Source organism: Cibotium barometz, chromosome 41 (genome assembly GCF_041138505.1).
Source record: "Cibotium barometz isolate CiBa-2024 chromosome 41, ASM4113850v1, whole genome shotgun sequence".
Classification (NCBI taxonomy): Eukaryota; Viridiplantae; Streptophyta; class Polypodiopsida; order Cyatheales; family Cibotiaceae; genus Cibotium; species Cibotium barometz.
The window spans coordinates 4,412,382-4,484,470 of NC_141086.1; the positions used below are offsets into that span (position 1 = coordinate 4,412,382).

Sequence of the window (72,089 nt, forward strand, 5' to 3'; positions counted from 1 at the left end):
ACCCTGCAAAGATCCAAGCAGTAGTTGAATGGCCAGAACCCAAGTCAATAAAGGAAGTCAGAGGATTCCTAGGGTTAACCGGATGTTATAGGATCTTTATACCTAGGTATGCTCAGTACACTTTTTCATTGGACTGCAATGTGTCAGAGTGCCTTTGGCAAGCTGAAGACAGCCTTAGTAACCAACCCTCTCATTAAATTGCTAGATTTTACCAAACCCTTTGAGGTAGTTACCAGTGGATTTGCCTTAGGCGGTACGCAGGAAGGTCATGCAATGGCCTATGAATCCAGAAAACTCAGAACACATGAGAGGAATTATGCCGTCCATGACTTGGAGTTACTCTCAGTAGTGTATGCTCTAAAGTTGTGGAGACATTATCTTTTAGGAGGACAAAGATTCACCACCAGATCATCAAAGTCAGAAGTGGATCTTCACCCAAAGGGATCTCAACATGCGTCAAAGGAGATGGATGCAGACCCTGCAAGAATTTGATTTTGAAATAAAGTATCCTCTGGGTAAAGAAAATTTGGTTGCAGATGCACTCAGTAGAAAAGCCTTCTTGCTTGCAATTACAGTGGTGTCAAATCCAGTGATCAATGAAGCAAAGGAGAAAATCATGCAGGACAAACTCTTTGCCCCTATTGCTACCCTTCTGATGCTTAGGAAATGAGTCGAGTTCTTGGATACAAACTGGATGAAGGATGCATGTATTATAATAATCGGCTATGTATCCCCAATGATGCGGGAATAAAGGGAAGAATTTTGAAAGAAGCCCACGAAAGAAGTCCACGATAGCTTGATAGCTGGACATCTAGGGTTTATAAAAACCTATATGTCTGTGAAGAAAAGCTTCTTCTGGCCAGGACTCAAAAAGGATGTACTTGATCATGTAAGGAAATGCTTAATGTGCCAAAGAGTCAAGGCAGAGAGAGTCAAGATTCCAGGGAAACTGCAGCCTCTAGACATTCCACAGATGAAGTGGGAATGCATTAGTATGGACTTTGTCACTGGATTACCTTCAGTGCAATCAGGTTACAACTCCATTTTTGTGGTAGTTAACAGGGTAACCAAAGTTTCCCATTTGATTCCAGTGAAAGAAACATACTCTGGAGTGGATGTTGCCAGAGTTTTCCTTAAGGAGATCTTCAGATTGCATGGTTTACCCAGGAGGATAGTAAGTGCCTGAGATCCCAAATTCACATCGAAATTTTGGACTGCATTCTTAGAAGCAGTAGGAACTTTCTTGGATCTCAGCACAGTCTACCACCCCGAAATAGATGGCGAGACGGAAAGAGTGAATCAAGTAATTGAAGATATCCTTCGGTCATGCTGCAGACAGCAGCAGGGAACCCAAGAAGAGGTTAAGTCATTTGCATCTGGTCGAATTTGCTTACAATGCTTCTTATCAGAGCATTGGGATGAGTCCTTTCAAAGCTTTGTATGGACAAGATTGCCTTACACCGTTGACTTGGTCTGACCCATTGATTAGAGTCGAAATGTCCAGACAAATGCTTGATGACATGGACCAGCAGATGCAATCAATCCGTAAAGATATAAAGGCAAAAAGTAGTATGCAGATAAAAAGAGATCCGAGAGGAGAGAGTTTGAAGAATCAGATATGGTCTTCATTCGAGTACGACCAAAAGAAGTTTCTTATCCCTAGGGAAGTACAAGAAGCTCTCTCCCAGATACTGTGGACCGTATACTGTCATAAAGAAAGTGGGCGATCTAGCCTACAAACTTCTTCTGCCTCCCCATCTCAAGGTACATGATGTATTCCATGTCAATTTGCTTAAGAAGTATGTATCTAGACCAAATCACGTGCTTGATGATGAGCAATTGATCTCTTCGACTCAAGGCCAGATGGTACTCCAACCTGAGGAAATCCTTGACATTCGGGAGAAGATTCTCAGGAGCAGAGTCCTCACAGAATTCTTAGTAAAGTGGAAGTTCTTCCCTCTAGAAGACGCCACCTGGGAGAAAGAAGAAGAGTTGGCGAAGGATTACCCTCACTTTGCGAGATGAGGATATCTCGCGTTAGCCTGAATATCAAATAAGCCTCTACTTCGATCCCTTGTAAATCAATCCTTGGAACAAGCACATTGGTCACATGAATATACAGTTATGCAAGCCCAAAATATTGTTGCAGGTTTGCCTTGCAGGTTTGCCAAAGTTTAAGGTTGATGGTATGCATAAAGTATGTGATGCATGCTAGCTTGGTAAGTAAGCCAAACATACTTTCCCACATGAAAAGTGTAAGATTCCTCCTCAGCTTGAATATCAAATAAGCCTCTACTTCAATCCCTTGTAATCATTCTATGTTTCTTCTGAATACAAGAAAATATCATTTTTCCTTGTTTTACCTAGTGAGATAAAAAAGTTCTAGATAGTGGTAAATCAAAATTCTAGAGAGTGGTAAATCAAAATTGGAATATTTTTGGATAAATAAATTCTTCAAATATCAAAAAAATGTTTCCTTGGAACAAAAAATCAAAATAGATTTTCCAAGGTGCAATTGGAATTAATTAAGACCTTAGCCTAAAAATTAATTAATTAAAATTGATTTTTAAGACCTTAGCCTAAGGATCCAGATTTTTAATTTTTTTTTTATTATGGTCCAATTAAGGTTCCTATGGACCAATAAGATTAATCCAAGTATTGGGACAAGATAAATCCAAAGAATAAAAGAAAATACCGAAAAATTAGTAAATGCCCACATAAGATGAAGAGTTGACCAAGTGCTAGGTTTCTTAGTAAAAAATTATGGTGTATTAATTAAAAAATGAGATATTTTGGAGTAATCATTCATTTTTGACACATGTATAAGAAAAAGGGAGACCTTCAAGGAGGCGCCTATTTCACATGCTTGAATGAGTTTAAAACTCCAAAATAATAGGATATTTTTATCTCGCCTCTCTCCTAAATCAAACCAAATCAAAAAGGGAGCCAAACTGGTCCAAAACTTGTCCAAATTCAGCCAACAAACTGAAGCCAAAAAATTCTAGAACTCAGTTGGACTCAGTTAGTGGCCTCCCTCTCCTATAAAAAGACCCTCATTCCTTTGTATTATTATCTATGAACTAAACTATGCTGGTATTACTCTAACCTAAGCCTAATTTCTATTATCCTCTAAAAACCTCTACAAAATTGAAGAGATTGGAGCTTCTCTCTCTCTTCAATCTTCCTTGGTGACTCCTATGACATACCAAACCAATTGATTGGTTGGGGGGCTCTACAGTGACTAAAGAATCAAGCATTCTAGGAGGTAAAGAGTGGATTATGGTCTTTTTTCTATAATTTCTAAATGTTTCTTTCTTCTCAACCCCTCTCAAGCTTGAGAAGCTTTAATTTGAATGGCTTTTGAATATTATTGAAATGTTTTAATGTATTGTAATAAAAAAACACATAAATTTTCATTTATGCTTAATTTTAATGGTTTTTAAGCATTTCTCTATCTCCCCCCAAAGAAAGGTCATTCCTATGACCTATTCTCAATCCAAATGAAGCTTCTCATGAAGCATTTCTCTAATCCAAAAGTAATTTTTATGCTTGTTTAATTGGAGGCCAAAAATAAGACATTGGAAATCCATGTATTTCAATGATTTAGAGAATAAAATTGGAATGCTAAAATAATGTATAATTTATGAAAGATTTTAGTTAAATTTATCTTTTTGTATAGATAAATTTTTATGATGAAAGGGGAATTCCCACCATATTGGAATCCAATTAGTTAAATGAAGAAAGTAAAATTCCTAGTGCAAAGTAATTAATGGAGATTTTTATTTAAATTTAAAGAGAAAATTTTAATTAAATTTATCTTTTTGCATAGATAAGTTTAAATTATAAAAGAGGAATTCCTACTATATTGGAATTCTAATGTTTAGATGAGAAAAGTGAAAATTTTAGCTTAAAGGAATTAATGGTTATTTTTATGTAATGATTTAATTTAGGGAAAAGAGAAATTCCCATGATAATTGGATTGCACTCATTGAAATGAGAAAAATAAGGATTTCAAATTTATTCAAAAAATAGGTATTGATATTTTAGCTAAAAGATGAATTTCCATGATAATTAAGAAAAGATGGGTTTGAATTAAATTCTAATGTCAAAAGATGAATTTCCATCATAATTCTACCTAATGAATTAAGGTTGAGAATTTATGTGGGAAAAAGAAAATCTTGGATAATTGAATTGGAAAAATCACTAAATGGATATTTACCCAAAAACTAGATGTTTAGTTGAAAGGATTCCTGGTAGAACTAAACTGAATGAATTTAGTTAGAATACATGAGGTCGGACAGTAAACCTAATTGTCCTTCTCTCGAACTAAATCAGACAAAAACTTCGTGACCAATTCCAGTTTACTAAATCCAAAGAATAGACTACCGGAACTAATCTAGTTTTTCCCTCACCAATCTCACCAAGAATCTAGTTGGATAAATGGATAAAATGACGGGTAGATTACCCTCATGAGAGATTATGAAACTGGGAATTATTGGAAAAAGGGTCTTTGGAACCAATCTCAAACTGGAATCTAGTTTTACTAAATCCAAAGAATAGACTACCGGAACTAATCTAGTTTTTCCCTCACCAATCTCACTAAGAATCTAGTTTTTCCCTCACCAATCTCACCAAGAATCTAGTTGGATAAATGGATAAAATGACGAGTAGATTACCCTCATGAGAGATTATGAAACTGGGAATTATTGGAAAAAGGGTCTTTGGAACCAATCTCAAACTGGAATCTCACTTGCATTGGAAACTCTGTTTTTCATTCAAAGGACTGTATGCCAGAATGCTGGAGGAAGCATTTGGCAGCCATAGTGTTTGAAATGGGGTGCGGTTAGACATAGCTGTGGGAGTCGAGATTGGTAGCCATAGTGTTTGAAGTGGGATGTGGTTAGAGACAAGGAGGGAGTTGAGATTGGAAGCCATAACCATGGAGTGTGGTTAGAGACTCGAGGGGGTGCACTACTAAGAAACCCTATGTATCACGTGCGTTCAAGAGGTATTTAAAAAACCCCTTACCTATGAAATTTTCATGAATAAAATGACCCCCTTTTCTTTATTCTGAATCGCCGGCTAGGGGGCCTGGGAACTCTTTTTCTCGGTACCCGGGCAAAAACCCAATCAAATCTTTATAAATTAATCCCACCAATTCAGTGGTCGGGTGGTTGGCTAACCCATGGGACGGATGGGGTAGGCTGGATCAAAGGATTCCTGAGAAACAACTAGATACGATTAGTTACGTTAATTAGTTTAAATCCTGAGAAGACCTTGTTCTGTGGGAAGGGATCATCGGCTGTGCCTCGAAAATGAGGAAAAAAGTGGTGATTCCATGGACCAAGTGCAAGTCTCTTCTTGATCTGACCATGTGACTTCAGGCTTGGTCAGATCAGTTTAATTTAATCAAGACTTGACTTGTTAGAGTAATCTCCTAGTTATAAGATTTTTCACCTTCTTGGTGGAATTGCCCGTGCCTTCCGGGCGAGGGGTCTTCCGGGCCCAGTCTCGGAGGGACTACCCCCCGGGCTAGCCTCTCGTCCCGGAAATGCGCAGGCAAGGCCCCGAGTGTGCAGGACCCCTGCCCTGCGTGGGAGGCCGACGCCGCTTCCGCCGTTGGCAGGAGCCTCGGAGTGGGCAGGCGGGGACCTCACAAAAATCATGTCAATAAAAGGCCATTAGATGCTATATATTTAGATGTATGGGAACCAACCAAGACTATGATAATTGCAGGTTGTAGATATTATGTTACATTCATTAATGATCATACTAGGAAAGTGTGGGTTAATTTCATGAAGGAGAAAAGTGAGGTTTTGCTCATTTTAAGAGATTTAAAGTCTTGGTTGAGAAGGAAAAAGTCATACAAATAAAATGTCTGAGTTTAACAGTGAGAGAGAGTATTTCTCCAATAAGTTCAATGATTTCTTGAGAAAGTTGGGAATCAAGAGAGTTTACATGTAGGTACACTCCATAACCGAATGATGTTGTAAAAAAAAGGACACTGAAGCAAGCACCTCGTGCTTGGAGTGATAAGATGAGCAGATATCTTATCTCTCTTGGTTTTCAGATTTTTACAGCAGATTCTTCACTCTATGTGAAGAAGACAGATCATGGGATTGTTTTACTCGTCATCTATGTGGATGACTTGATTATCACAGGTGATCATGGTGCAGATGTGATGCATGTCAAGAAAGCATTGAGTGGACAATTTGACATGAAAGACCTTGGTGAGTTGAGATACTTTCTTGGAATTGAAGTGATCAAAGACCATGCAGGTACATGGTTAGTACAGTGCCAATATGCATTGGATATGTTGGCAAAATATGGCATGACAGGGTGTAAGCCTATGAGTACACCTTTGGAGCAGAATGTGAAGTTGCGGGCTGATTATGGTGAGGAGTTGGATGATCCATCTATGTACAGAAAGATGGTTGTGGTAGTCTCATCTACATGACTATCACATGCCCGGATTTGAGTTATGCTGTGGGGCTAGTAAGCCAGTTTATGTAGAGCCCTAGGAAACCTCATTTGGATGCAGTGAGAAGCATTATGAGATATATAAAGACCACTGCACATTATGGTCTACTATATGAGAGTGGTAAAAGCTTGGATATACATGGCTACACGGATGCTGATTGGGCAGGTAGCTCATATGACAGGAGGTCTACTAGTGGGATATGCTTTTACACTTGGAAGTGCCGTGGTGAGTTGGAGTAGCAAGAAGCAACCTACAGTTGCTTTATCCAGTACAGAGGCTGAATACAGGGGTGTAGCCACTTGTGAAGCTATATGGTTAAAGAGTCTCTTGGCAGACTTGGGAGAGCCTATTGATGGCAAAGTTGTCATTCATTGTGACAACATGAGCAGTATACAGTTGGCCAAGAATCCAGTATTTCATGCGAGGACCAAACACATAGAGGTCCATTATCACTTTGTCAGAGAGAAGGTGCTGTGGATGGTACAGTTGATCTACAATATGTGAAGATTGATGAGCAGGTGGCAGACATCTTTACAAAGCCACTTAGCAGGGAGAAGTTTGAGTACTTCCGTACTATGTTGGGAGTACATGGGATGAGCTTGAGGGGGAGTGTTGAGAGCCTTGATATCCCAAGCTCACCTACATCTTCATCGGCAGTACATCATGAGCATGAGAGGGGCTGTTGAGATTCAAGCTCGATGTCAGTGTGAGCCAGCTGTGCTATGTGCTGGCATGTTAGGTAGGAACATGTGTGAGACATAAATGACCGCGTGTCCAGCTGGTCATAGTGTGTGGACATTAGCTAGGGTTAGATGTGTGTGGACACAACTCATAGTGTGTTGTGTTGTGTATTATGGATTATGGCTTTATGCATTGTGTGAGAAGGGAGATGGCTTCCCTCTATGGTTAGGGTTTGCAACATACATTTGGGTTTGCTCCTGTGTGTATGTCTCCTCCCCCTCTATCGATCTTTCAACAATACAGGAGTTGGAGTCCACTTGTTTTGAGTAGGCACCTGGAAATAAAAAATGGGAAGATGCCGTGAATGAGGAGATGGTAGCATTGTGGATGCAAATGTAGCATGGGAGTTAGTGCCTTTATCTATAAGGAAACGAAGGCAATTAGATGTAAGTGGGTGTATAAGGTCAAGCATAATGTAGATGGTTCAATAAGCAGGTATAATGTCAGGCATAATGTAAATGGTTCAGTGAGTAGGTATCAGGTGAGATTGGCTACCAAGGGCTATGCACAGACCTATGTCATTGACTATGAGGAGACATTTGAGAGACATTCAGCCCAGTTGTGAGAATGGCCGCCATGATGAGAGCTATCATTGCTATGGCTACAATAGCAAAGGGTTGGTCTTTACATCAGATAGACGTAAAGAATACCTTCTTGCATGATGTAGCCACACGGTTATGAGAGTGATGCACACCCAGATTTTAAGTGCAAGTTATGCAAAGCCTTGTATGGTTTGAATCAGGCTCCAAAACATGGTTACACAAGATTAGGGAGTATCTTGTTACCATTAAATTTAAAATATCCAATGCAAATTTTTCTCTTTATGTGAAAAATATAGATAAAGGAATCATGCTATTAGTCATTTATGTGGATGACTTTATTATTATCATCGGTGATAGAGATGCTGACATACATGATGTCAAGAGGCTTTTGAAGTAGAAGTTTGAGATGAAGGATTTGGGTGAGCTACAGTATTTCTTGGGCATAGGGGTGGTGAGATCACCTCATGGCATTTTATTATTATAGAGGTAGTATATCTTGGACATGTTGTCCAAGTATGGTATGATAGTCCGTAAGCCTATTTTAGTGCAATCGCAAGAAAACACAAAGCTTTCCATAAATATAAGTGAGCTTTTGGAGAAGCCCACTACATATAGGCACATAGTGGGTAGCTTGATCTATATGACCATTACTAGGCGAGACTTGAGCTATGTAGTTAAACTTGTGAGTCAGTTTATGCAGGCCCCTAAGAAGCCACTTTTGGGATGTAGCTAGACGGATTCTCACGTACTTAAAGTCCACAATTGATTATGGACTTTTGTACGAGGGTTGTATAGAGATACAGCTAGATGGGTACAAATATGTTGATTGGGTTGGTAGTGTTGAAAGATAGGAGGTCTACTAATGGATTTATGATTTTCTTTGGGAGTGATGCTATGAGTTGGAGCACTAAAAAATAGCCAACAATTTCTTTGTCAAGTACGGATGTAGAGTACAGGGGTTCTACTATGATAGCTTGTGAGGTAGCTTTGTTTTATAAGCTACTTGATGATATGGGTGAGGTTGTGGATAGGGCATTTGTTATTTATTGTGAAAACATGAGTAGCATCTAGTAACTCAGTATAACATGCTAGAATGAAGCACTTTAAGGTGCATTCATTATCACTTTGTGAGGGAGAAGGTTCTAGCAGGTGATATAGATGTAGTATATGTCAGCACAGAGGATCAATTGGCTAACATCTTCACAAAGGCATTGGGCAGCAGAGAATCTCCATAGGTTTAGGACCTTACTTGGAGTGTAGTGTGTGGAGTTGAGCTTGAGGGGGAGTGTTGAGATATCAAGCTCAACTAGTGTTGTAGACATTGATAACCCGCTTGGGTGATAGCTTCTGCACTTATACCACTAGCATGGTTGGCGAGGTTATGGTTGATATGCTGCTAGTGGATGACAAGATGTGTGACAACCAATTTGGAGTACTAGACTTATGGCATAGTTATAGTGCTAACTCATATAGTTGAGTTCACACACTATGGACCGACCATTGTATGTTATTGTAGGAGACTAATTTCCCTTATAGTATATACTCTTAACTTTTCAGTTATATGGTTGTAGAGAAAAAAATAAGATAGAATAAAATTCATCCATCCATCTGTCTTGTGTCTTGCTCTCTCTTGTGCGTGTGTGTGTTTGCATGCAAGAAACTCAAGCTTTTCCTCTTCCCCGCATTCTCTTTAGAACATTAGCTTGCCACAACCCCCAACACAACAAATTCAAATTTGATGAAGATAAGAATGAATTAGCTAAAGGAGTAGAAAGAGCTGTTGTCTCATTCAAACTTGCTTCAACAATCTCAAACTTTTCTCTTGAAATACCTTATATATATGAAAGATTTTAGAAAAGCTTTTGCTAGACCTATTTATGAAAACTTAAAATATAATCAAGATTCTTTCCAAAAGCTAAACCGATTCTTTCCACAAGCTAGAGCTATTTATAAAAACTTAAAACATAAGCAAGATTATTTCCAAAAGCTACACCTATTTATGCAAACTTAAAATGTAAGCAAGATTGTTTCTATAGTGGAGATCACCTTCATGTGAGAATTATTAAAAGTGTTCATTTCCTCAATAGCAACAAGGATCATTACCACATCATCAACATCATCTTGAGCATCCTTTATGCCACTTTTGTGAAGAGATGCTTCTTTGATCTTTAATCCTTGATTGGAAACATACCTTTTGTGATGTAGTTTTCTAAAATATGGGTTCTCAAGAAATTGGACAAGAAAGTGTAAGCTAATTGCTTACCTTTAATGGATCCCAATCCATATGGAATTCCACATTCATCACACCATACTCGAACTTTTGGCGGCTTACCATTGAGATCCTCCGTGAGGAGCTAGAACTTATCATCTCTAGGTGTCTTCTATGGACTCAGCTTTTCATGGATTTTCTCTCACTAACTCTCCCTATCTTCAAGAACAGACTTTGCTACCTGTGCATGTTTCTACCAAGCGGAAATTTAAGATTGCAAGTAGGATGCTCACCTTCTTCATCAATATTCACATTAACTTCTTCATGAATGTTCTCCAATGTTCTGCAAACACATTTTGATGGTGTGCTTTCATCAACAATTATACTCAGAGCCCTCTTGACACCAACACACATGTCCTCTTCAACATTTCAACACTCTTTTGTGTTGCATTTAGTATGCATTATTCATCATCATTATCAATAACAAAATGGAAAGGATTATCAATGATTCTATCCTACATAATCTCCTTACATATCATGCTATAGGTAGAATCACCAAGCACTCTGACATATCCCAAAAGCTTCTTCTCAAAAGATCTATAGTCAAACACCTTTATGCGAGTATTCAAAGCCATGAAATGATCAATAGTGTATGGAAACAAAGAAAATAAATAAACTCGTAATTTTCAAATTCTCAATGGTATGCAAGCGTCTAAACCTATTGTTGGTGCATCCCTTCTCAGACGCACACACACACACACATAGAGATATGAAGGGAAGTATGGACTCACATAACTGATCTTGATTTATAGAATGAAATGATTACATGGTTTTATTTGTGATGTCATGCCCTTTCATATCTTGGGCAGCATATCTTTGGGAGATACAAGCATTTACTCATGACACTCCCCCTACATATTTTATTATTATTAATGTCATGCCCTTTCATATATCTTGGGTGGCATATCTTGGGCAAACGCAAGAATTAACTGATGACACTCCCCCATAATGCGAGTGACTGCATAAGGGAGATGTGATGGGAGTGTGAGATAAAACTAAAAGATTAAAAATGAAAGAGATGCATCCCATTGTCCTTTGAAGGTTTATGATGCTTCATCCGGTCCTAAGGAACTACGAGGGAAATACACATACTTTAGATATTACAATCATGCAATGCATTCAAGTTTAGCTTGAATAGCAACATGATTATATTTATCTTCATCTTTGATCTGGCATGGACAATAATCTACACATACACTCGAACATGTGGAATTCACTTTTCACAGACTCGTCTACCCTTCACTCCCCATGATGAGTGAAAAGTGAACGTTGCTCTACTCTTGAAGAAGCTTGAACATTCTTGTGCTAGAGAGTTAGACTGAAAGATCCCTGCCCCCTCCGCGCAACAAATTTGGGGTGGCTAGTAGCAGAAGTAGCACTTCTTGTGTAGGGCAGAGCCTCTTAATCATGGCCTCGCCCATGGATATCCGGTCAAGAGACTAATCCCTCGGTTCTTCCAAAACCGAGCTCGAAAAAACTTCCCTCACCCAGAAAGCATGGGCGATTCCTCCAGGATATTTTTACTCTAAAGTAGTCAAGGTCATCACTAACCAAACTGATCCGACCAATCCTGTAAAGACACTCTATCAGATCAAGGAGGAAACTTGTACTTGGATCATAGAGACCAACGCTTTTTTCCTCATTGAGAGGCACAGCTGTTGATTCTTTTCCATAGAACAAATTTTATCCGAGATTTACTTCATCTATCATACCATAATAGAATTGAGTCTCATTTTAGGGATCCATCAATCCAGCCTAACCCCATCCAGTCCCGTGGGGGGTTAGCCAACCACCCAACCACTGTAGTGATGGGATCCATTTAAGAATTTGGTTAGGTTTTGTCCTGGGTACCAGGGAAAAGAGTTCTCAGGCCCCCTAGCCGTATATTCATGACTTAAAACTAGTCACACCACTTACACACCCAATATGAAATTGCCTTTTTCACAGATTCAACTGCCTTTAAAACAATCTTTTAATGAAACTATAGTATCACTGATCATAGTCCTCCAAAATATCCGGTTTAAACTTAATTTCCAATTTTTCCTTCATCAATGTACATATGGCATCATTGGCAACCAGAACGCTCACCACCTATCCACTCAGGGGCCTTTTCGATAGTTCCTAGCTCATAGTACCCGGTAATATATTCACTTATTAAAAAAAATGAAATGGAATCTCCATTGAAGATCGGCAAGATCAACGAGCAAATCCATATAAAAGAGCCATGGACTCATCCGTTGAGGACCAGCAAGGTCAATCAACCAGATCCATGCCCAAATTCAGAAGATAACTCTTACTCCTTGTTCCAATATCTTCCCCGATGCACGTGTGGGTATCTTTAGCGACCCAGAGCTTGAGCACCGTATGGTTAGCACCCTCTAGGATCCTTTGCAGGTCACCTAGCACTTCACTCATAGGCCGCTTCCTTGGTCCCTCATCCATCGTACCAGAAGCTCACCATTTAAATCAAACCGAGGCTGGTCAAGACCTCGATCGACCTTACTACGCGAGACGTCCTCCGTTGACTCTCCGTCAGCTATTGCAACTTTATCAAATAGGTCTCCATGACCTCATTCACAAGACGGTCAAAATGCTTCCCCAACATTTTTGACATAAAACAGTCATTTAAAAACATGTCATAAATATAATTTCTATAATGAATTCTCATTTTTTCACATTGTTCCACATCGATCCTCATTTATTTTATATTATCTTTTCTCAATTATCCGCATCAGTTCTCATCACTCGCATCTACCCATATCCACATCTCATCACATCATATTTATTCACATCACATATCACATCTATCCCAATTTACATCACATCTCATTCATTCACATCTCGATTCTCATTCATTCACATCTCGATTCACATGACATCACATCTATTCACGTCCATCACATTCATTTACATCACATCCATTTACATCCATCACATCACATTCATTCATATCCATCACATTCATTCATTCATATCCATCACATCACATTCATTCATATCCATCACATTCATTCATTCCATATCCACCACATTCATTCTCATAGCCATCCCACCCATCACATGTATTCTATCCACATTATATCACATTCATTCATTCTTATCCACCACATTTATTCTCATAACCATCCCATCACATGCATTCTATCCACATTATATCACATCACTTCTATCCACATCATATCTCATTCATACACATCTCATCTCATTTATCCACATCCATCCAATCGTTCACATGCACGACTACTCACATCTATCCATACATTCATATCTATCACTTCACATCCACATATATTCATGTCACATCACATTCTTTCACATACACATACATATCCATTCTTTCACATACATCCACATCCATTCTTTACATACACATTCACATCCATTCTTCACATACACATCCATATCCATTCTTCACATATACATTCACATCCATTCTTCATATACACATTCACATCCATTCTTCATATATACATTCACATCCATTCTTCACATACACATTCACATCCATTTTCATCACATATCATCCACTCACAACCCATATCATTCATTTACATCCTGATTCACATGACATCTCATTACATCTATTCACATCACATCCTTCTATCCATTCATTCACATTTATCTGATTCACATCACATCTCATCACATCTCATCACCTCAATTCACATCACATCCATTCTAGTGTAAGACGACGGTCCTTTAAGAAAACAAGGTTTCTAAAAGCAAGTTTTCAATTTGATTTTCTTTTAGATACAAGGAGTATTTCTTGAATCAGTATCCCCAAAACTCCTTGATCGGAATTCTGAATTTCATACCAAAATTCCTCAAATTCTATAACCTTGATCCACAGATCAATTTGAAAGGGTCTCAGACTTAGTTTCAGATTTGGCAAAGTTTTGAGTGTATTTTTCTAAACTGGTCACACCTTCTTTCCTCAAAACTGACGAAAGACTTTGGTCTTGGTCATAGTCTGATTCAAGGTTCGAGTCGGATAAGATTTTTCCTGAACTATCTTTCTCGAAAAGGTTTGTAATTCAGTTACTATTTTACTGATTTTTTTTCTTTGAATATTCACTTGGCTGATTTCTAAATTAATTACGAATTCCAATGAGGAATAAATTAATCATTTATCTGAACATTTTGATCTCGATAGATCTCCTGAATTTTCTTTTTACAATCCGGGTGAATATAAAACAATAGAAATTTCTCTCTTAGAGTATTTAATTATTCATTTATCGAATACTCATAGAATTTAAACATAGAATTTAAGAGAATTCTAATTTTGATATAAAAATTCTTTATGCATCTATTTATGCATAAAAATCAACTTTAATGAAAATAACACTTTTATTAAAAAATCCTTTTATGCATCTATTTATGCATAAAATCAAATTTAATAGGAATAACACTTTTAAAATAAAAAGAATTTCTTTATGCATTTTGAGAATAACACTTTTGAAATAAAAACAAATCCTTTATGCATCTTTCTATGCATAAAAATCAATTTTAATGAGAATAACACTTTTGAAATAAAAATAAATCCTTTATGCATCTTGGTATGCATAAAAATCAATTTTAATGAGAATAACACTTTTGAAATAAAAATAATTCCTTTATGCATCTTTCTATGCTAAAAATCAAATTTAATGAGAATAACACTTTTGAAATAAAAATAAATCCTTTATGCATCTTTCCATGCATAAAAATCAAATTTAATGATAATAACACTTTTGAAATAAAAATAATTCCTTTATGCATCTTTCCATGCATAAAAATCAACTTTAATGAGAATAACACTTTTGAAATAAAAATAATTCCTTTATGCATCTTTCTATGCATAAAAATCAATTTTAATGAGAATAACACTTTTGAAATAGAAATAATTCCTTTATGCATCTTTCTATGCATAAAAATCAAATTTACTGAGAATAACACTTTTGAAAAAAAAATCCTTTATGCATCTTTCTATGCATAAAAATTAATTTCAATGAGAATAACACTTTTGAAATAAAAATAATTCCTTTATGCATCTTTCTATGCATAAAAATTAAATTTAATAAATAATATCAGTGATATCCATGCATATTCATAGGTGAATATGTACATGGAGTAATTAAAATATTTCTTTTAGATGCAAAAATGGTGGGATTTACTCTTTTGGAATAACATAAAAACATTCTTTTCCACAAAATTTTGGAAAATTTTACCATAACCTACTTTGTATGGCTGACCATTTCTCATTTTTATCATTCTACTTTAACTTAAATTAATCCAAATTAGATTCATAGAACTCTTATCTACACAATTTTCTAAAATTCAAGAGAGTAAATAATAAGAAGAGTTTAATTAATCCCTTAGTTAATCTTTCTAGGATTAAGAAAGGCTGGAATGTAAAGAAGAGAAGGGGGTGGCCTTTTCATCAAGGCATAGCATTTGAATTTAATTCAATTAACTGTAAAACATAAAAATTAAGAAAATCATAGATTCTTCATTAAACAAGTAAGAAAATTAGCTTACATGGAGCTTGTAAGCTCTCCTTTGCTTGAGGGATTGAGGGTTCTACTCTTGTTTGAAGCAAGAGTGGCCACCAATTCACTTTGGAGAGGATTAGGCCAAAAATAATTGAACTATTATTTCAATGTAGACAATGCATAAACACCATTAAGCTTTTACAAAGAGAGAGGCTTCTATTTATAGGAAAAAGTGAGCCTCTAACCAAGCAAACTAATCTTAGAATTTTCCACATCAGTTTGGTCAATTTTTTACCATTTTTGGATCAGTTCAGCTTACTTTTTGGATCTAGTTTTGAAATAGGAGAGAGGAGAGATGAAAATATCTCATTTTATTGATTAAAAATTGGGGATAATGATGAGAAAAAGGCACCTACTTCATGACAGGAGATCCCCACACTGAGGTGTCAAGATTCAGTTTTTTAATTCTTTTCTTTGGTCTCTTAAGTCCACTCTTCATCTTAGGTGAGCATTTACTCATTTTTTGGGGGGTTTTTCTTTTATTCTTCAATTTATCTCCTCCCTACATTTGGATTAATCTTACTGGTCCATAGGAACCTTAATCCAAAATTTTTAGAAAATTTAGACCCTTAGGCTAAGGTCTTTTGTACACATTATAATTTATTTCTAATGCACCTTAGGAATTTCTTTTTGAACTTCTGTTTCGGGGGAATTTATTTTGATAAGAAGGGATATTTTTCCATCCAAAGATATCTAAAAACTGAATTACCTCTCTCTAGAATATTTTCTTTCTCTCTCTAAGAGGCCAAAACAGATAGAAACAAGATCTGTTATTATTCTGAAAAGGGGATCGATTACAGGGGGAGAAACTGGACATCTTGAGGGGCTAGGGAGGAATCTTACATCTTGAGGGGCTAGGGAGGAATCTTACATCCTACCCCACTTAAAAAAACGCGAGATGTCCTCATCTCGCAAACTAGAGGACAACTCTTTCCCTTAAGATCCAAGTGATTCTGAGGTTCCTTATAGTCTAGTCAACCCAATAGAATCCTGGGATAAAGATCCCTTATATAGAACTCATCAGATAACAATTCATTCAGATCATATCATTCATATCTTTAACATGATAATGGTCTATTAGACCAAAATTTTCGTCTGAATAGTCCTCCCTTTGGGAATTTCAATTATACAGGTTTTTAATTTGTCATCCCTTAACTTGATCCACTGGGTCAAATGTTAACAGTAGCAATCAATCAGCACAATCCACTAATCTCATAGTGATTTGCTGAAGTCATTATCGTCATACCAGTTACAAACATCGTCACCACAGGGACTCATCCCATTCATCCTCATTGTGGTTTTGCTCAGCTTATCATTTTTCAATCCAAAATTCAGGAATCATCATTTTTCAATCAGAATCCAAATCAATTCATCAGTTGTTGTCAACCAAAATTTTAAAATCATATCAATCACATTCAAATTTATCATCAGGATAGCATTTTTGCTTATAGTTTCAAGGTCTTAGATTTACTCATATATACTGCCAGTAAAGAGTTACAGTTATACCCTCGGTATATACAGGTAGTCACGGTCCTTGGAATTATAAGGTAAATACCATCATGTCTAGGCCTCAAGCAAGTGAGGGATTCCATGCAATTGCGGTACTTCCATCTGAAGACCCAATTACTAATTTATGAATTTCAGTCTGAATATCAATTTGTATGAATTTCATCACACAATTACAACCTTTTACCGCTACTTCATAAATTTTTGACATTTTTGGCTTCTCGGTTGATTCACTTTAGCGAATTTTCTCTAATACTAGTTGAAAGATCCCTGCCCCCTCCGCGCAATGAATTCGGGGGTGCTAGCAATGGAAGTAGCACTTTTTAGCGCAGGGCAGAGCCTCTCACTTGGGGCCCCTCCCACGGATATCCAGACAAGAGACTAATCCCTCGGTTCTTCCAAAACCAAGCCCAGAAAAACTTCCCTCGCCCAGAAAGCACGAGCGATTCCTCCAAAATATTTTTACTCTAATGTAGTCAAGGTCATCACTAACCAAACTGATCCAACCGAGCCTATAAAGACACTCGATCAGATCAAGGAAGAAACTTGCACTTGGATCATAGAGACCAATGCTTTTTTCCTCATTGAGAGGCACAGTCTTTGATTCTTTTCCATAGAACAATTTTTATCCGAGATTTACTTCATCTATCGTACCATAACAGAATTGAGTCTCATTTTAGGGATCCATCAATCCAGCCTAATCCCATCCAAGTCCCGTGGGTTAGCCAACCACCCAACCACTGTAGTGATGGGATCTCATCGGTGTACTTATGGCATCATTGGCAACTAGAACGCTCACCACCTATCCACTCAGGGGCCTTTTCGATAGTTCCTAGCTCATAGTACCCAGCAATATATTCACTTATATAAAAAAACTAAAATGGAATCTCCGTTGAAGATCAGCAAGATCAACTAACGGATCCATATAAAAGAGCCATGGACTCATCCGTTGAGGACCAGCAAGGTCAATCAGCCAGATCCATGCCCGAATTCAGAAAACAACTCTTACTCCTTGTTCCAATATCTTCCCCTACGCACGTGTGGGTATCCTCGGCGACCCAGAGCCCGAGCACCGTATGGTCAGCACCCTCAAGGATCCTTCACAGGTCACCTAGTGCTTCACTGATAGGCTGTTTCCTTGGTCCCTCATCCACCATACCGGAAGCTCAGGTCTAGACCTCGGCCGACCTTGCTATGCGAGACATCCTCCGTTGACTCTCCGTCCAGCTATTGCAACTTTATCAGATAGGTCTCCACAACCTCATTCACAAGATGGTCAAAATGCTTCCCCGCATTTTTGACATAAAACAATCATTTAAAAACAGGTCATAAATATAATTTCTATAACGAATTCTCATCTTTCCACATTGTTCCACGTCAATCCTCATTTATTGTATATGGATTCCCATTCACATCACATCTTTTTCCATCTCATCATATCTTTTCTCAATTATCCACATCAATTCTTATCACTCGCATCTACCTATATCCACATCTCATCACATCATATTCATTCACATCACATATCACATCTATCCCAATTTACATCACATCTCATTCATTAACATCCCGATTCACATGACATCACATCTCATTCATTTGCATCTCGATTCACATGACATCACATCTATTCACGTCCATCACATTCATTTACATCACATCCGTTTACATCCATCACATCACATTCATTCATATATAAAAATATTACTTTCATCAAAAATGGATTTTTATGCATAGGTAGATGCATAAAAGAATATTTTTTTATTATAAAAGTGTTACTTTCATCAAAATGGATTTTATGCATAAATAGATGCATAAAAGAATATTTTTTTAAATATAAAAGTGTTACTTTCATCAAAATTGATTTTATGCATAGATAGATGCATAAAAGAAAATTTCTTTAATTATAAAAGTGTTACTTTCATCAAAATGGATTTTATGCATAGATAGATGCATAAAAGAATATATTTTTTATTATAAAAGTGTTACTTTCATCAAAATGGATTTTATGCATAAATAGATGCATAAAAGAATATTTTTTTATTATAAAAGTGTTACTTTCATCAAAATGGATTTTATGCATAAATAGATGTATAAAAGAATTTTTTTAATAAAAGTGTTACTTTCATCAAAATGGATTTTATGCATAAATAGATGCATAAAAGAATATTTTTTTATTATAAAAGTGTTACTTTCATCAAAATGGAGTTTTATGCATAGATAGATGCATAAAAGAATAGTTTTTATTATAAAAGTGTTACTTTCATTAAAATGTGTTTTTATCCATAAAATGATGCATAAAAGAATTTTTTTTGTAAAAGTGTTACTTTCACTAATATTGATTTTTATGCATAAAATGATGCATAAAAGAATCTTTTTTATTACAAAAGTGTTGCTTTCACCAATATTGATTTTTATGCATAAAATGATGCAAAAAAGAAATTTTTTTATCAAAATAAGAGTTCACTTTAATCCTATGTTTAAATCCCATGAATATTGGAAAAATGAATAAGTAAATACTCAGTGAAGAAAAATTATACCGTTTTATATTCTCTAGGATGGTAACGAGAAAATTCAGAAAAACTATTGAAGTCAGAATTTAGATAAATGACTAATTTATTCCTCATAGGAATTCGTGTTTAGTTTTGAATTTAGTAAAGTAGTAATTTAAATATTACCTTCGCGAAAGATAGTTCAGGGAGAACCTTTCCAGACTCAAACCTTGAATCAGACTATGATCAAGACGTAACTCCTTCGTCAGTTTCAAGAAATGACGATGTGACCAGTTCAGTCATCTACACTCAAATCACCCACCGAATCTGAAACTAAGTTGAGACCTTTGATTTTGATCTGAGGATCAAGAATTCAGAATTCGAGGAATTCTGCTTGGGAATCTAGACTTGTGATCTGCGGAATTAAGATATACTCATTGTATTCAAAAGAAATGACGATGTGACCAGTTCAGTAATCTACACTCAAATCACCCACCGAATCTGAAACTAAGTTGAGACCTTTGATTTTGATCTGAGGATCAAGAATTCAGAATTCGAGGACTTTTGCTTGGGAATCCAGACCTGTGATCTAGAAGTCTTGGGATACGGAATTAATATATACTCATTGTATTCAAAAGAAAATCAAAACTGAAAACTTGCATAGAAACCCTATTTTCTTAAAGGACTGTCTTACGCCAGAATGCTGGAGGGAGCATTTGGTATATGTGTGTTCTAAGGGAAGTTTGGTTGCAACAGCTGGCGCGGGGAGTGTTCAAAGGACAGCTCAGCCTCGGTATGGTTAAAATGGTGCGCTTTTGGTACGATGGACGAGGGCCAACGAAGCGGTCCCTCAGTGAAGTGCCAGGACACCTAAGGAGGATCCTGGAGGGTTCTGACCAGGCGATGCACGGGCTCGTGGTGCCGAGGATACCCATTCATATGTCGTGGAAGATATATATGTATGATGACGAGAAACTTATTGTAATTTGCTACTAGATCTTGTTGTTGACTTGCTGGTCTCAACGGAGAGTCCAGAGTATGAGGTCCCCGCCCGCCCACTCTGGAGCTCCTGCCGGCGCAGCGGAAGCGACGTCGGCCTCCTGTGCGGGATGGGGGTCTTGCACACTCGGGGCCTCGCCCGCAGATGTCCGGGACGAGAGGCGAGCCCAGGGGGCGGTCCCTCTGAGACCGGGCCCGGAAAACTCCCCTCGTCTGGAAGGCACGGGCGATTCCGCCACAGGAAGGTGAAAATTATTTTAACTAGGAGATTACTCTAACAAGTCAAGTCTTGACTAAATTAAACTGATCTGACCAAGCGTGAAGTCACATGGTCAGATCAAGAAGAGACTTGCACTTGGTCCATGGAATCACCACTTTTTTCCTCATTTTCGAGGCAGAGCCGATGATCCCTTCCCACAGAACAAGGTCTTCTCAGGATTTAAACTGATTAACTAATCGTATCTAGTTGTGTCGCAGGAATCCTCCAATCCAGCCTAACCCCATCCGGTTAGCCAACCACCCGACCACTGAATTGGTGGGATTCCTTTATAAAGATTTGATTGGGTTTTTGCCCAGGTACCGAGGAAAAGAGTTCCCAGGCCCCCTAGCCGGTGATTCATACAAAAATCAAATAGGCACACCACATACACACCCAATATGAAATTGCCATTTATAAAACAGATTCGAGTGGCTTTAAGACAATCCTTGAATAAAATCATAATATTTTCGATCATCAATTTTCAAAATTCCAAGTCCATTGTATTACAAAAATGCATCATCTGAACTCTCCGTTGAAGACTAGCTGGCTAACCAACGAGATCTAGTATCAAGTTTTTGTTTCCAAAAGCCTTTCCTTTTTGTCCATCAGATATCTTCCTCGATGTACTCAGAACCCTCTAGGATCCTCCTTAGGTGTCCTAGCACTTCACTCAGGGACCGCTTCATCGGCCCTCGCCCATCGTACCGGAAGCGCACCATTTTATCTGTACCGAGGCTGGTCAAGACCTCGGCAGACTTTGCCACGGGCGACGTCCCTTGACGACTCCCCACCAACAACGAACCTCCTTTAGAAAAACATTAGCCAAATGCTTCCTCCAGCATTCTGGCGTAAAATAGTCCTTTGAATGAAAAACAAAGTTTCCAATGCAAGTGAGATTCCAGTTTGAGATTGGTTCCAAAGACCCTTTTTCCAATAATTTCCAATTTCATAATGAGGATCCTTGATCTCTCATGAGGGTAATCTACCCGTCATTTTATCCATTTATCCAACTAGATTCTTGGTGAGATTAGTCAGGGAAAAACTAGATTAGTTCCGGTAGTCTATTCTTTGGATTCTTGGTGAGATTGGTCAGGGAAAAACTAGATTAGTTCCGGTAGTCTATTCTTTGGATTTAGTAACTGGAATTAGTCACGAAGTTTTTGTCTGATGATTCAGATCGAGAGAAGGACAATTAGGTTTACTATCTAACCTCATGTAGTCTAACTAAATTCATTTAGTTTAGTTCTACCAGGATTACTTTCAACTAAACAATTTTTGGGTAAATATCCATTTAGTGATTTTACCAATTCAATTATCCAAGATTTTATTTTTCCCACATAAATTCTCAACCTTAACTCATTAGGTAAAATTATGATGGAAATTCATCTTTTCACATTAGAATTTAATTCAAATCCATCTTTTCTCAATTATCATGGAAATTTATCTTTTAACTAAAATATCAATACCTATTTTTTGAATAAACTTGAAATCCTTCTTTTTCTCATTTCAATGAGTGCAATCCAATTATCATGGGAATTCCTCTTTTCCCTAAATTAAATCTATTAAAATTCTTCTTAAAAATTACTTAAAAATAACCATTAATTCCTTTAAGCTAAAAATTCCACTTTTCTCATCTAAACATTTGAACTCCAATATAGTAGGGATTCCTCTTTTATCGTTTAAACAAGTTACCTATGCAAACAAATAAATTTAATTTAATTTTTCTCTTAAATTTTAAATAAAAATCTCCATTAATTACTTTGCACTAGGAATTACACTTTCTTCATTTAATTAATTGAATTCTAATATGGTGGGAATTTCTCTTTCATCATAAAAAATTATCTATATAAAAAGATAAATTTAATTATATTTTCTCTTAAAAATTAAATAAAAATCTTCATTAATTACTTTGCACTAGGAATTACACTTTCTTCATTTAATTAATTGGATTCCAATATGGTGGGAATTCCTCTTTCATCATAAAAGTTTATCTATACAAAAAGATAAAAGTTAAACATCTATACAAAAAGATAAATTTAACTAAAATCTTTCATAAATTATACATTATTTTAGCATTCCAATTTTTATTCTCTAAATCATTGGAATACATGGATTTCCAGTGTCTTGGGATTACTCTTTTAACATAAAAATAAATTACCAAAAATTTCTCTTTTTCCTAGAATGACCACTAATTGGATCATTATCTAATTATGGATTGATTCATAATTTCTCTATGAAATAAATATCATAAAAGCATTAAAAAGCCATTATTTTGGCCTCCAATTAGACAAGCATAAAAATTATTTTTGGATTAGAGAAATGCTTCATGATGAGAAGCTTCATTTGGATTGAGAATAGGTCATAGGAATGACCTTTCTTTGGGGGGAGAGAGAGAAATGCTTAAAAACCATTAAAATTAAGCATAAATGAAAATTTATGTGTTTCTTTATTACAATACATTAAAACATTTCAATAATATTCAAAAGCCATTTAAATTAAAGCTTCTCAAGCTTGAGAGGGGTTGAGAAGAAAGAAACATTTAGAAATTATAGAAAAAAGACCATAATCCACTCTTTACCTCCTAAAATGCTTGATTCTTTAGTCACTGTAGAGGCCCCCAACCAATCAATTGGTTTGGTATGTGGTAGGAATCACCAAGGAAGATTGAAGAGAGAGAGAAGCTCCAATCTCTTCAATTTTGTAGAGGTTTTTAGAGGATAATAGAAATTAAGCTTAGTTTAGAGTAATATCGGCATAATTTAGTTCACAGATAATAATACAAAGGAATGAGAGTTTATTTATAGGAGAGGGAGGCCACTAACTGAGTCCAACTGAGTTCTAGAATTTTTCAGCTTCAGTTTGGCTGAATTTGGACAAGTTTTGAACCAGTTTGGCTTTGTGAGTCCCTCGGTCTTAAAACTTTGTGAGGAACTGTCTTTATCTTTGGCTTGAGCCATGGTTGAAGTGGTGCAAAAGGATCTGTTCTGGAACCATCACTTCATCTTCATCAACTGTGTCTAGTTTCGCCTTGTCTTTAACTTCTGCAGGGATTGGACCTGCATATGGTTATGTGACATGTCTATATTTCATGTAATGATAATATAAGTCACCTCTAGCCACCGATGATATAGGATATATGTTTACCATATATCTGATGGTTCATTAGCCATGTATGTTATCTTATGTATGTTTTCATACATGTTCATGATGCCATGTGTGTCATGTATATTTTGTTATGGGATAGGTCTATATGTCATGTAATGATGATGTAAATCACCTCTAGCCACACTGATGATGTAGGCTATGTGTTTCATGTATGTGGGTCTCCATTAAGGGGGACAAATGTCATGTTATGTTATGTATATCATGCCATGTTATTATGTCTATGTCATTTCATGTCACACAACCTCCTTAGGATGAGACTTGTTTGGGCACCAAGGGGGGTGTTGAAATGTGTGGTGTCCAATGTGATATGGGTGCCTATGTTCAATGTCAATGTCATGCGATGTTCATGTTGATGCCATATATGATAGTATAAGTGATATCGGTTGTAATGCCAATGTATGTGTATGTCTAGTCACATTAAATTTATGTTATTTTATGTGTATGTTGATGTTGGGTAGAAACCCTACGATTTGGGATGTTATTTATGGTCATATGTATGTGAGAATAATGTGTATAGGTCAACGAATGTGGAGCAAAGGTTGTGTGTAGCATTCTCGTAGCATTTATATGGATGTAGGCAAATTACATCTGGACAAGCATGTGGACCAAAACCGAATCTTACTTTTGGTGTATGTATGTAAGAACCCATGTGGGTGTAAAATGAAGCATCGTGTGTCATTCTCACTAATGCAAGTTTTAATTATGTGCTTAGCACTCTCTAGCACACGAATACCATAATTTTCAACAACACCCATATAAACCTACATGAAGCTACCCAAGTGTGGTGCAAATATATGGTCCGTCAACCTTTGAAAGGTAGCAAGTGCATTAGTAAAGCCAAAAGGAATAACTTTAAAAGCAAAAGTACCCCAAGGAGTGGTGAAAGTGGTTTTGTCTATGTCGTCTCAAATGAGCTACTTGCACCTTGTAGTATATTGAATATCCATCACAAAAGGTGTACATTTGTTTGCTATTATATCCAAGATCACATCCTGAAAAGGAATTCTTTGTTACCTTTTTTAACTTCTTATGCAAACCCTCCATTTACCATTCTTCTTTGGTAGGAGAGATACCCATTGAGAACTTTCTATAGGAATAATTAACCCTACATTGAGAAGTTTTGTCACCTCCTCCTGTAACACTTGGGTTTGAAGAGGCCCCAATTGTCTTCTGAACCACTACTTTTTGTAACTCTTCTAATTCTATCTTATGTTATACACCATAAATTTGCCTCACTTCTTCATCAGAAGTGGCAAACAATTATACTCATGGCAACCCTAGTAGCATATACTAATACTCACATAATTCTTCCTTGGTTAAATTTTTGTCAAGCATGCAACTTCTTGGTGAAGGAGGGTGGACTTTCCTTTTCATCACTAGATCCTCTATACTAAATTGTGTATAGCTCTACATCTGTAACAGTGATATCACTCTTGAGAATCTTCCTCATCACCCAAAGAAGTCATGGCTTCCTCACTAGTTTCTCTAGATCTGCACTTGAATTTTTACTAGGGAATCACCTAGGGCCATATGCCTAATTCCCCATATGCCTAGTAACTTACTGTATTGATCTTATGTAGCCCACAGTCTTCCCAAGATCAATGGATGATTAATCCTCTATAGCCTCTTCCTAATAACTTACTGTATTGATATTTCGTAGCCACAATCTTCCCAAGATCAATGGATAATCCTCTATGGCTTCTCCTAGATCAACAACATGAGAATCCATGAGTGTATTTACACCAAACCTACTATGAATTCTTCAACCACACCCCTTGGAGGCATCCTCTGGCCATCAACCACTCTAATTAGTGGATATTTATTGGCTATAATAAAGCATGGAAGCTGCAATTTCCTCTCTCAAGTGCATCTTCACCCTCTTTTATAAACTAGTTAGCATGCAATTCGTTTGCTTTGAAATTCTCGACCTCTTTTAAGTGTTGGCCAAGAGGGATTCATGTGCCATGGTTTTTGCCGCTTTGTTGCTTCCAGTTCTTGGTATTGTAGCCTAAGGGTGTCCATGTCCTACTTGTGAGAATTGGTGAGCATTCCTACTTGTGAGATTTGGTGAGCTCCTCTTTGTTGCTTCTAATTCTTGGTATTGTAGCCTAAGAGCATCCATGTCCTACTTGTGAGAGTTGATAAGCGTTCCTACCTGTAAGAGTTTGTGGGCTCCTCTTGTGTGGACTTAGTAGCAACAGTGAGCTCATTTTCTCAAGCTTGTGGACTTCCTCTTTTCTCTTTTTTGATCTTGTATTATTCTAGTCTGGCAACCTTCTCATTTGCCTCATGAGAATGGTTGAGCTTTTGGTACTCATCTCCCCCCTAGCACATGAGCTCTGTTGTTATCAAAATAGTTACATCTTAGATTATTCTTGAGCCACATGGTCGATAATCTTAACCTATCATCAACATCCTATGGGATAAGATGGTGAAATAGAGACTATTGATTCCTTGAGAGTTTGTGCAAGGGATGGTTTGGATGGTGGGAGGTCTAGATATATGGATGTTGTGGAAGTTATTATGATGTGGGATTGGGTGAGGGATTTGCAGAGAGGGAGCCTACTCATGTGTCACTTGTCTTAGTGGGAAGCTTTGACTTGGGCTTTCATGCAACTCTCCCTACTAGAGAGCTTCCTGTGAAGTCTCATGGTTCAACTCTCAAAATCGAGAGGGTCTTCTTCCTAAATGGATTAGGGAATTGGGATTTATAGTTTCTCTTGTTGGGCAACAGGCTCAATCAAATTATTCTCCATGGGTGCCTTGGGTGAGGATATACGGAGGGGTTATGGCTTGTTTCCATCTTTATTTCTCAGGGGGAAGATGAGGCTTAGGATTTTCAAAGATACATTACTTCATAAGGTGGGCAGGTACAAGAAATGGGAGTTCTTTGCCAGTGGCATGACATAGAGCTTCTGTGAGCATGTGGGCATAGTGTACCTTTCCTAGTGGATTCTTACAAAAGCCTTGGAGTTTGTTGTTAAAGGCCTTGTCCCAATTCTCTAGTTGTTGGATTTTAAGTAGCTTGGCTAGAATGAGCATTGTGCCTAGTTGGGTTGGTCCCTAGCCTTTTGGTGAGTGGGAAAAGTGAGCACCCTAGCCGGGGCACCAATTCTAGGACAATGATGTCCTTAAAAATTGGGCCCATTAGAGTTGAAGCCTTTTTTGGTGACAAGATGCCAAACTTCATCCATGGTTCCTTTCCCAATTTGGAATTTAGTTAAGATAAGAAGTGTAGGGTTCTTCTAACTAGATAGCTAAGGAGTGTAGGGCTCTTCTGACTAGAAGTGTAGGGCTCTTCTAACTAGAAGTGTAGGCACTTCGTCCATGGGTCCTTTCCCACTTTGGAATGAAAAGATGTAGGGGAGGAGAGAGCTTGAGCTCTTGCAAGCACACACACACTCACACAAACCCTAGAAGAGAACACACAAGGTGAGAGGCTGAAAATTCTTCTTCTTATTCACACAACAAAAGAGGTCTACAAAGAAAAAGTGACTAACACACATAATAGAGTATATACAAGCGGTCCATATAATATGAATACGCTAAGAGGAGTGGGAATGTGGAGTTCAGCTGTCGAATCTCTGGCGAAGATATGTTGGTGCTGCCAGCTACCAAACCTGCCACAGTGATGTAAATGTCAAACGGTCATGCAGACGCCTCGTGAGTGTCAACTCATGTTGAGCTTGACATCTCAACATGGAAGTGTAAGGCTCTTAACTACATCCTCGTTGAGATGATCCTGCTTTGTGACCCATTTGACATCTCTACCTCCACTCAGTTTATCAGTATCGTGGTAGCCTCAATGAAGTGCTGGGTGAGGTAAAAATCTAGGTCCCATGATGGATGGTTGAAAGGTAGAGGCCAACCTTGTCAAGGTAGGGAGATACTTTAGAGGTAGTTGAAAGATGGTGTAACACTCTACCAATGGATACTCTACTCTATAGTGATTTTTGAGGGTGGTCTTTACCTATGTCTGAATGAGGGCTCTCCTCAAAACTATGCATGAATGAGGGCTTCTCAGACCTTGTAAAGCTTTTTTTGTTCTAGGGAGCATGAATCTTCTTTAATGTGACTCCTATTTTGGAAAATGGATTATCTTCTTAGTTTAGGTATATGTGGAGGTTGTTTATGTGAAGTACAATAATGCAGAGAAGAGGGTTGGTCATAGCATAAACAAGATCTAGGACATGCAACTTTAAATGAATCTATAGTTCTAAGCTTTGTCTTACTATGGATGAGTGTTAGGGGTTAACCTAGTGAGCACCATGTTTCATGGGACATAAAGTTATGGCTAGCTCCCATATCTGTTGAAATATACAAGTGAATAGGGTGTGTGCAGGAACAAGCCCTTAGCACAGCAAGAGGCTGTAAAGGAGAATCTGTAAATGTGAGAGAAGCTGTGAAAAGGTGAGAAGTATCTACTGGGAGAGAATAAAGGGTAGCATGAGGAGATTTGCGAGGTGTGGAGATATTCTGGGAAGAGGTGGAGTGAATAAAGGGTAGCATGAGGAGATTTGGGAGGTGTGGAGATATTCTGGGAAGAGGTGGAGAGAATCAAGCAAAAGAGGTGGAGTGAATCAAGGAGAGATCAGTGGGATTAGGTGCTTGGATGTAAACTCTATAAATTGAGGCATTAGCCTAATGAGAATTTGCTAGTTTTTTATTATCCATGTCTACATTAAGCTATCAGTTAATTGCTCACTAATAATCACATCTTAATTATCGTCTAATCTCTTTAGTAATGATGTTGATTCTAACATTTGATCCACCATAGCTCATCACATTGCTGCAAATTTAACATGGTATCAGAGCCTAGCCTAGAATCCATCAAATTTATGAGCCCATTATCTTGCTAATCACCTAGCTAATCAAGATTAGTAGATAATCAAATTTTACCTCTTCTTTTCAAAGAGCTTCTATACCCCCAGCTGGTGGAGGAGCTTGATCTCTCTCCAAGCTTAACAATAGCCTCCAAGCTCTTGGCCATACAGTCATACTCCCAAGGCTTCAACCCATTCAAACAAATCGCCAAATCGCCGCCCGCCAACAACTGCAAAAATCGCCAAATCGTCGCCCGCCAACAACTGCAAAAATTTGCTAATTCGCTGGCGCCTGTTTTCTGAGGGAAAATGAGATCTTATCTGCTCCAAATGAAATGGCTCCAATTCCTCTTGGCCCTAGGGGTTTTCAAGCGTGCTCTACAAGCTGGTGAAGATAATTTTTTATTTGATCAAGTCTACAGTGAGATCCAAGCTCTTCATCTCAAATCTACAAGTGACTTTGGTAAAACAGAGATTAAGCATTCAATGTTTAGTCAAATCTTGTGTTTCTTTGCTTAATCCTCTACTAGACTAATTGCTATTGATGACCTTGAAGTATTTAAGCTCATTTGAACTCTAAGGCCTTAGATCTGGACTCCCCGCATACTCTGTTTTCTACACACAAAATAGAGGATTAATTTGCTTAATCAGTAAATTAATCAATACTAATCACTGTATTTTGGTAAAATTAAGGGTTCAAATTAACCATTAGGTATCTGATACAGATCTCTATCACTTCAAATTAAAATTCAGAGATGGTTTGATACTCCAACCATTCAGTACAGATCAGCTACACTTGGTTTTATGTAATTTTTATAGTGAATTTATTCTGATAAATCTGTTTTGTAATCATCACCTTGCATTTGACCCCTGCTTAGTGCCTACAAATCACACTCAAATTCAAGTTATTCACAGCCAATGTTACATTTGGGAATGTGCATAAGAATGAATGCTATATGCATTATGTATTGGGCACACATGGGTGATTACATCATTGTAAAAATGGGACCAAACACTATCCTTGTCCAGAATAAGGCAAGAGGTAAGACCTCCCGCATAGATTTGGGTTTGCATTGCATAATTAAAAAAATGACACAAGAAAAAAAGCCCAAAAGAACTGTCAACAATACATTAAAACATGCTCACATGGAGCAAGAATTGAAGGACAAGCTCGTGGCCCCAGCCATGAAAGAAGAAGAACATCTCTTTTCAAGAGGAGGATCAACACAGAGAAGAAGAACTAGAGGAAGCATTGAAGGAAGACATGGACGCGTGAAGAGAAGCTGCTCCACAACAACAAGAAGACTGAAGACAAGAGAAGATGTGAGGCTCCAAGAAGTGAGGAGCCATGTGAAAATCTGTAAGGAAGAGAGAGAGAAACCCTGCAACCCAATGTAACCTGCCCCAATAGAGTAAAACCACCTCTTAGCCACCGATGATGTAGGCCATGTGGTAGATGTATGTGTGAGCACTTTAGTCAAGGTCACGGGCACTTGTAGTAGCCTTGGACACATAGAGAGAGAGAGAGTGTCAAGGACTATGAGTTTAGGGACTTGAGACACTAGGCGCGAACTATCAAGTAAGAGAGAAACGGTATAGGATCCAGGTGTGCTAGGAGTATTCATTTAAGGGGAGGTGTTGAAATATACAAGTGAATAGGGTGTGTGCGGGAACAAGCCCTTAGCAAGAGACTGTAAAAGAGAATCTGTAAATGTGAGAGAAGCTGTGAAAAGGTGAGAAGTATCTACTAGGAGAGAATAAAGGGTAGCATGAGGAGATTTAGGAGATGTGGAGAGAATCAAGCAAAAGAGGTGGAGTGAATCAAGGAGAGATCAGTGGGATTAGATGCTTGGATGTAAACTCTATAAATTGAGGCATTGGCCTAATGAGAACTTGCTGGTTTTTTATTATCCATGCCTACATTAAGCTATCAGCCAGTTAATTGCTCTCACTAATAATCACATATCATCTAATCTCTTTTCTAATGATGTTGATTCTAGCATTTGATCCACCATAGCTCATCACATTGCTGCAAATTTAACAATATCTACTAAGGCTAGTTTTTTATTGAATCTAGTCTCTATGGTCATGCCAATCCAAACTAGGGTCGACTTCACCTCCCATTCTTCTTCCTCCAAGTAAATGGCTTGGGCCATGTGAATGGAGAAGAAACTCCTATGCAGCTTCTCATCCCTTGCTTTGGCTTCTTTACTAAGCTTTCCTTTTCATCTCATCTTCTCTTTTCTTATCTTCCTTATTTTTGTGGATGATCTTAAGGGCATTTTTTATCAAAGGCCCCCAAAGTAGCATTGTTAAGGTTTTCAACCATTGAAAAATCCCTTTATCCCTATGCCATCAAGTATTTCAACATGCGCTAAACCTTGCTGGCTCATGACATCAAGTGTCTTGACGTGTGCTAAACCTGTTTGGCTCATGACATTAAGTGTTTTGACGTGTGCTAAACCTTGTTGGGTCATCTCACATACAAGGAATTGTCCATTCCTCTATACTTAAGGTTACATTTTTTGTTTTTCATAGTGTCCATGTTGTTGACTTTGATATCCTCCTCTTTGAGCTTGTACATTAGAACCAGTCGACTTTGATATCTTCCTCTTTGACCTTGTCACATCAAACAATTTCTTACACCATAATTTATCAATAATCATACATATTCTAGCCTCTTTTATACCTAGTGTCAAGTCTCAAGATTGTTGTAGCAGAAAGACCGACTCCGAAAGAATTTGAGAAGCCTGGGATTAAATGTCTCCTAAAGTTGGATGAAAGGAGGTTGTCTAGTGCATTGATAACAAAAGTGGTTCAAAAGAGAAGGAAGCTTCAAGTGGAGAGAAACTCTTAAGTTCACAATCTTTGAAGAAGGTGATGTGGTGCTACTTTGCCTTTTCCAAGAGGGGTTCCAGCCACTCACACAAGTGATACAAAATGAGGATCACAAATGCATGGGCATGTACTTGATGAAGCTTAGATAACACAAGGATGTAGTGCTGAGGCAATACACTGAGAGACAAGCCCAACCCTAACAAGAGATCTCCTAGAGAACCATCACAAATTTCTTTATGGTACACACATCCAAATTAGAGTCCATCACGCATACTAGTGCCTTTGCTCCAACATAATCTTGGGCTTATGCATTATTATTTGGAAATTTAGACTTGGAAGAAGCCCAATAATATTTTCATCTCTAAGCAAAAAAAAAAAATGCACACCACCTATACCCATGCTCTGGCTTTGCACCCTAAAGGAGTTCTTAGCAAGAGACCTCAATCCATTACATGCGCCAAAGATGCCCATGACCCAAAGCATCAAGAACCTCCACCCCACAAAGAGAGATCCAACAAGTTCTCCGCCAACATGACATGCTGCCATCACAAAAAGTAACTCTCTTTCTATTGAGATTAGTACTAGTTGAGAAGGAATTATAGGTTAATCATCTACTATCTGGATGTACACACATTGTTATTTTCTCTTTTTTTTAAAAATTTGGCTCAATATATCATTTGGTATTGTTATATTACTTATGGTCTCAACACCCTTAGGTCTCCCATATACGTAAATATTTCTCTCCTTGCAAAGAGATCCATCGTCGCTACGACATGAGGTTTACCACTAGGCTACACAACCACTTTGTTTACCTTTCCATATTACCAAAAAAGTGATTGGACTTTCACTTGGTATCTTTTAATAGCACATGCTTTGTTTTTTGGTTTTTTTTAAATTCTGCAATGCTTCTGCTTTGTGTTGCTTTTTTTCATGTTATTAGTAATACAAAAAAACCAAAAAAAAAACTTTATATACTAAACTTATTAGCTCACCCATAAACATAAACCAGGTTTTAGATTGTTTTGTACTTAAGTAATTCACCCCAATGTTGTCCATACCAATGAATCACTAGAATCACTATATAGTAACATATTCTAAAGATAAAATCAGATTTTTCATCCATCACCTAAATTGTATGTTTACCTGCAATGTCATGAGAGCCCTTTGAAGTAGGAAGAAACAACTTATGGTTTAGACGAAGCACTATGGTGTTGTGTGCACTTATCTTTAAACAAAAAAAACCTCTCTGCAAAGCTTCTTTCACACTTATCAAAGATCTTTTCAGTATGCATTGGCAGTAGTCCATATCAATGTGCAATGTGCTAGTCCAATGTGCTCTAAAGTTGTTAAGCTTTTTAATTCTTTCAAAATAACATTGTAAATTTTAAAGCATTGTTGTACCTCGTAGCATGCATGCATATTTTGAACTCCTTTAGTATTGACTGCTAGGACCTGCATGATTGCATAGACATGATCATTTGCAGTAAGTGCGGTTGGCAACAACATTGCAAAGGACATGGCAATAATAAGACCAAAGTATTTACTTCTTAAAGCCTGAAGCTAAGTTATTGTGTCACCTATGAGTCGAGTCAACTCCACGTGCATATGGTTTATATCCCCCATACCACCAGCTTGTTGTCCAGGTCAGTAAGTGCAACATGGGATGCATGGAAGCACAATATCTTCATGTCTACATATCCTTGGCCACATATCAACATGTTTCCAGAAGGATATGCATTCCGTGTTCAGGTTGCAAAGTTAGCACAGCAATTGGGGAGTGCTTGTACCCAGGGGAAATACTGAACCGAAATCGTTGTAAGACCATGCAAAGGACAATCTTCGACTCCATCATAGCAAAGTTTTGGCCCACACAGTTCCGAGGGCCCGTTGAAAAAGGTAGATAAGCCATTGGATGTTTGCATGCCTTCAAAACACCATCTGCAAAGCGCTGAGGATTGAAATCATGGGCGTCTGGGCCCCAAAATGTGGGATCAACATGCAATGGCAGAATGGGAACCAAAAAGGTCATACCCCCTGGTATTAAAGTATCACCAAGTTTCATATCCTTTGATGCCTTTCTTATAATCGCTATGGCTGGAGGGTACAATCGCAATGATTCGTACAAAATCATCCCAACCTAGCATAGTTGTTTCAGGTGTTAGCATACACACACACACACACACACACACCTGCATTCCCCCCACCCCCCCCCCAAAAAAAAAAAAGCACATGCACATATACCCACTCCCACCCACCCACGCATACACGTACACATGCGCACACAATCTCTCTCTCGGGCAGGCACACAAATAACAGTAAGGCTTGTTGAAACTCACAATTTTCAACTGGTTCAAAGCTTCTGCATCTGGATGGGAAGTGCCAAAAAGGTTGAGGACTTCTTCTCGAGCCCGGTCTTGCCATTCCGGATGAACGGCAAGAAGCATAACTGTCCACGTCAGCAATGAGGATGTCGTCTCATGACCAGCAAAGAAGAACGTTTTGCACTCATCAATGATTTCTTGCAAACTCATTTTGAGATTCTTCTGACTTCCTTGCAATTCCTCCCTGTAGGCAGACATCATCAGTCCCAATAAATCATTTCCATGCAGGTCATTGCTGCCCACTTTGGAAGAATCCAAACGCTTGCAGATTATCTCTTCTAGTGTTGTTTTGATCTGCTTAGTCAATCTCCAACGATGCCGATTGGTTGCCGTGGGTATAAACCTGCAAGAAATCCTTCTTTGTGAAGCAAGCTTAACAATACTATAGCCCAACTTGCCAACAACACTGTTTAAAACAAGCCTGCAAAGCATGGGTTGGTCAGTCAGGAAAGGCCACATCACATTTAACTTGGCCTTCGGAAAGTAATACCCCTGTTACAAATCATGTACCTTGGCATTTCCTATTTAGTAATAAAATGAGATTGTCTTGTTCACCTTTTTCCATTTAAAATTTGCACATGAGTACTTTAATGTGGTTATGTAGGAGATTACAAACTTTGGGTAGTGAAAAAGTGTATAGGCGTTACGGGAATAAAATGCTTAGGGACATTAGAGTTTTAACATTTTATGTAGGCCTTCCTCGGGATCTGGCGTCACAATCCCTTTCTTTAAGATAGAGATGGCGAGCCCACTTGGCACTATAGAACACCTGTGTGGTTATTTCTCCCTCCCCCCATTGTATGAGATAGCCTTCTTCTCCTAGAGCAGCCAGCTAGAGGAGAAGTGCATCCTCCTCTTTTGTCCATCTTGACTCTCGTTTCCCATTTGGGAACAGATTTGTACTTGGAACATGCTCTAGTGGAGCAAGGGTTAGGTCTAACCTTGGGTTGAGGTTAGGGTCACACAACCAAGGGTCACACATGAAAATGGAGAGTCAAGAGTCACTTGAAAGCCCTCCTATATAATAAGGGCATGGGACACTCTCAAAGAGATGTTCTCTTATGTAGAGCATTGTGTCTACTCTCTTGCCATTTCAAGCTAGAGCTAAGTGCCGTTAGAGTGAAGTTATATCTCTTGGTGGTATGGGACACTAAGGTAAGATATGTAATACTTCATTTTATTTATGTCTACACCCTTGGGCAGGGGTGGTTGGGCTCAGGGGTGGTTGGGTGGATGAATATCTGCCTGGTTCATGCATGTTTATACATGGTTATTAGCTAGAGAGATCTTTAGGGTTTTAACACTTATGGAGAAGGACAAAAGGATCAAGGGAGAGTCTTCTTCATCGCCTTCAGAGATGGCATATTTCCACAAGAACATGCAAAAGACAAAAGGAAAGTGTTGTCACTACTATGGAGAAGTGGGGACACTTTGTTAGAGATTGGTTGGAAAAAGAAAAATGAAACCAATCATGATGTCAATATAATTCAAGCAAGCATGGAAAAGACGTCTGTCTATGATGGAGAATCTGAGCATATGTTTAAGATGTGCATGAGTATGGATCCTCACTCGTACTTCTACCTATGGTGGAACGTTGTCTTGAGCCGATGAAAGTGATCAAGGTCGTGGACCCGAGACATAAGGGTGGTCCGTTCAAGCCATGAGTTCCGGACATAGGCCCTAGCATGCACCGACAAAAGGAAAACTCATCACCAATGAGAAGTGTTGAAAAAGTGATGATGGTGGGTGGGGGACAATTCTTTGGTGTTTTGCTCTTGTATGGTTCAATTGTGTCTAAGGTTATAACTTGTGAAAGTGGATGGGGGAGAGGTGAAGAACTCTCTATAAGAGTTGATGTGGACTCATTTGGGGCCACTTACATGGTGTCACACAAGCTATAGATCTTGTACTTGGGAGCTCACTGTCAAATCCCCACGGATCTTCCCTCGTGATCGATCTTGGTTCGAACTCGAATCCTGCAAACAAACGAACAACAAACAACAAAGGGGGTGCAGGCCTGACTCACCTCCCAACCATGACACCCGTGGGCGAGCCCACAGTCTTGGGTGTCCCCACCGAGCCACGAGCTGAGCTAACTAGGTTGACGTACCGACCAATCTCCTCTTCGCGACGTCCCATACCGCCACGAAGCTGCCCTCGCGGGCCTCGAGACTGCTGCCGGCCTTGGCTGCATAAAGCAGGTGCACGTCTGCACTAGATCCAGGCTCCAAGACCATAGAGCTCTCACAAAAACTCGCGAGACTCTCTATATTCAATAACTAACCTTGGCCACCCTTTTATAGGCTCTTGGCCGGTCATCGGGCGTCCACACTTGGCCGCCCGCCCGTCCATACTTGGGTGCCCGCCCGTTAGTATATCCCTAACTCAGCTCGTCAATCAGCCTGCCTAGTTCCAAGCTTCCCCAAGCCTCGAAAGTAGTCTTGCATGCGTATAGCACACGGTAGATACCCACTGTGCACATGACATACTCCCCTTCCTCTAAGAGCTCACTCCTGAGCTCACTAAAAAGCTAGGGTAATTTCTCTGAAGAGAAGTCAATGTCTCCCATGTAGCGTCCTCCTCAACACGATCCTTCCACTTGATCTTGTATTCCGTGATAAGCGTATGACGCAATCTTCGTTCACGAAAGCCAAGAATCTTTTCAGGTTCGTGCGGAACAAATATCATGTCCTGGACATCTATAATTTCTTGAGGAGTAACTAACTGATCTGCTCCACCCAGTACTTCCTTAAGTCTACTGACATGAAATACAGGATGAACTTTCACATGAGATGGCAAATCCAATTCATATGCAACTGAACCAATCCGTCGTGTAACACGAAATGGTCCACAGTATCTAGGGGATAATTTCGGAGATCTACCTGTCCGTAAAGTCTCGGAATCTTTCGGAACTCGCAAATACACCATCGTTCCTTCAGAGAACTCTCTAGGTGAACGATGTCTATTAGAATAAAACCTGTCTCGGTCTTGAGCACTTCTAATAGATTCCTTCGCAACTCGTAACATTTCCTGCATATCTTGCAAAAAATTACGTGCTGCATCATGCTGAAGTCCTGAGAATCGTACTGTAACAGGTGATCTTGGTTGAAAACCGTACATAAGCATGAAAGGACTAAACCCTGTACTCGTATGCTTAGTACTGTTGTATGCAAATTCTAACATAGGAAGATAATCCTCCCATGAACTTTGTCTTTTGGATACATATGCTCGAAGCATATCCTCCAAAATCTGATTCACTCTTTCAGTCTGGCCATCGGATTGAGGATGATCTGAGGAACTCAAATTCAAAGTTGTTTCCAACTTCTCGAAAACAAGTTTCCAAAAGTCACTCGTAAACTTAGAGTCCCTATCACTGACTATGTCCTGCGGTAACCCGTACAGTCTAAACAATTGCTCGATAAACTGCCGAGCTAATTGCGTAGCTGTAATAGTCTTCCGGGTCGGTAAAAATCTAGCCATCTTTGTCAAGCGATCTACCACAACCCAAATAGAATCGTGGCCTTGATGTGTTCTTGGCAATCCGGTAATAAAATCCATGGAAATACTTTCCCACTTATTACCTGGGATTTGCAAAGGATGCAACAACCCAGCCTGTCTAAAGCGTTCAGCTTTATTTGCCTGACAAATCTGACACTTGAGAACATAATCTTCTACATACCCTTTCATCTTCGGCCAATAAAAAGTGTGTTTCACTAATGATAGTGTCCTGTGTACCCCAGGGTATCCAGCAGAAGGGGCGTCATGACACTCCCTCAGAATCTTGGACCTAATGTCCGAGATCTGTGGTACACAAATTTTGTCATTACGGAATAGTAAACCATTCCGAATCATCCACTGACCTCCTGCAGCCTGAATAGTAGACTGCTCAGTCACCGAGTCTTGGTCAATCAATGAGCTCCCGTCCTGGATCCTCTGCCAAAATGGACCAAAATAACTATCAGTCCTGCAAAGCCCTCTCAATGACTGAAATAAGTCAGTAGAAATCTCGGTGAACGACAAAGTATTCACCTCTCTAATCCGACTAAGCGCATCTGCAATATTATTCATGGACCCTTTCCGATAACGGATCTCAAAATCAAAATCTTGCATTAACTCTGCCCAACGAGCTTTCCTTCCTCTCAAATCATCCGCATCACACACATACTTGATTGACTGATGATCAGTCAATACCACAAACTTGGAGCCATATAAATAATGTCTCCAAACCTTGAGAGCATGAATCACAGCATAAAGCTCCTTCTCAAGGGTTGGCCAACGAGATTGAGTGTCGTCTAGCTTTTTACTTTCAAAAGCAACCGGTCTACCATCTTGAAATAAAGCAGCCCCAATAGCATAGTCACTGGCATCAGTTTCAAGAACATAAGGCCGACTAGGATCAGGCAATGCTAAGATAGGTGCTTCCTTGACTTTATCTTTCAAAAGTCTGAAGGCCATATCCAAATCGTTATTCCAAGTGATAGGCTGATTGGACTTACGTCCACGACCTTTCAATAAGTCGGTCATCGGTAGTGTGAGCTGAGAGTACTCCCGTACAGATTTCCTAAGAAAAACTACAAAACCGAGAAAAGAACGAAGTTGTTTCACTGTTCGCGGTATAGGCCAGTCCAAAACCTTCTGAACTCGGTCATAGTCAATGCTCAATCCATCTCTAGTGATCTTGTGTCCCAAGTAAATGATGTCGGTCATAAAGAACTCACATTTACTGAATTTAGCATATAGTCGATTCTGTCTTAAAATAGATAAGACAATCGTGAGGTGTCTGACATGATCCTCAAGAGTACGACTATATATCAAAATATCATCCAGGAACACCACCACAAATTTTCCCAAATGTTCACGAAAAAGATCGTTCATCATTTGCTGAAAAGTGGCTGGAGCATTGGTTAACCCAAAAGGTAATACGAGAAACTCGTAATGGCCATACCTAGTCCGAAAGGCGGTTCTTTCGACATGCCTTTCATGAATACGTATCTGGTGATAGCCAGTACGCAAATCTATCTTCGTGAAATATTTCGCTCCTGCTAACCGGTCAATTAGGTCATCTGATCTAGGGAGAGGATAACGGTTCTTAATAGTCAACTTGTTCAATCTTTTGTAATCTATACACATTCTCCAAGTATTGTCCTTCTTTCTCCTAAGCAACACAGGTGCACCCCAAGGTGATTTACTTGGACGGATCTGGCCCATCCTTAAATAATCTTCGAGTTGTTTAGCCAACTCATCTTCCTCAGCTTGGCTCATCCTATAAGGTGGAATACTCACAGGATGAGCACCAGGGATCAAGTCAATACGATGATCTACTGCCCGTTCAGGTGGTAAACCCGATGGCAATTCCTTAGGAAATACATCTTGAAACGAATCAAGTATCTTCTGTAATTCTTTGCTTTCAAACACACTTAATTCATTCACATCCATGGAAGGGATGAGAAAAGAAGAAAGTGGAATCAAAACACAATGGAAAGCAGTGTACAAAGAAGAATTCATTATATTTCCAAAATCAATTGTATTTACAAGAGGTCCCTGAGAGGGATGGATACAATCACCTAAAATACTATACTTGGTGTCCCTATGCTGAAAAGAAAAAATATGACTAGACCAATCTATCTGGACATCAAGAGTCTTAAACCACTCAATCCCTAATAACAAGTCTACATTTTCCAGATGCATGACATAGCATTCCAGAGTATCTTTGTAGTCCTGAATCTGGATTGGAAGCATCTCCACCTTGCGATCCCAAACTTGTCTGCCCGCAGGTAGACGTACCTCATAGGTATGGTCGCTGAGTGTCGTATCAAGACTCAATTTCTGCACAAGTTTGTAGTTAACAAAGTTATGCGAACTGCCAGGGTCTAACAGAATGTGAATTTTATGGCCATTCACTTCTCCATAAACTCGGAGAAGATCATGTATGCCAAATACCTTAGAATTGAACAGACAATCAGAACAAGTACTAGGGCGAGAAAGTACAGTAATTGACGTACCTGTCAAAGACAACTGGTTAGCTGCCTTTGGCTTGGGTCCTGCGTTTGACTTGGTACCCTTTTGCTTCGGGCACTCATTACGCATGTGTCCTTTTTCTTCGCAGATAAAACAACGTCCTTCCTTCTTGAGCTTCAAAGCCCTAAGGAGTCGTTTCTTCCTCGCTGGTGTCGAACTTGTATTCTTCGAAGGTTGGTCCGAAGACTTGCCTTCAGGCGTGTTAGCCATAGGTGCAGAGAACTTTCTTTTATGCTTGTTCCCCTGCTCGGTAACGGGTTTCGATTTGGAAGAGACCATCGTATCATCATAGATACGAGCTGAATGAATGGCCTCGTCCAAAGTTTTACATTTATTATTTTTAACCTGTAATCGGTACGAGTCTGGTAAACCAGCTACGAAAAACCCCAACAGAGTAGTGGGATCCATCTTTGTAGCCTTCATCTGCAAGTCACGAAACTTCTGGAGATAGACCTCATAAGTGAGGTGCTGCGAGGTCATGGTCAAAGCTGAAAACCGGGCAACAACATCGTAGTCATCCTCTTTCTTGAGGAATTCTTTCTTGAAAATATCTTCAAATTGCGCCCAAGTCATTGGCTTTGGATTCAGTTCCTTCCACCAAAGCAAAGCTTTGCCGGACAGGAAACCTGCTGCTAACTGTATCTTCTTTCCATCATCATATGGATGAAACTGAAAGTGAACTTGCCACTTATGTAGCCAAGTGTCCACGATCTCCTTGGTTCGCTGCTTTTGCTTGCCCCCGAACGGTTCCGGAGTAATATTGGGACCTAAAGCAGAAGCCAAGGTATCCATTCCCGAGAAAGTAGAGAGGGTAGTGGTCAATAGAGCGATGGAGTTCTGCAAAGCCTGCATCTGGGCTGCGATTTGTGCCTGACGTTCCGCCGAAGAAGCTTCAAGAGTTACTTTGAACTCTTGGAAATCTGATTTTGACACAAACTCGTCAAAAAGATCGGCATCAGTGCCTTCCGTAGCCGGCAAGCCTTCGCGTTCCACGAGGGGCTCCAACTCTGATTCTTGGGTCGACATCGTGAAGAGGGTACGCGGAGAGAAAATTTGGTCTTTGCACAACAAAAGTGCGAGCGAAACTCGAGAGCTTGAGAGCTTGAAAACTTGAGAACTCGAGAACTTGAGAACTCGAGAGATGTGTGGCAAGAAGCCCACTTGAGGGGGTTAATAAAGGTTTCCCAAAAGCCAAAAAAAAACTCGAAAAGCTAGGCTTAGCTTTTGCTTTAGCTTTTGTGTTGTTTTTTTTTTTTGTTTTTTTTTTCTTGAATAAATATATATATATATATATATATATATATATATATTTTAATATATATATATATATGGATATATATATTCTCTAGTCTTTTTTTTAAAAAAAATTAAAACCTTGGAAACCTTAAAGATGGGAAGACTTTTAAACCTTTTTTTAAAAAAATTTAAACTCCCCTTTAAAAAAAACGAAAGCATTAAAAAAACGTAATGCTTTACTTGCGTTTGTTTTTTTTCGCTTCCCTCCTGGCGCCTGGATTAGCCGGCGCCTGCTGCTGCTGACGTGGAGTGCTGCCGTTTCTTGGTGAGCTGCCCACGGCGTTCTGGCCAGCGCTTGTGTGCGCACAGGTAGGCTGTGCCTACGCCTGGCCACAGGATCACGTGGCCTGGGCATCAGCCTTGCGCGGCCTGGCTTGGCTGCGCAGGCCTGGGTTGGCTGCGCAGGCCTGGGTTGGCTGCGCAGGCCTGGCCTGGCCTGGATTGCCCGCCTCGCCTAGGCGCCTACATGGGCCTTGGCCACGTAGGCACATGCGCCCGTCTGCATACGCACCTGCTCGCCTGCCACGTCAACAAAACTCGCCTGCAAACCCACTCGCCAGTTCTATCTCGCTCTCTCTCTCATACGCAAAAAACAACAAAAAGCAAATATGCGTTTTTTTCTGTTTTTCTCCCTGCAGGTTATGCGACTGCACAACAAAACTTCTCTTCCTTGCAAAAGCAATCAACCCTATTACACTACCATCTCCCATCAACATGGGGTACTTTGATGAAGAAAAAACACATACAAAACTGAAAACTGCAGTATGCACAAAAAAAACAGCAAGTTTTTTTTTAATACATACCGATCTTCGACCTCTTCTTCTCTACCTACCGACTTGCTCGTTCACGAGGTATGCTCTGATACCACTGTCAAATCCCCACGGATCTTCCCTCGTGATCGATCTTGGTTCGAACTCGAATCCTGCAAACAAACGAACAACAAACAACAAAGGGGGTGCAGGCCTGACTCACCTCCCAACCATGACAGCCGTGGGCAAGCCCACAGTCTTGGCTGTCCCCACCGAGCCACGAGCTGAGCTAACTAGGTTGACGTACCGACCAATCTCCTCCTCGTGACGTCCCATACCGCCACGAAGCTACCCTCGCGGGCCTCGAGATCGCTGCCGGCCTCGGCTGCATAAAGCAGGTGCACGTCTGCACTAGATCCAGGCTCCAAGACCATAGAGCTCTCACAAACTCGCGAGACTCTCTATCATACAATAACTAACCTTGGCCACCCTTTTATAGGCTCTTGGCCGATCAGAGCCAGGTTCGAACTCGAATCCTGCAAACAAACGAACAACAAACAACAAGGGGGGTGCAGGCCTGACTCACCTCCCAACCATGACACCCGTGGGCGAGCCCACAGTCTTGGGTGTCCCCACCGAGCCACGAGCTGAGCTAACTAGGTTGACGTACCGACCAATCTCCTCTTCGCGACGTCCCATACCGCCACGAAGCTGCCCTCGCGGGCCTCGAGACTGCTGCCGGCCTTGGCTGCATAAAGCAGGTGCACGTCTGCACTAGATCCAGGCTCCAAGACCATAGAGCTCTCACAAAAACTCGCGAGACTCTCTATATTCAATAACTAACCTTGGCCACCCTTTTATAGGCTCTTGGCCGGTCATCGGGCGTCCACACTTGGCCGCCCGCCCGTCCATACTTGGGTGCCCGCCCGTTAGTATATCCCTAACTCAGCTCGTCAATCAGCCTGCCTAGTTCCAAGCTTCCCCAAGCCTCGAAAGTAGTCTTGCATGCGTATAGCACACGGTAGATACCCACTGTGCACATGACACTCACACAAGCTATAAATCTTGTGAGAGATTGATCAATGGATTGAGCTTATGCTTGGGTAACTTCCTTTGTTATCTTTAATATTGTGTCTTGATTATGGTTTTAATCTTAGCATATGGTCCACCAAGATTTACTTGAAGCAAACGCATACACACTATTATTTAATTGAAGCAAACTCATATATGCTATGGTATACTTAATCATGGCAAAGTTATACACAGAAAAACAGCAGAATAAAAAGGTCATCAGAAATGAAACAAACATGACCATATTCTTGGCAGGAATGTTGAGAAGAACCTGCTTCCTGGAATGTAAACCGAGCCCAAAAGCTTCTCAAACAGGATTTGTTGCTCGTATTGCAGCTCAAAAACTCGCTTCCCTTCCGCATAGCTGCTACCAAATGCAGTATGGGCAATGATGTCAGCTGTCAAGGTTTTAAACTCTTCATGTGCATTAAGCTCCTTGTAACCATCTGCCTCTTGAACCTGTAATTGCCATGTATCCAGCATGCCTCTTGCCAAGTTCACAATTGTTGGAGTCATTGCCTGCCAATTAGTATTCTCATGTCAACCCTCTTGAGAGTATAAAATCAATAAATGTGTCTTCCTGTAGAATGAATAAAATATCATAACATCATTCTGAGCCTAAAAGTAAGGGCACAAAAGCTCTGCATCACGACACCGGGTGATGTACCTTCAGCTTTTCCGAGAAAAAAGCAGGACTGACTATCCTCCGGTGTTGGGCCCACTTTTCGCCCTCCAAGGTCACAAGCCCGTTTGCAAACAAATCCTGCAAGTCAGGCCTGCCTTCAGGTTTTGGGTAGTGCCCAAACTTGTTAGATAGCACCTCTTTGCAATGCTCGGGGTCCAGGAGAGTGAGCCGGGGTTGATAACCCATCCAATACAGGAAGGGGCTGCCTGTTTACCAAATGCAGCAATGTTTCCATCTAAATATAAGAAAAGAAAAAACCCACTTGGAAAAGAAAAAAAAATTGACTGTAAACAGAGGCAGTGATTTTTTCATCTAGGTATGAGTAGAAAAACTCCAAAATTACTGGGAATTTTTTAAAATTTACCCAAAAACAATACTGCTTGTGGTACAAGCAGGAAGGAAGGAAGGAAATGCACATAATTTCCAAAAAAAAAAAAAAGTTAAAAATATAATTGATTGGGGCTACACTTACCATACTGTGCAGACCATGTGGTGTAGTAGGGCAGAACCCGGGGCAAGATGTAGTGGGTGATGTGCGGCATGGGGGAGGCCCGGGCAGCCTTGATGAGGGCTGAGAACTCCGGCATGTTTCCCACTAGGACACTGTAAGGGGGCCCTCGGATGCCTTGGGCTCTCAGGGCTCTCTGAATACGCAGAGGCCTCCATAGAAGAACAGAGAGCACCTTGTGTAGCACCACCACAATCGCCAAGAGGGCTGCCCACAAACAAAAGAAAGCTTGCAAAGATGTGGTTACTGATGCCATCGCCATGGCCACAGCACAGAAAAAAACTTCTCCTTCGTCTCCTACTAGCTTCTTTCTTCTTCTTCTTCTTCTTCTTCTTCTTCTTGTTGATGCTGTGAGGCAGGCTCGTTGTGGTGCTCATGGTTGTATTCAACGAGGCCGTGCTTCACATGAGGTTGACAGGACCTAGCAAGTCTTCCAGGCACTGGCAAAGGTGGCCTTTCACTTGCTCTCACATCGATGTGAACCCGTGATCCCACATTCAATGGCTGACATCGTCTCTACATTTCTTACTAGTGCGCACCCCTCGACTTCCAAATTCAAATCCTACCCTAAACTTTCTTGAACCACCTCCATACATATTATATAACTAGAATATTTGGGTACCCTTATCCTCTTGATTGCTTGCATTTGTGCGTTGTCAATTTGATGATGTGTGTGTGTAAGAGAGAGAGAGAGAGACAAACAGATAGACAGAGACACACAGAGAGTACCTGCTTGCGTTCATGCACCAAGACATCTTGTGCATGAGGTAGTTGCGTTTATTAGAGATGCTAAGATAATCAATCATCAGGGATGCTACGAGTGTATACTAAGCAGCTAACGCATGGCCAGTACGTTTGGTGTATGCTGGCCATGCGTTAGCTGCTTAGTATACGCTCGTATTGCTCATCATCACTGTGCTTCGACGTGACCACAACCTTCTCGGCCACAAGATAAGCAAAGTAAAAGCCTACACCGAATTGCCCTATCATGCTCACATCGGCTCTGGCAGCTAGGGCTTCCATGAACTTCTTCGTCCTCGAGTGTGCAATCATTATGAGGTTATTAACCAGATCTAAAGAAGAGCTCACATTACACCTTGCCACCAACACAAAGCCAAGAGAGGGTCCAGCACCTCTGCCTCCTATCTGATCTAGGCGTCATGCTCAATGAACGCCCTCTTCTTCTTCTTATTCCCATCCAATTTCCTCTTCTTGTCTTTCTTGTGAACCAATAGGTGACCAGCCTCCTACTCACGATGCCTTGCCCTCACCACTAAGGAAAAAATTGAATTCTCCCAAATGATTCTCCTATTCGGAGCTCCCAAATGACTCCACTAATGAGAGATTCGCTACTCCGGCTATGTGCCCAATGCTTGCTCGTTTTTGCTCTCATCGAGGTTGCATTCGGTGGCGAAGCAGGAAGTCGCCTCCCTCGCAATGTCGTAAGTAGGTGGATGCAACCGTCCTCACCCTCCAATGCCTTCTCTAGTGGAACGATACCCAGCTGACCTCTCAACCTATCCAGCACCTCCGCCTCCCATCTGATCTAGGCGTCATGCTCAATGAATGCCCTCTTCTTCTTCTTCCCATCCAGTTTCCTCTTCTTGTCTTTCTTGTGAACCAACACAGTTTTATAGGTGACCAGCCTCCTACCAGCCCACTCCTCCCAACACAGCATCACGATGCCTTGCCCTCACCACTAAGGAAAAAACTGAATTCTCCTAAATGATTCTCCTATTCAGAGCTCCCAACAAGTGACTCCACTAATGAGTTATTCTTTTCCGGCTATGGTGCCCAATGCTTGCTCGTTTTTGCTCTCAGCAGAGAGCCATAGCCCATGGTGTGGAGGAGGGCTCCATTCTCTAGCATGTCAGCGAGAGTTTCGACCGAAGGTACTAGGACTGTCGATGGTTCACCACCTGGTTGAGGAAGCGGATGGATTGCATGTGGCACACAAACGACACTATGAAGCACACCAGCACGGCCACGCACTTGATGGTGCTGCATCACCTCGACACCACATATGTTAAGCTGGTGGACTTGAGGTGGCCGCCGCCGTCAGCGGTATCATGACCTACACTAGGCAGCTTGAAGCTGCCCCGCTGGTGGCGAGCGAAAGTGAAGTAAGTGGCCAGTTGCAGCCGTGAAGAGAACGGTCGTGGTGGTGACCATGAGGCTGGACTCCATGATGCTGTTCCAGAGCATCTGTACCACCAGCACGTTCTTCTTGTGGTTCTCCTGTGTGAGCCTGAGCCACATGTTCCTAGTCTCCTCCAATGCAGTGCAGGCAACAATCCGAGCCCCTTCGTTTCTTCTCCATCCCTCCCCCCCTCTTCTAATTGGCTTCTTGGTGCGCTTGACAGCTGACCTTATTGTGCGCTCCCCCCAGTACTTCAACACTGTGTGGGAGAGAGAAATCAACCTTCAAGGTAAGCTTCTGCTTCAGAAATTAGTGTTAGGGTGCCGAAAACTGGTGGTGTCTTCCTCTCTCTCACCTTCCCCAATGAAACTCGAACCGATCTAAAAAAAGAACGTCCAATTTTTTTAGCATCCACATGGCCATACATCCAGTGTTTTTAGAGTCCACATGGCCTAACACACTTGCTTGCTTTTATGCAAGGGTGTTAGGCTACCCAAGGTAAAGAAAGAGTTCCATAAAGCTGCCATTTGGCAAGAATTTGGAGATTTGGGAAGAGGAGGAAGAGGTTCGAGGAGGTTGGGGTAGAATTTGAATTTGGAGGTTTGAGGAGACATGCGAAGCACGTGTCAATACACTAGAATATATAAAAGACGAGTTTCATGGGCTGCTACGTGACAGCATGGTAAGAATTTGGAGGTTCGAGGAGGGGGTAGGCTCCTACTCGTCACAAAGACGGATAAGGTTACTCATCTTAATAAATTTATAAGTGGTGCGATTTTAATCCATTAATTTACCAGCGAGAATATTCCCTCAAATACTATATTAGCTTGGCGTAGCATACTCCAAAAATAGATTATGGCCTTTTTTTATTTAAAAAAACTAGCTTCAAAAATAGTATCGCCACTAATGTTAACTCACATTTGTTCTTAGGCTAGCATAGTGATAGTGAGAGCAAAAAAGCTTATATCTCCATCTCCACCGCTCCTGTCGTGCACATGACCCATGGAGTGAAAGTGTACCTGCCTCTCTCTCTCTCTCTCTCTCTCTCTCTCTCTCTCTCTCTCTCTCTCTCTCTCTCTCTCTCTCTCTCTCTCTCTCGCTCGTACTAGTAACAAAAAATTAGCTCCAATTAATTTTTTATTATTTTTTAACAAGCTATTACAAGTTATTTGTTTACACCAGATAGGTTCTCTAAGTATTATGATTTTTTTAATAGTAAAAGGATCTATTATTAATTATAAATCCCATTAAAAATATATTTTTTACTAGTAACAAAAAAAATCCCTCGTTATTAATGGATTAAAACATTAGACTCATTGTACCACCCATAAACCACCAAACTATCTTTATTAAATGAATTAAAGCATTAGACACCTATAAACCACCAAACTATCTTTATAATGCATTAATTAATTGCAGATGCTAAGTTCAACCTGGGGTTTTCCAAAGATGAACCTCCAATCTTTTCTCAGCACATGCCCCCCCAATGCTCACACACACCAAACACTCTCGCTCCTACTATCCCCCACCCTATTTGGTCCTGCTAGGCGGCAAATCCCCCTTGGAAAAGCCTACGGAATCTTCCCCGTATCTCATAGTAAGCCAAACAACTAAACATATAATGGACCTCATCCTCTACATCTCCCATGTTGCATACACTATGCATATCCTCTTCTCCTATGGGATATTCTTTGCTTTGCCATGCTCTAGTCTGATACTCTGAGGTAATGGATACCTGAGCAATCCCGATATGCATAACATGTGAAATGTGTATTATTAGCCTCGAGGGAACCATTGGAAGGCAAGGATGTAAGTGTTGAAATACAACCCATAGTGACCCTTTCTTATATAGAGGATGAAGGCATCTTGCTTTGCTTCATGTGAAGCAGTTTTGTTGAGGATAAATTTGGGGGACATGTGGGAGCTACACAAGAGCAGACAACATAGTTGTTATTATGTAACATTCAGAGGTACATGGCAATCACAAAGAACCCAATATTCCATGCTCGTAGAAAGGAAATTAAGACACAACATCATTTGTGCATGATAGGATCATGCACAATTGATGGATGGAGAAGTTATGATATGATCATGGATGGAGAAGTTATGACATGATCATGGATGGAGAAGTTAAGCTATGAACAAACAAAGAATTGTGTGGACCTTATCTTCTCGTAGATTAGTACACTAAGTGGCTGGAAGCTCGTGCTCCTAGAAATAATAAATCTTGTTGCCAAATTTCTTAATGAAATGATAATGAGTAGATTTGGGTGTCCCATTAAATTATTCAGGGACAAGGAGGTCATCTCCTTAATGAAGTGATGATCCATCATTTGGTTCATATGCTGGAGTAGAGATCAAGGTAGCAACAAACACATAGATGTAGCAGCAAGGAGAGAGAAATAGAATCAAAGTGGATTGATAAGAATGAGTAAAGTACAAATGAAGTGTATTGATGAGAACAAGTAAAGTACAAGTGAAGTGACATGATAAGGTCACTTACACACACTCGTAGTGTACTGTGTACATACACTGAGGGGAAAAAACCTCCTAAAGAGGAAAAAAGTCCCCTGACCCACTATGTCCACATATCACTACCATAGAAATGGCTATAAATCCTCCCTGTAGTTGATGATGTAAACATGTAAATATACAAGGATCATGTGGCTGATCAATTCTCAACTAATAAGCCTAAAGCTTTGCGACAAAAGGCTTTGAACTTCTCTCGTGAGAGAGCCTTCATGAACACATTGTCGTGTGTAGAGACATAAGCTAGGCTAATCTCTCCTACAATTTGCCTCTCCTTGGCACTTAATATGCTTTGTGCGAGCATGAAACATTAGGTTTCTCGTAACAATAGCATGCCCCCAAAGGCGTTTGAGCCATACACACTCCATAGTCACTCTAAAACCTACCTTATACTCAGCTTCACAGCTCAAAGTGGCCATTGTCGTTGCTTCTTGCTAAGCCATAATATATATAAATCAAAGTAAAAGCCACACTAGTGGCCACTCGCATGTCATAATATCGAAAGCATGTAGCTCAATATCACCGCCCTTCTTAACATAGAATAAGTCAAAGGAATAAGTGCCCTGTAAGTATATAAATACTCGCTTGGCAACCTGCCAATTCTTACTTCTGGGACTGTGCATAAAGTGTTGGAATTAGGGTTGCAGGAATGCACATACAACTTCAAGAAGATGAGGAAGCTTGAGCACAACACAGTAGTGTATTATGAGTGCCAAAAATGAAAGATAACCAGCCCTAGAAGATAATGGGCGTATATACAATGCACGGGGGAAAAAACCTCCTAGTGAGGGAAAAAGTGCCCCGGCGGTCCTAAGTGTGTTCACACACATCACTACTATAATATGGTAACAAATCCCCCCTGGAGTGATGCGGTGAACAAGAGCTAGCACTCATGTATAGGGAAGTGTCTAGCTATGTGGACGAATCCACAAAAGGGAGTAAGCCCAAAGCTTTGCGAAAAGCTTCGAACTTCTCACGAGGCAGAGCCTTTGTGAAAAGGTCTGCAAGGTTATCCTGTGTTGGCACATAAGCCAAACTGATCTCTCCTGCAGAGAGTCTCTCCCTGACATAATGGTAGTGCACCTCAATGTGCTTCGTACGAGCATGGAACACTGGGTTCCGCGCAACTGCCAATGCGCTCTGACTGTCAGTGAAGATGGTGGTGGCAGATGGCTGCCCAACACCCAAATCAGCCATAAGGCGTCTGAGCCACACACACTCAACCGTAGCTGTGAAAGCTGCCCTGTACTCAGCTTCACAACTAGAAGTGGCCACAGTAGGCTGCTTCTTGCTCAACCATGATATGCATGAGCTTCCAAGCATGAAGCAAAAACCACTCGTGGACACGCGTGTGTCATAACAACCAGCCCAGTCAGAATCTGAAAAAACATGTAAATCTGGCGGCAATGATCCCCCCTTGGGATAAAACAACCCAAGATGCCGAGTACCACTTAAATAGCGAAAGATACGCTTCACTGCCTGCCAATGCTTAATGCCTGGGCTATGCATAAATCTGCTCACCTGTGAGACTGCAAACTGAATGTCTGGCCTCGTAATGCATACATAAATGAGGCAACCAACAGCTGTCTGATAGAGTGTGACATCAAAGTGATCTCCAGCATCATGAAGACTCAACTTCAAACCTGTCTCCATTGGAGTAGCAATAGGCTTGCAGTCTTCAAGGCCAAATCTCCGCAACAATGTTTCAATATACTTTGTCTGACACAAAGCAATACCTCCATCACACTGCTTAAATTGTATCCCCAAATAATGATGCAAATGCCCCAAATCTGACATCTCAAAAGAGGCATTCAAATCAGCCTTAAAATCAGCAATATGACTCTCATTTGGTCCTGTGAGCAGCATGTCATCGACATAGAGAGCAATGATTAGATGTACACCATCCACACGTTTAACATACAAAGTGCTTTCTGTTGGACTATTCTGAAACCCATGTGCAGTCAAATATGCATGTATTTTTTCATACCAAGCTCGTGGAGCTTGCTTTAAACCATATAAAGCCTTTTTTAACCTGCACACTTTGTTTTCCTGCCCTCTTTGAACAAAACCACGAGGCTGCGATACATACACCTCCTCATGCAAATCTCCATTTAAGAACGCAGTCTTTATGTCCAGCTGATGTACATTCCAACCATTATGAGCTGCTAATGCACAGATGCTACGAACAGTGGTCATACGACATGTGGGAGCAAAAGTCTCATCAAAATCAATGCCCTTCTCTTGAGCATAACCTTTTGCAACAAGCCTAGCCTTATGGCGATCCACTGTGCCATCAGGCTTACGCTTCAATTTGTATACCCACTTAGTGCCAATGGCCTTCTTGCCAGGGGGCAAGTCACATAAAGACCATGTACCATTCTTCATAATAGCATCGTATTCTGCTTGCATAGCAGCCATCCAATTTTCTGAACTTTGTGCCTCATCAAATGAAACAGGCTCACTTTCATCGCACATACTAGAAACAGCCAATGCATAACAATCTGACGCATAAGAGGCACCATGAGAGCCAGAACGAGTGCGACTAGACAAAGGGGCATCCAACTTGCTGTCACGCAAAGTCTGCACCAGCCATCTAGGCATATTCCTAGAGCCCTCAATCTCTTGTCTCTCATCCTCAAGTGCATCATGCACATCTGCATCAGATATAGGCTGATCTGTGCCATCATTTAAAACCTGCATAGGCTGAAAAACTGCCTCATGAGGTATTGCACTTGACTGTGCACCACTGAAAAGAGGCAACAATGTATCATAGACATCACGTGAGCTGATATCTGTCTCCTTAGTACATGAAACCAAGGGCTGAACTGCATCTTCCACAAATACAACATCACGGCTAACCAAAATGCGCTTTGTCTGTGGATGATACAAACGATAGCCTTTGCTCTCAGCACTATATCCAACAAAAATACATTTGACAGCTTTGTCATCCAATTTTCTGCGATGTTGCACAGGCACTAATGCATATGCCAGGCAACCAAAAACACGTAAATGGCCAACAGATGGCTTGCGGCCATGCCAAGCCTCATATGGAGTGACAACCTGTAATGCTTTGGTGGGACACCTGTTTAGTACATAAGTGGCACACATGACAGCCTCAAGCCAAAAACCATGTGGTAGACTTTGACTCTTAACCATACATCTTGCCATTTCCATGAGAGACCTGTTTTTTCTCTCAGCCACACCATTTTGCTGTGGTGTATACGGCACTGTACATTGGTGTTTTATCCCACGCTCAGCCAGAAATGCATTAAATTCTGAAGACATATACTCCCCCCCTCGATCTGAACGGAGGGTGCCCATCTTACTTTCTGACACATTTTTAGCCATAACCAAAAACTGTTTGAAGCACAAAAACACTTCGGACTTTGCCTTCAAAGGATATACCCATGCATGCCTGGTAAAATCATCAATGAAAGTCACGAAGTAAAGGTAGTTTCCAAATGATGGAGTTTGCATGGGACCACAAACATCACTGTGAACAAGCTACAATCTGCGTTCAGCTCTCACTGATCCATCTTTGGGAAAGGAAGCACGCTGCATTTTACCCAATATGCAGCCCTCACAAACATGCTTGACAGGTGCCTCAAGCTTAGGCAAAGAAGACACCATTTCAGATTTCTGCAGGCGCAGCAAACTTGCAAAATTCAGATGACCAAAACGTGCATGCCACAGTTTTGCATCTGAAATAGCCTGCGTATCCATAATAGCACATGCTGAATCCTCTACACATTTGCCATCCATATTGAGCTTATACAGCCCTCGACATAGTGAACCAGATGCTACAATGATGTCACCACAAGAGAGATCATGAACAGTACATCTGTCATCCACAAATTTTACAACCAAACCTGTTTTGGCAAATGCGGAGACTGACAGCAGATTCTTTTTGATCCCTGGCACATACAATGCATCAAAAAGTGTAAAGGTGTTGCCATTTGCAACATTCAGCACAATCTGTCCAACTCCTTTAACGGGATAAGAGGAGTTATTGGCACAAGTGACAGTATTCCCTGTGGGAGCAGACTCAAGGAAAGTGAATAAACTGCGCTGCGAGGTGATATGCTTAGTGGCACCACTGTCAAAGTACCATACATCTGAATCTACTGCAGACATACATGTGTCATGTAAAGATGGGTCATAACTGCACTGCGCATTGAATGCCCATTCTGTATCTAGCACAACATTAGCAGATTCATTGTTAGAAGGAGAGGCATCTGCAACAGCCATACCAGCCTCTTTCTTCTTAGCCTCTTTCGCAGCCAGCTTAGGACACGCTTTGATGACATGATCATTTCCCTTACAGTACTTGCAAAATGTCTTCTGTTTGTCACCCTTCTTCTCATCTTTGTCTTCCTTCTTTGGTTGCGCAGCATTTGCAGATTTCTGCTTACTAGAAGAAAAGCCAGCTTTACCTTTCCCGCTTCTCTGACTAGCAACGAAAGCTTGATCTGCGACACGCATAATATTCCTGTTTTGCCTTGACTGGTCTTCTTGCAGCAAAACAGAAACTAACTCCTCAAATGATAAGGCATTGGGATTGCCTTTCATCATCAAGCGAAGAGTGGAAGCAAAACCCTGATAAGAATCTGGTAGACCATTCAAAACAGTCTGCACAAGTGAACTGTCTGACAGGATTTCATCTGCAGAAATGAGCTGCTCTTTGAAATCCTTGATCTTTGTCAAAAAGCTATCCATAGAATCACCTTCGTTCATATGCTCATTCTCCAACTGTTTTCGGAGATAAGCAACACGAGCCTCATTTCTTGCCTGATACAATGTGGCAAGTACATCCCAAGCATCCTTAGAAGTCCTGCAGGAGCGAATATGTGGGATAATGGTACGTTTGACAGACAGCGCAATCAAGGCATGAGCCTGCGCATCTCTACCTGTTACCATATTATAGTAGTGATGTGTGTGAACACACTTAGGACCGCCGGGGCACTTTTTCCCTCGTTAGGAGGTTTTTTCCCCCGTGCATTGTATATACGCCCATTATCTTCTAGGGCTTGTTATCTTTCCTTTTTGGCACTCATAATACACTACTGTGTTGTGCTCAAGCTTCCTCATCTTCTTGAAGTTGTGTGTGCATTCCTGCAACCCTAATTCCAACAATTGGTATCAGAGCAGGCTTCCTCCTCCCGGGCAGCATCACCGGCACCTGCCGCTTCATCTCCTCCGATTGCGACGAGGTTTTACGAGCATCTGCAGGTTAGTATATGCCGTGGGAGAGCCCGTAGGGCATGGTCGCTTCAGAATTTTGATCTGAAGTCATTTCGCCCTCCGTTTTTGCATTCCAAGTACTGCGCAGGCAAAATCGTCCTACTGTGCAGATTTTCTGTCAAGATTAAAATCTGCAGGACAGGTGCCCATTCGTCTGTTTTGGGCTGTGCTGCATAGCACAGGTCGATTATATACAGGTTTACCTCTTACAGACAGCATTTACATCTAGTAGTACAGTCATTGGCCATGGCTGACAACAATGATGTGTTCCGCATGTTGGCTGCTGAGGATAAGTTGGATGGCACCAACTATCCATTGTGGGCATATATGATGCGACATGTATTGGTAGCAAAGGGGTTATGGAACATTGTGCAGGGTATTGATGCACGTCCTATTGTGGCTGGGAATGCTGCAAACACATCAGAAACAGGTGCTGTTGATGATGGTGCAGGCACAAGTGCTGTAGCAGCTGTTCGAGAACCACCACTTTCAGCAGAGCAGATTCGTTGGGATGGTAGAGATGCGCAGGCTCATGCCTTGATTGCGCTGTCTGTCAAACGTACCATTATCCCACATATTCGCTCCTGCAGGACTTCTAAGGATGCTTGGGATGTACTTGCCACATTGTATCAGGCAAGAAATGAGGCTCGTGTTGCTTATCTCCGAAAACAGTTGGAGAGTGAGCATATGAACGAAGGTGATTCTATGGATAGCTTTTTGACAAAGATCAAGGATTTCAAAGAGCAGCTCATTTCTGCAGATGAAATCCTGTCAGACAGTTCACTTGTGCAGACTGTTTTGAATGGTCTACCAGATTCTTATCAGGGTTTTGCTTCCACTCTTCGCTTGATGATGAAAGGCAATCCCAATGCCTTATCATTTGAGGAGTTAGTTTCTGTTTTGCTGCAAGAAGACCAGTCAAGGCAAAACAGGAATATTATGCGTGTCGCAGATCAAGCTTTCGTTGCTAGTCAGAGAAGCGGGAAAGGTAAAGCTGGCTTTTCTTCTAGTAAGCAGAAATCTGCAAATGCTGCGCAACCAAAGAAGGAAGACAAAGATGAGAAGAAGGGTGACAAACAGAAGACATTTTGCAAGTACTGTAAGGGAAATGATCATGTCATCAAAGCGTGTCCTAAGCTGGCTGCGAAAGAGGCTAAGAAGAAAGAGGCTGGTATGGCTGTTGCAGATGCCTCTCCTTCTAACAATGAATCTGCTAATGTTGTGCTAGATACAGAATGGGCATTCAATGCGCAGTGCAGTTATGACCCATCTTTGCATGACACATGTATGTCTGCAGTGGATTCAGATGTATGGTACTTTGACAGTGGTGCCACTAAGCATATCACCTCGCAGCGCAGTTTATTCACTTTCCTTGAGTCTGCTCCCACAGGGAATACTGTCACTTGTGCCAATAATTCCTCTTATCCCGTTGAAGGAGTTGGACAGATTGTGCTGAATGTTGCAAATGGCAACACCTTTACACTTTTTGATGCATTGTATGTGCCAGGGATCAAAAAGAATCTGCTGTCAGTCTCCGCATTTGCCAAAACAGGTTTGGTTGTAAAATTTGTGGATGACAGATGTACTGTTCATGATCTCTCTTGTGGTGACATCATTGTAGCATCTGGTTCACTATGTCGAGGGCTGTATAAGCTCAATATGGATGGCAAATGTGTAGAGGATTCAGCATGTGCTATTATGGATACGCAGGCTATTTCAAATGCAAAACTGTGGCATGCACGTTTTGGTCATCTGAATTTTGCAAGTTTGCTGCGCCTGCAGAAATCTGAAATGGTGTCTTCTTTGCCTAAGCTTGAGGCACCTGTCAAGCATGTTTGTGAGGGCTGCATATTGGGTAAAATGCAGCGTGCTTCCTTTCCCAAAGATGGATCAGTGAGAGCTGAACGCAGATTGCAGCTTGTTCACAGTGATGTTTGTGGTCCCATGCAAACTCCATCATTTGGAAACTACCTTTACTTCGTGACTTTCATTGATGATTTTACCAGGCATGCATGGGTATATCCTTTGAAGGCAAAGTCCGAAGTGTTTTTGTGCTTCAAACAGTTTTTGGTTATGGCTGAAAATGTGTCAGAAAGTAAGATGGGCACCCTCCGTTCAGATCGAGGGGGGGAGTATATGTCTTCAGAATTTAATGCATTTCTGGCTGAGCGTGGGATAAAACACCAATGTACAGTGCCGTATACACCACAGCAAAATGGTGTGGCTGAGAGAAAAAACAGGTCTCTCATGGAAATGGCAAGATGTATGGTTAAGAGTCAAAGTCTACCACATGGTTTTTGGCTTGAGGCTGTCATGTGTGCCACTTATGTACTAAACAGGTGTCCCACCAAAGCATTACAGGTTGTCACTCCATATGAGGCTTGGCATAGCCGCAAGCCATCTGTTGGCCATTTACGTGTTTTTGGTTGCCTGGCATATGCATTAGTGCCTGTGCAACATCGCAGAAAATTGGATGACAAAGCTGTCAAATGTATTTTTGTTGGATATAGTGCTGAGAGCAAAGGCTATCGTTTGTATCATCCACAGACAAAGCGCATTTTGGTTAGCCGTGATGTTGTATTTGTGGAAGATGCAGTTCAGCCCTTGGTTTCATGTACTAAGGAGACAGATATCAGCTCACGTGATGTCTATGATACATTGTTGCCTCTTTTCAGTGGTGCACAGTCAAGTGCAATACCTCATGAGGCAGTTTTTCAGCCTATGCAGGTTTTAAATGATGGCACAGATCAGCCTATATCTGATGCAGATGTGCATGATGCACTTGAGGATGAGAGACAAGAGATTGAGGGCTCTAGGAATATGCCTAGATGGCTGGTGCAGACTTTGCGTGACAGCAAGTTGGATGCCCCTTTGTCTAGTCGCACTCGTTCTGGCTCTCATGATGCCTCTTATGCGTCAGATTGTTATGCATTGGCTGTTTCTAGTATGTGCGATGAAAGTGAGCCTGTTTCATTTGATGAGGCACAAAGTTCAGAAAATTGGATGGCTGCTATGCAAGCAGAATACGATGCTATTATGAAGAATGGTACATGGTCTTTATGTGACTTGCCCCCTGGCAAGAAGGCCATTGGCACTAAGTGGGTATACAAATTGAAGCGTAAGCCTGATGGCACAGTGGATCGCCATAAGGCTAGGCTTGTTGCAAAAGGTTATGCTCAAGAGAAGGGCATTGATTTTGATGAGACTTTTGCTCCCACATGTCGTATGACCACTGTTCGTAGCATCTGTGCATTAGCAGCTCATAATGGTTGGAATGTACATCAGCTGGACATAAAGACTGCGTTCTTAAATGGAGATTTGCATGAGGAGGTGTATGTATCGCAGCCTCGTGGTTTTGTTCAAAGAGGGCAGGAAAACAAAGTGTGCAGGTTAAAAAAGGCTTTATATGGTTTAAAGCAAGCTCCACGAGCTTGGTATGAAAAAATACATGCATATTTGACTGCACATGGGTTTCAGAATAGTCCAACAGAAAGCACTTTGTATGCTAAACGTGTGGATGGTGTACATCTAATCATTGCTCTCTATGTCGATGACATGCTGCTCACAGGACCAAATGAGAGTCATATTGCTGATTTTAAGGCTGATTTGAATGCCTCTTTTGAGATGTCAGATTTGGGGCATTTGCATCATTATTTGGGGATACAATTTAAGCAGTGTGATGGAGGTATTGCTTTGTGTCAAACAAAGTATATTGAAACATTGTTGCGGAGATTTGGCCTTGAAGACTGCAAGCCTATTGCTACTCCAATGGAGACAGGTTTGAAGTTGAGTCTTCATGATGCTGGAGATCACTTTGATGTCACACTCTATCAGACAGCTGTTGGTTGCCTCATTTATGTATGCATTACGAGGCCAGACATTCAGTTTGCAGTCTCACAGGTGAGCAGATTTATGCATAGCCCAGGCATTAAGCATTGGCAGGCCGTGAAGCGTATCTTTCGCTATTTGAGTGGTACTCGGCATCTTGGGTTGTTTTATCCCAAGGGGGGATCATTGCCGCCAGATTTACATGCTTTTTCAGATTCTGACTGGGCTGGTTGTTATGACACACGCGTGTCCACGAGTGGTTTTTGCTTCATGCTTGGAAGCTCATGCATATCATGGTTGAGCAAGAAGCAGCCTACTGTGGCCACTTCTAGTTGTGAAGCTGAGTACAGGGCAGCTTTCACAGCTACGGTTGAGTGTGTGTGGCTCAGACGCCTTATGGCTGATTTGGGTGTTGGGCAGCCATCTGCCACCACCATCTTCACTGACAGTCAGAGCGCATTGGCAGTTGCGCGGAACCCAGTGTTCCATGCTCGTACGAAGCACATTGAGGTGCACTACCATTATGTCAGGGAGAGACTCTCTGCAGGAGAGATCAGTTTGGCTTATGTGCCAACACAGGATAACCTTGCAGACCTTTTCACAAAGGCTCTGCCTCGTGAGAAGTTCGAAGCTTTTCGCAAAGCTTTGGGCTTACTCCCTTTTGTGGATTCGTCCACATAGCTAGACACTTCCCTATACATGAGTGCTAGCTCTTGTTCACCGCATCACTCCAGGGGGGATTTGTTACCATATTATAGTAGTGATGTGTGTGAACACACTTAGGACCGCCGGGGCACTTTTTCCCTCGTTAGGAGGTTTTTTCCCCCGTGCATTGTATATACGCCCATTATCTTCTAGGGCTTGTTATCTTTCCTTTTTGGCACTCATAATACACTACTGTGTTGTGCTCAAGCTTCCTCATCTTCTTGAAGTTGTGTGTGCATTCCTGCAACCCTAATTCCAACACTACCATCCCAACGAATCTGCTCTGCTGAAAGTGGTGGTTCTCGAACAGCTGCTACAGCACTTGTGCCTGCACCATCATCAACAGTACCTGTTTCTGATGTGTTTGCAGCATTCCCAGCCACAATAGGACGTGCATCAATACCCTGCACAATATTCCATAACCCCTTTGCTACCAATACATGTCGCATCATATATGCCCACAATGGATAGTTGGTGCCATCCAACTTATCCTCAGCAGCCAACATGCGGAATACATCATTGTTGTCAGCCATGGCCAATGACTGTACTACTAGATGTAAATGCTGTCTGCAAGAGGTAAACCTGTATAAAATCGACCTGTGCTATATAGCACAGCCCAAAACAGACGAATGGGCACCTGTCCTGCAGATTTTAATCTTGACAGAAAATCTGCACAGTAGGACGATTTTGCCTGCGCAGTACTTGGAATGCAAAAACGGAGGGCGAAATGACTTCAGATCAAAATTCTGAAGCGACCAAGCCCTACGGGCTCTCCCACGGCATATACTAACCTGCAGACGCTCGTGAAACCTCGTTGCAATCGGAGGAGATGAAGCGGCAGGTGCCAGTGATGCTGCCCGGGAGGAGGAAGCCTGCTCTGATACCAATTGTTGGAATTAGGGTTGCAGGAATGCACATACAACTTCAAGAAGATGAGGAAGCTTGAGCACAACACAGTAGTGTATTATGAGTGCCAAAAATGAAAGATAACCAGCCCTAGAAGATAATGGGCGTATATACAATGCACGGGGGAAAAAACCTCCTAGTGAGGGAAAAAGTGCCCCGGCGGTCCTAAGTGTGTTCACACACATCACTACTATAATATGGTAACATAAAGCTGCTCAACTAGGAGACCCCAAGTTAAATGTCTAGCCTCGTATTACATAGATAAGGCATCTAACATCCTGCTGATAAAGTGATGTATCAAATGGTCCACGAGCATCCTCAAGACTAAGACTAGCACCTGCTCTACTAGTGTAGCAACTAGCTTATAGTCTTCAAGACCCAACCGTGTAAGTAGCCTCTATATGTACTTTGATTGTAATATCATAATCCATCATCGCACTACATAAACATAATAATGTAATAAGTCCAAATCTGTCATCTCAAATGAAACATGTAATTTAACCTTGATCTATGGGGGGCTGAAATTTGAGCCGACTTTCAACCGATATGGGTTTATTTGCAACACCTTGTTGAGCATTCATTTGCTCCAAATATGGTAATTAAGACATTGTACAAAGATAGGAGTGTATTAAAGATGTCTTGTGAGTATACATTTTGTTGTTTTTTTCATAAAAGCATGGGTTAAACCGAGTTCTCAAACAAAGTTAACATCTCTACTCACCAAAATTAGCGGATGGTAGAGTCTATACCCTTTTCTTTTTGAGCTGTATCCCATAAAAATGTATCCCTTTGCTTTTTGAGTCTATACCCTTTGCTTTTTGAGTTGTATCCCACAAAAATGTATCCCTTTGCTTTTTGAGTCTATACCCTTTACTTTTTGAGCTATATCCCACAAAAATGTATTTTACCACCTTATCATGTGGCTTATTGTGTTTTTGCTCAAGCATAATAGTATAAGAAAGACAACCAAAGACATGAAAATGAGCCACAAAGGGCTTCTTGCCATTCCAAGGTTCACAAGGAATAACTGTTTACAAGGCCTTGGTGGGGCATCTATTTCACACATAAGTGGCACACATAACCACCTCCAACTAAATAACATAAGGCATATCTTGACCTTTAACTATGCAGCGTACCATCTCCATGAGAGATATGTGCCACACCACTTTTTAAGTGATGTGTGTAAGGCATTGTGGATTGATGTTTTATGACTCTTTCAGCATATATACATGAAATGCCTTTGACATATACTCCCCTCCTCAATCTTTACGAAGGGTGCCAATTTTATATTTAAACAACATGTTTTAGCCAAAGTGTCTAATGCAGGTAAAAACCTATGACTTTGCTTTCAACAAATACACACCCAAGTGTGCATAGAGTAGTCATCAATAAAAGTCACAAAGTAGAGATATCCCCGGATCAATAGTATCCTCATATGACCATATACATAACTATGTATAAGCTATAATTTTGGAAGATCCCTAATTAATCCATCTTTCAGGAATGATGCATGTTACATCTTGCCCAAAATTCACCCCTCACATACATGTTTGATAGGGGGCTTAAGCTTTGGCAACTATGACACCATCTCTTGCCTTTTAAGGTGCAAAAAACTATGCATGGCATGTAGGGTTTGGAGAAGACGGATGCACGTTAGTCTATTCTAAATGCTCGGCTGAAAAGTTTGAAACTTCCATTACGGTGGGGCGATGCACACTAGGGATTCAGGGATCATCCTTCAGGCTAAAAAAAAGAGGTGTGCATCTGTTTATCACTAATGCATGTTATTTTCATTCATGCTCTCCTTGTTTCAGCAACATGAGCCCTCATACACTACCAGGTTGTCATCTCGGAGAGGGTGATCACAAAAATGGCATCTAAAAGAGTCTTGTCTCATTGGGTACCTTCGTTTGTTGAGCTTCCCATGCTAAGGCGATACTGTCACACAAAGCATGATTTTCGTATTGAGCATGGGCTTAGCTTGGAGAAGGGACCAACCCAAGGCAATTGACGGATGCAGATGTACCAGTAAAACATTGGCTATCAATATTCCAGGTTCCTAGGGACAGGAAAAACTGTGAAGTGCAGGGATTTAAAGCCTCACTTCTATACACAAATGATGACCGTGCATTAGAAGGTGTACCACCAAGAGCCCATCAATCATGAGCTTTCCATTGCCTTCGCTCGCGGTTTTGTTTATGAGAATAGCACAACAGCCCTTACTACTACTGGGGCAAAGGAAAGTATAGGGTTGCATGGGCTAAGTTTGCAGAGTCTATTAATACAAATGTTAAAGCACATGGGAAGCTGGATAAAAAAATCCAATGGGTTACTCATAACATTGACTCTAAACAACCCAGCACTGACAATAAGCCTACCCAAATCGCACAAGAGACTACTCAATTTGTGTACACCTCAGAAGATCTGAGTAAGTTGTTGCCTTAGTTTAGCAAAGCAAGAGGAGGGTAGAGGATGTGAAGGCAAACTTTGAACACATAGCTATTGAATTGGAACAAGCAAAGAATAGGCTTCATCGCAATGCAGGTGTCATGGAAGCTATCAAGAAGTTTAATTCTAAGTTGGCTACGTTGGAAAGCTGAATTGCAAACTACAAATGCTAGGTAGCCCTTTTTGTTTCTATGGCTTCAATCATCGGAGGACCGTCGAGAGTACACGGCATGCATGGAGCATGCATTGTACTACGACAAAGAGTCGATAGAGCGGTCATGGAGAAGATCATTGGGTACAATGAGATGGGCAACCAAAGACGAAGGGAACGAAATGCATGATTATCAACATGGTTTTTTTTTCGAATGCTTGTAGCATGAGCATGAGCATGAGCATGAGGCTGGCCACCTCTTGTCTTAGTTGTATGGCTAGTTGGAAATATGTACAATGGACTTGTTATTAGACCACTACTCAGCTTGTACATTGGGTTTGCTTTGGTGAATGATAACATATACTTTTTTGAATGCTTGTAGCATGAGCATGAGGCTGGCCACCTCTTGTCTTAATTGTATGGCTAGTTGGAAATATGAATAATGGACTTGTATTAGACCACTACTCGGCTTGTACACTAGGTTTGCTTTGGTGAATGATAACATGTACTTTGGAGTTGTATTATTAATCAAGTTGTAAATTGGATTTCTTTTGGTCAGCTTGTGAACTAGAAAGTGTACTAGTAATAGGGTACTAAGATGTTAGTACAAGTGTATTTCACTCATAGGACACTAATTAGACTACTTATAAGGTACTATTAGACTACTAATAGGGTACCAATATGCTATTACTAGTGTGCTTCACTCTTTGGGTACTAACAGAGTACTAATAGGGTACTAATAGGCTAGTACTCATTGGGTACTAACAGAGTACTAATAGCCAAAACCTATAAAAAATAGGTATTCTACTATTAGACTACTCATTGGGTACTAACAGAGTACTAATAGGGTACTAATAGGCTAGTACTCATTGGGTACTAACAGAGTACTAATAGCCAAAACCTATAAAAAATAGGCATTCTACTATTAGACTACTCATAGTGTACTAACAAACTACTAATAGGGTACTAATATGCTATTACTAGTGTGCTTCACTCATTGGGTACTAGCAGAGTACTAACATAGTACTAATAGGGTACTAACATGCTAGTACTCATTGGGTACTAACAAAGTACTAATAGACAAAACCTAGTAAAAATAGGCATTTTACTATTAGACTACTTATAGGATACTAACAAACTACTATAATAGGGTACTAATATGCTATTACTAGTGTGCTTCACTCATTGGGTACTAATAGATTACTAATAGAGTACTAATAGGGTACTAGCTGCCTAGTACTCATTGGGTACTAACAAAGTACTAATAGACAAAACCTAGTAAAAATAGGCATTTTACTATCAGACTACTAATAGTCTATTCTTAGGGTAATAATAGGTCAGTATTAGGTAAATATTGATGCTAGACTACTGATAGGGTACTAACACATTTCTATAAAGGGACCTACTACTAATAGGGTGCTAGTAGGATACTACTAGTCTATTACATAAGGTCAATATTAGGGTAGAATAGACATATACTAATAATAGACTACTATAAGGGTTTAATAGAATTCTATAAGTAAGCAAATTAGACAATTAGACTAGTAAAGTGATTTTTATTAGACGACATAATGTACGTAATGCACCACAGTAATAGTCGAATACACTCATGAACTATTCATGAGTGATAGTCAAGTGCACTCATGAACTATTCATGAGTGTACGTGTGTGTGGTGGAGAGATTCACAATTGCATACGAGACAGTAGAGAATAGAAGACAGACAGGAAGAGAGCATAATAATCAAAATTGGAATCTTGAATATTTCTTAAACTCAATCAAAATAATGTAGGTTTCTTACATGCCAACAAGTGGCATGTTATTGTATATTGATTTGTACACTACATATGAAACTGAAAAAACCTTCCTTTCATCATTAACTGATTCCATTTGAACCATTGGAAACTTGATGGCCCTGATAAGGTGTGCGTAAGTCAAAACTTCAGATTGGTCACATCAAGAAGGCGAAAAGTACGAACATCAGGTCGCTTGTAGTATATACCCTTAACTACATAACAGTCCTTGTCAATGATGTTTTTCCATCCATCATATAATATACTAACTGCCTTAAACTTTGCAGTAGTACACTTTATGATGTAAAACTCCACACCCTCAGAATTCCCAACCTCTGTATTAACAGCAAAATTATCCCCACTGCTTATTGCATCACTGAGAATCTCATGATGTCCTTCATAGGTGGCATCATCAAAGATGTCATCATTCATGTGCACACCTGGTGCTATGGGCTCGATGATATGATATTCCCATTATTGCACATATTCTTTGTTACATCATCTTTTCCATGCACCATGCATGAAAGCACTACAAAAACATGATAAATTTTATGCTCTAATGCTCATGTTGTTAATCATTAAAAACCCATTAACACAATGTATAGAATGTGTTTTATCAACAGGCTGGTAGTCCCACAAAACTGATCTGTCAATCTCTGTATCCTTCACCTCCCAAAATAATCTAGCCACAGATATTTCCTTTAATGGGTAGGAAGCTTGAGCTGCATTTGACGAATTCAATTAAAGAAAGTTGACCACGTCAGCAGTACACTATAGTCGTACAACATCCACTTTCAATTGTTCATGTGTGAGGGCTCTCTTCACAACAGCCCCTGCTCTATCATGCTCACCCTTACCATGTCTCGAGCCAAAAAAAATTCCACATCATCTTCAAGCCGGTCAAACCAGGATATATGCCAACAAAATAAAATGGTCTCTTTGCCTTGAATTGGGATGCTGCGCAATGGTCTGACCAAACATAGTGCTCTCGTAACAATACCCCCCCTGTTTCTCCAGCCACGTATAATGAAGCATAAAACAATGTTGCACAAATAGAGTATTATGCTTCATATCATTAGAGATGAAGAAATGGAAAGTTCTTTGAATCTCACCCCCAATTCGAATGTACGTTATGTGCACAAAAATAGTTACTTGCTTTGAATACCAATGCATAGACTGAATCTCGTTTTGCTCTTGAAATGGCTAGTTCTTAGCAAAGTAAACAATAGACACAACAACATCAGATGGAAAGTAGGGAGTGTTGAAATTATCAATGCCAAATTGATGGGGCTAAGAGGTAAGTTGGTCAAAAATGGTTGGAGAGATTGTGAACACCCAATTTTACATTGAGGAGGGGTGTTGAAATGTATAACGTAAAATGAATGGGTTATTTGGCTGACTATGTGGGAAAGCACCCCAAAGGTGCAAGATATTGTGGAAAGATAAGAATGCCACATATGATATTGTATGATGTGTGAGTGTTGACCAAAAGAGTAGAAAAGAGTGTGCCACATGGATGCACACATGTAAAGTGAGATTAGGGCTATCTATATTAGAAGCGTCACATTGTATGGTTGGTGATATGCAATAGAATTGATTGTTGAGTATGCACTCTCTCTCTATGTCTCTTATGGAGTTCTTGGTGTGGTTCAACCCACTTTAGTGTTTATGCTTAATCTATTGCTAATCACCATGTCAACCCCATAGTAGGATTCTCAACACAGACTTGAAAGAAAAGTGAGACACAACAAAGACTACATAAGAAAAATGTAAGTTAAGTTTGTAGCTCTAGATCTTTTAAAGTGGTTGTGTTTTTATAGGAAGCAGCAGAGCACAAAACGCCAAAAATTAGCAAAGCACAAGAAAAAGTGTTTAGAGAAGAAGGAGAAATAGTTAGGCCTTGTCATTGATGGAATGGATCAAAAGAAAACCATGTTGCCTCATTTTATGCGTCCTCATAAGAATCTCAAGGAGGCAAATTTTATCCAACTCCGTGTTGTAGGAGCCTTAGTTTTCAATGGTGTCATGTCATCAAGGATCTTTGTTAGTTTTCCTAACATTAATACAATCCTAATTTGACAATCACCATCATTCAAAACATCATCGAAGAATCGCAAGGTGAACTACCACTTGTTCTCTACTTACAACTGGGGATAACACTAGTAGAGAAAACAAAAACCAAGTTCTCCTTGCATACTCGAATATGCTGGTACAAGAAAGAAAGTCAAGCTTGGGTTTTTGTTGGTTGGGACATACACATGACCAGATTGACCAAATGTTTAGTAGGTTCTTGATCAAATTGGTAAAGAAAAGTGCATTAGACCTTCCACAGATCTGCACCTTGCTAGAGGATGCATATGTTTCCAAGCCCTCCATCAAAACCATGGAAGAAACATATGATTTTAGATGCTTTGCAACTAGCGAGGCCACTAACATGCCATCATTTTTATAGCTCAATGATCATAGTTTTTAACATCAATTTAGAATCAAGCAAGGGGAGGAACATACTCTCATGTGGTCCAAAAAATACTCTTTTGAAGATTGGTTGTGCTAGTTGAGGACATTAATAAGTGTCATGTAACAGCACTATAAATGTTGTATATTATGATATATTGGCCAACCAAGGCTTTAGTAATTTTTGGGCGCCCAAGTCTAAATAAGGGCCAATTGTATACAAGGAAATTTCTCATAATGGAAAGACACAATCCCCCTTTGTACTATGAGAGCTCTTGTCTTGTGTGTGTGTGTGTGTGTGTGTGTGTGTGAGAGAGAGAGAGAGAGAGAGAGAGAGAGAGAGAGAGAGAGTACTCTAGTGCATGTGCCTCTTCTATGGGGAGAATGAGAGGACGATTGACTTGCATTGTGGTGTGAGTGACTCTGTTGGTGGCAGAGTGGAGGTGGAGATTGGAGGATTAGAGCTTCTACAAGATAGCCTTAAGGGACATGAGCTCGGAACTTGGTAAGTACCCTACGACGATTGTTGCATGCTGCTTGTTCCATTGGTGAATGTGTGGAGTTCTCTTGGGAGGTGCAATGGGCCATAACATTTTTGGCACCGCTGTGCCAGGGAAACCACCATTGTTTCTTCCATCTTCCTAGAGTTCTAGCTCCCACTATGTAAGTTTGATTGTTGCCTTTGCATTCTGGAAGTGCATTTTGAATTAGTGTGTCAAGGTTTGTGTGGAAGTGAAGGAACTAGATTAGTTGTGAAATTTTGTGTGTTGAAGTGTGTGAGTACGTAATGCTTGGAGGAAATCAACATTTGGGTTTTCTTCTGATTTTGTTGTTTTTATCACCAAATTTTGCTATCGTGAGTTAGCACCATGAGAAGCATCAATTGAATAGAGATTTGGTCATAGGAATGATCATTCTTTGGGGGAGAGAGAGATAAACATAAAAAGCATCGCATAAATGTAAACTTTTCTTAATTATTCATTATAACTCTTAAGAAAAGCTTGATTTGCATTATAAACACATAATTTAGAAACTCCTCAAGCTTGAGAGGGGTTGTAAGGTGAAAACATTGAGAATAGCAGAGAAAAACCATAAAATTACACTTTACCTCTTGTTTTTTTTGCTTGCTTCTCTATCTTAGAAGAAGCCCCCAACCAATCAATTGGTTAGTGTGTTGAAAGGAAAGCTCCAAGGATGGTTGAAGAGAGAGAGAGGCTCCACTCTCTCCAAAAGTAGAGGATTTTTAAGGGATAGTAAAAAATATCATTATTTTAATGTAATACTGGCATGGTATAGTTCATAGATTTTTTTCCAAAAGACTAAGGATCTATTTATAGGTGAGGGAGGCCTCTAACCAAGTCCAACTAGGTTCTAAAATTTTTCAAGTTCAGTTTGGCTTAATTTGGACAAGATTTGGACCTAGTTTGGCTCCCTTTTAATTTGGTTTGATCCAAGAGAGAGGAGAGATAAAAATATCACAATTTTATTGAATTAAAACACTACATGTGTGAAATAGGTACCTCCTTGAAGTCCCCCCTTCTCCTTACCAAGGTGTCAAAAGTGTATCATTATACCAAAATATCTCATTCTTTTAGTAATATCTCATAGTTTTTAACTAATAACCTTGTACTTAGTCAACTCTTCATCTTATGTGGGCATTTACTCATTTTTGGGTATTTTCTTTTATTCATTGGATTTATCTCCTCCACTTGTATTAATCTTACTGGTCCATAAGAACCTTAATTGGACCATAATCTAAAATTTTCAGAAAATCTTGACCCTTAGGCTTAGGTCCTTTATACATATTTTCAATTAATTCCAAATGCACATTGGAAAGTTCTTTCTGAATTTCTATTTCAAGGGAAACCATTTTAGACACTAGGAGGATTTTTATATCCAAAAGTATCTCAACTTTGGATTACCTCTCTCTAGATATTTTTCTCTCCAGGCCAAAACATGATCTTTCTTCTATTTCAGAGAGAGGAATAATTACAAGATCAGAAGGGGAGGGAGGATCTTACATTCTAGCTTGAAATTACACGGCGTGAAACACAAGCTGTTATGACGTGAAGTACATCTCACGACGTGAGACCAGTTCACGAGCATGAAACCCATTTCACGACTTCAAACATCAGTTTGACAGATAATCGAGCATAAAAGTTGGGGTAGTGAGTTGGCTTGCTGAACTATTTTCTCATACACTTGAGGTTAAAAAAACTTATTGGAGATGACCCTACCCCTAACGATAGTGAATCTAAACCAGGATCTTCCCCTACTAAAAAAGTGTTGATTCAGGTCACTCAGTGAACACTCAATTGAGTCTTACAGCTTGGAGAAATCTAACCACTACAGAAACCAGGGCGAAGAATCCATGGAAGAAGGTCTAAGGTTCTCCAGACATAGAGACGAAGGGAAACCCCCTTCTCCTATGAAGTCCAGTGGAATATTTGATATAGCTAGGGGATTCTTTGGTCTCCAACCCGGCATAGAAGATGAATCTCAATCTGCGAACAAGGGTTCGTCAACGAGCACGGGACACGGTCCAAAACTGAACTTAACAACACCTACACCCCTAACGTCTGGCCGCCCCATGAACACTAACACCTTGAGACTCCCAGGGCTAGGCGAGATAAGGAAAATACTGTCAAGATGGGTCAAATCTTCTCCCCACATCTAAGGAATTGGAGGTTGACATTAAGATGGCTGAAGCAAAGTGGTCAATTGCGACTTCTGAGCTTAAAAAGGCAAGAGCTTGATATGCATAGAATGGTGGCGAAATGGAGGGAAAGTAATAGTTTGCTTCTGTTATGGGCCACGTGGCAAGGAAGCAGAAACATCTAGAGATGCCACAGATAACATAGGGGTTGGGATTACAGAAGTAGAGATACTAGCCCTAGAACCCATAAATGAGGAACCCAAGGTTGAGGAAGACCTCAAAATACAAGAAGAAGAGGACAATCAACCTAGGGCATCCACAAGAGAAGAGGATAGGCTCTACACAAGGGAGGAGATAAATGAGATGATCAATAATCCCTCATTCTTATATAGAGCATGGAACTCTTGATTCAACAATGGCGGCAGGCTAAGGCCATTAATGAAGAGCCAGGTGATATGAAATTTCCCGGACCCAACCATAGACCCAAATTGGATAGAAGGACCTACGTGGGTAGAGGACGAGGTAGGGGGGGATTACTTAAAGGCTAATAGTGGATCCCCACGCAGATCTAAATATGGCCACAAGGGAGGATTTGTTGAATATGGCTGTAGAAATGGGCAGAGGCATGGTTAGGGAACTGGGCACTGCCCTTGAATCCAAATCATCTGATGAAACCACACATCATTTCAAAAATCATGCAAAAGTTCTCAAGGGATGGGGACCCAATCCAACACCTAGAGATCTTTGGGTCAACGTGTGAAACCTGTGGGCCAGTGAACGATGTGACCATGATACATGCCTTTTATCTAACTCTAGACAGGAAGGCCCACTAGTGGTATCAAACCTTAAAGCCTGGGGACAAAGTCAATTTCACTCAGCTTAAGAATGTGTTCATACCAAGCTTCGCTCTCGAAGTGGTGATAGATGGAGTCATGTGGCTTAGCTCCATAACATCAAGTAGAAAAAAAATGAATCCATGAGGGATTATGTTTCTCAACTCAAGCACCTAAACTCAAGATGCAAATTGAGGGAAAGGGTAACTTCTGATGATTATTGCCCTGTTTCTGAAGAGGAGTATGAGATCATGAGATACATGATTATTTGGTGTTAGCCTTTGGCTGACTACTCTGGATACGTGATGTAAGTTGGATATTGAGTATGAAGATAACATGCTTGAGTTGCTTCAACCAGAAGATGCCAAGGTAGCTTCGGTGGTAGCAACATCACGAGTGTCTAGTCATCAAGACGCGGGACCTAGAAACAAGCAAGTTGGAAACATGACATTTGAAGAACTCAGTACTGCCATCTTGGAGAAGCTAAAAACTAGGGATGGGAGGGGAGCATCAGGGAATGCCCATCTCTACCCACACAAAGAGTTAATTTGGTGCTCAATTTGTAAACAAAATCATATGAGCATCGAATGTCCTCACGTAAGACCAAGTCAGTTGCTCTACCGTGCTCATTATCAAAGGCTAGGGAACCACGATATTGCCATGTGCAGATACCCAAGGATCCAACCCTTAGTACAATTTCTAGCACCCAGAATGCGTCCTATTTACTGAGTGGAATGTTCAGGATGATGCAGGATATGACACCATTACTACCACCGGTTTTACCACCACAGCCACCACAGGCCAAGATCAACCAAGTGTTGATTAAAGAACCTTTGGAAGATGGGGAAGCTATGTGCGAAGTAGAAGTGAATAATGAGTACTATAATACAAAATAGCACACCAATACCAATGTTTCAAACCACGGTATAGTGGAAGGGATAAAACATAAAATTGACTATGAGAAGAGGGCCCATACAATGTTTCCATTGTAGTAGACCTCATCGAGTAGCGGAGTGTCCTTTAAAAAATGTAGCTAATGCTAGTCAACCTCAATTGATAGCGGCACAATTGATAGCGGCACAGACCCACACCATGCCAACTCTTTCTTGTGTCAAGTGTGGTGTTGATCATCTGATCAAGGACTGCCCTTTTATCACACACCAATGGCAATGCTTATACATCTAACCATGCCACCATTAGGACTATAAGTGTGCAGCATGTAAATATCACGCTAGTAAATATCCTAATGTATGCACAAGCCAAATAGGTGGATGAAGGGAAAGACCTAGAAGGTATTACAACTTCTAAGGATGGGAGAAGGAGAAGAGTGAAGAAGGTGGGAAAGGGTGATACCAAGCGACCCCCAGGGTGTTGGAGAATATTCGAATGCGGAGGAGGAAATAAGAAAGCTAAAAGAAACTAAGGCCCTTGTAGAGGAGTGTTAACTTAACCATGAAGCCATATTGAGGGCTAACAAGGCTAGGGATATATTGTATCCATAAAATGAGTTGCTAATAGAAAGGAAGTTAGATGTGCCAACTCCAATCCCGGAAGACTTTGAGGAAGGGACTAACAGTGATCTGATGGCAAGGATGTTTGCACATGCAGATCAAGAACTGTCAACCCATTCATTCCCTAGGATTGAGTATGAAACAAATACATGGAAGGAGATTTCACTTGCTAGAGAACCTAGAAATATAGGTAGTCTCTTGGCAGTATTGTCCACAACTGTCAAAGTGCCGCTTGGACCATTGCTATGTAACATGCGAGCATTGTGGGCAGATGTTAAGGATTGAGTAGAAGGAAGAATGAACCCAATGACCACCACTACAGAGGAGAGCTAGACACCTTTGGGCTGAGAAAAACCTAGTGCTTAAGGAAAGGGAAGCACCCAAATGCATCCAAATACCCGTCAACCAATTGGGAAGGTATTATGAGGGTGATGACATGAATGCCATAATTCCAATCCACCATAATAGGTACCAAGCACTTGCTATCCTGGATGGGGGTGTGGGTGTGGGTGTGAGCATTATCACTAAGCAATGCTGGGAAA

General features: G+C 40.4%; 1 protein-coding gene across 4 annotated transcripts; it reads right to left on the bottom strand.

Annotated features, from left to right (window-relative positions):
* Positions 1–32,643: 32,643 nt before the first annotated feature.
* On the bottom strand, positions 32,644–44,923 carry LOC147614615 (cytochrome P450 CYP72A616-like). 4 transcript variants are annotated; one of them, XR_015262931.1, is made up of 6 exons: positions 44,319–44,917; positions 43,829–44,052; positions 43,433–43,680; positions 33,983–34,370; positions 33,224–33,783; positions 32,644–33,098 (listed from the first exon to the last, which is right to left on the bottom strand). XR_015262931.1 is itself a non-coding variant. In XM_086779890.1 (6 exons), exons 1-6 carry the CDS (start codon positions 44,614–44,616, stop codon positions 33,358–33,360), a joined length of 1,491 nt encoding a protein of 496 aa, XP_086636016.1. In that variant the 5' UTR covers positions 44,617–44,917; the 3' UTR covers positions 32,644–33,357. The 4 variants fall into 4 exon arrangements, 2 of the variants coding, with proteins under 2 accessions (XP_086636016.1, XP_086636015.1); XR_015262930.1 differs by having other exon boundaries at positions 33,191–33,783; XM_086779890.1 differs by having other exon boundaries at positions 32,644–33,584; positions 33,678–33,783.
* Between the last annotated feature and the right edge of the window lie 27,166 nt (positions 44,924–72,089).

What these genes read in the sequence shown, in the direction of transcription:
- LOC147614615 (XM_086779889.1), bottom strand. Translation starts at nt 44,616, where the DNA reads ATGGCGATGGCATCAGTAACCACATCTTTGCAAGCTTTCTTTTGTTTG. An exon ending in TTTTCTCGGAAAAGCTGAAG is followed by an intron (nt 43,681 to 43,828) that starts GTACATCACCCG and finishes ACTAATTGGCAG; the next exon opens with GCAATGACTCCAACAATTGT. An exon ending in CTTTGAACCAGTTGAAAATT is followed by an intron (nt 33,784 to 33,982) that starts GTGAGTTTCAAC and finishes CAACTATGCTAG; the next exon opens with GTTGGGATGATTTTGTACGA.